Genomic DNA, 72089 nt, shown 5'->3' on the forward strand with positions numbered 1-72089 from the left:
TTTATGCAATAAGAAAATGAAATGCTGTATGTCTTTTTTTTAAATTACGTAAGTAAATGAGACACTAGACCGCCACTGCCCCAAACCCCAAATGCCTCTTCAGGCTTCAAAATCCCAAAAGCAAAGTTAAACAGACCCAAAATTATTTTTCGATAAATATTCATTTTTAGACTGAGTGCACATGTGTCAGAGTTCAGGCCCCCTTGTGCTCTGAAATGTGTGGCTGTAGTTGGTTAGGGGTCCCTGGTTAATATTAGTAACCCCTTCCCTGGTTTATTCATCTGTAGATGTCAGATCTAAAGTAGAAACTGATACCTTGTCATTTACTAAGCCACTCTCCTGCTGGACGTCTTTAATGTCTTGTCCAATTCTCTTGATGTAGATGCCTTGCCCCTGCTCCCCCAGCTCTACACAGTGCTGCATTTTTTTCTTTTTCTTTTTCTAGAGCTGCCATCACTCAGCAGCTCTGGCATGTAGTAACAGCACTCTCTAAAAAAGGTCTTTATGAGCGATATTTAACAGAATCAGCAAAAACTGAAATATTCTTCAGGGCATCGTTATAGCGAATGGCTAATTCATTTATTATGGCTTATGCTGAGTCATATCATTATGTTCTTATCCTTAGGTCACTCCTTCACACTGAAAGGATTTCAGTTGTCCTGTATGTGTGGGTTCATTCACTAAAAACCTATTAGGGACTGTGTGGCACTGTGGATTAAAGTACGAACCCTTTTCCTCTGGAGGACAGGGTTCAAATATAGCTTGGACCCAATCACTTTGGGATTGAGCATTTTGGTCCCATATCCATATATCTTCTTTTTTGATAGTTGACATATTTCTACTAAGAGAATAATCCACACAGTAAATCCCAGACCCCTGGAATTTGAAGAAGCATAAAAGGATGTATAGACTGTGGGTATTTCACCTTGTACAGTAGTGAATTCTCCCGGGGCTACGGTAGAGGGTATTGCGGGGTCAATGTACGGGCAGCCACCAGGATGTTTATGTGAAATTTGTCTTGCATTAAACAGCCACAAGAACTGGATAGTTTTGAGTTCCTCCTCAGTTTTTGTTAGAGGTTGTGCGGGGCGGGGGGGACGGACAGAAACTCACTGTCTTGATAATTCCAAACCATCATTATTGTTTATATTAAACACAGTGGCAGTGTTGTACCTTAGTACTTAGTGCTTTTCATGTTTTCTTCAGATACTGAGACCTGTGACTACGGCTGGCACAAATTCCAGGGGCACTGCTACAAGTACTTTGCGCACCGCCGCACCTGGGATGCCGCAGAGAGAGAGTGCCGCCTGCAGGGGGCGCACCTCACCAGTGTCCTCTCGAATGAAGAGCAGCTCTTTGTGAACCGTAAGTGTTGATACAGACAAAAATGTGTAAAAAATTGCTAAGTAATATTAAATGGTTTTAGAAGCTAATTACTTTTTAAAAAAATATTGACTTAATAAGGTTTTATATCCCAGTACAATTGTTTTGTAAGTCCAGACAAGTTTCATGCATAGTAAACCTTTTGTTTGGTAACCCAAAACAGACTTTAAATAACTCACAAGTTAAAGTTTTGTGAATAGGACCCACGACTATGCTTTAAGTAGCTGTTTTCATGAGCAGAATTCACAAATGCTCTACTTAAATAAGTAACATGACTTATTTGAATAAATATTTACTTAGCCATGTGTAGAGTGCATTAGCTGTACAGTGCACTGGGTTGACTGGTAGGAAATGCTGTATTTCTATTAATTAGGGTAACGGATGCTTGGGAGATCATACTGTATAACTGAATCATGGAGAATGTATGTGTGTGGCAGAGCTGGTGCTAGTGTGCTGATTGTGGTTTTCAGTTTAAAGTTCAAGCTAATCCCAAAGACTTTGAAGGTTGTAGGATGAAGGCCAGAATGGTTAACTGAGTTCCCAGGTCAGATTTCCTACAGCAAATAAACAAGCAATTTTCCTGTTATCAGTAAGAATTGCTTTAAGAACTTGAGGCCAGAAGGCGTTAATAACCACATTGTAGCCATGCTGAATTTACAAAATAAGAGACAGCTAAATTGTTCTGACTGTTTCCAAAGCTGGGCTTGAGAACAGGAAGCATGATTCATGAGTATAAAAATGATTTTTCTTATTTCCAATGGCATCCTAATATGGATTTTCTCTGAAGGCTTTACTTTTGTTTCTTTTGTTTCCTTTAGGCTTGGGACATGACTACCAGTGGATTGGACTGAACGATAAGATGTTTGAGCAGGACTTCCGCTGGACTGACGGCAGACATCTGGTGAGGCAACATAAGAAATACCTAAGCTTTTCACTGTTTTTCCACGATCCGATGTGATACAAAAGCGTGCCTTTGCAGCAAGTTCCTTCCTATATGACCTCAACGGAATGGTACTGTTGACCACTTCCTGTGGGCTTCTACTGTTGACATGTTACCCACAGCTGAGCTTTGTACAGTGAAGTGGGTGCCCCTGGTTGGTGACCCCACTGTTTGAAATATCAGTGACCTTTTATTTATTTAGTAATGCTTCAGATAGGACAACAGTAGCAGATGCTTTGAAATGTCCAGACTTCCATGGAGGGAGAAACCCAATGACGGGTATATGTAACCAGTGCTTCCATTACGGACCAGTCTGGCACTTGAGTTTTCAATCCAGTTGGAAATGGGTATCAGTAGAAAAGCCACTTTCTGTATCAGAGAACAAGGCTCTAACCGTCTATGTTGTTCATTAAGCTCACTGAATTAGGAGCATATTCTACTGGAAGATGTTACATTTTTAAAAGGGATACATTTGAATCTTGAACTGTACATTATCTTTTATCTGCCTGTCTGTGTGTGTTGCCTCACTGATGGATCACCCCTGGTGTGACTATTCCATTTGGGGCTGGTTGTCATGGAGAACAGCAGGGGTGGAGCAGACTCTGGCATTGGTGTTGCTTAAAGTAAGCAGGAAAGTGGCTAATTGTGTGCCCCGGAGTTCAAATTTGTTTTAACTTCAAAGTCGAAATTAACATACGACTGGGGGTTGAAAAGATAACCCTTTGGTTATCCCTACATGTCAGTTCAATTGTACAACAAATCAGTGCATGAATAGCACATTGAAAGCCGGCAGACAGGTGAAGGCAGTTGAACATGTTGTTTTAGATATGTGTGATGCATGCAGCGAGACATCACCTTTTAGAAGTCAGCATGGTGCGATTCATTAGGATTGTACTGCAACTGATGCATCATCAGGTTCACACAAAAATACACAAGAGATATCCTACTAAGTGAATATTACCATTATGTTAATAAGTCATGAGTAGGATGTCTCTTGTTGTTATATTTTGGCTGAAGCGAGCTGGAAGCTCAAACTGTGCACAATTATAAGCACCATAGTGTATTTCTAAAAAGGCTGGGGATGGAGTACTGTAAATAACATTTTCCCAAGTTACTCCCACACCGTATTGAGAAGAAAAGAAACCACCCTGCATCAAGGTCAGGATAAGAGAAATACCACACAGTTATGGAATAGGGGTAGCTATCATTTATTTAATATGTTATTATTTTATATTCTAAAATGAGAGATATTAATTATAAAAGAAAACAATAAACTGTATGCAGTAACAAATAAGAAATAGCTAACAAATAAAGTTACTGAAGTAAAGAAAAGGGTACTTCCAGCATTGTGCATAGTTGCATTTCCATTTCTTAAAACTGACAATTTAATTGCATTTCCATGTCATGCATCCCTCTCTGTGTACCATGCACCTGGCCAGAGGAATCAAACTCACATTGGACACCCATTTTATGCATTTTGTTCAGAACTATGGTTGTGGCTGTACATTTTCAGTCCTCCGTGTAGACCAATTCTGTTTCATACGGAGAAATGAAAGCCTCCTGGATAGACAGCTGAAGGACAAACCAAGTACTCCTACTATTACATCAGTGTTTTTCTGTGATCCCAAGTATTTATTCTAATGACTAACAGTGACTAACATAAGCCCCAAGGGAATGAGTAGCTAACTGGTCACAGTATATCTTTCTTCCTCTGGCTGATGGCTTCCAGTTATCTGTCACTTAGACTGAGTGCATGACTTCCTTCAGTTGTGCCAGTCTCGATTTAGTTATCAAGATGTAACGCAGCGTAGCAGACAGGGGCAGGGTGCAAATACCCACGCAACATTTGGGATTCAAGTTTCAAAAGCACACCTCAGGGTGTTTTCATGTCCCACAGTATAATTTCCCAGATAAAAAATTCTCAACCTGATATCATTTCTGGATGCAGCAAAGGTCCTGCTTTTAGTTCCGAGTTACACAAGACTGGAAATAATTAGTGTTTTGTGTGTGTCGTGGTGAAGTCGACCACTACACACGATCATTTTGGAGAACCAGTAGACAATCATCAAGGGGCAGGCCAGCGGTGAGGGCCAAATGACCTATCCCATGCCGAGCCCTGGCAAAGACAGTGACTGGGCGCATTTCCATCAGGTCATTAGCTGCCAAAACCATTTAGCTCTCTGTTTCTCCTTTTATATCAAACTAATATGTTACATGGTTGAGACACAGGCTCACAGCTTGCCTACACTGCTGGGGCAGCTCTTTAAACACTTTCTCCCCCTGAGTTTCCTGTTGCAGTCCCTTTCTAGCACGTGTTATGATTAAGTGTTCTCTATATTCCCTTCTGATGAAAACGCAGACGATAGCGCTTCTGCACCAAGGGAAACCAGCAGAATATTATAAGGCGTCTTTACATGTCTTTAAAATGGTAGATTAAAAAACTTTTTATAGATGGTATGTAGGGAATAAATAAAGTGGTTTCCTTCTTTGTTATCTTCTGTTGCTTATCAGTCCAAATCAAGAAACCAAAAAAAAGAAGCTTGTTTCAAGGAAAGTTGACCTTATTTTTTTGCTCAACAAAAGTAAGGCAATGCTGGTGAAAAAACAGACAGTTCAGTGCTCCTGGTTTATCGAACTTGTGTTCATAGTATTTGTGGGCTAGGAGTACGAGAGGCCAACAATAGTTTTTGGGGTTTGAGAATTTTAATATTCAGCTTCTGAAATACATGCTATTATTATTATTATTATTATTATTATTATTATTATTATTATTATTTATTTCTTAGCAGACACCCTTATCCAGGGCGACTTACAATCGTAAGCAAATACATTTCAAGTGTTACAATACAAGTAATACAATAAGAGCAAGGAGCTAAGGAGCTTTGCTGGGGTACATCTACATGTGGAAAAAGTATCATGAAAGTATGGTAAAACAGTGGCAAACAAGGTACTAAAATTTACCATGATACACTATTATAAGGAGTGGCCCGGACCATACTTCTGTGAGGCAATTCAACTGTGACATTACCAGATGGGTAATGTCACAGTTGAATTACCAATGCTGCACATACGTATTGCTAGCACACCCATGTGGACACATCAGATAATACAAGTATGCTTTCACTATTTTGGAGATCATTCTCAAAGTTTTAAAGTCGTATAACTCTATAATGAACCATCAGCTTTATGAATCAGTTTTGCTTCTTTTTTAAAAGCATTTTTTTTTTTAAATGTGTGTATATATATATATATTTCTAGCTTTGTTGGTGAGCAGTCAGGTTTCCATATTGATCCAAACATTGAACAGTTACTGTAAAACACTTGGTCGCTTGTCATGAGCATTTGCAATGTCTTGACATCTGTATTTGTGGGTTGCTAAGGCATTCTGTTGTACCTCTGCTAATCATCATTTGCTTTAACTAGCAAGAAACCCTCTAAAATAACAGAAAGTGGGTCTCTGTTTCTGAAGTAGCTTTTCTTCACATAGAAAATGGTGCATTGCAGGCACAGGCTCATTAATCTTTTCAGTGTGAGGAAGAGAATAGTTACAGTAACATAACTTCTAACATCTTCTCACTGCAGAGTTGAACATAATCAGCCACATGAAATAATATCAGTAATTGGTCAAAGACACTATATAACAGGAAAGCAAAAATGAAGTTCTCTTAATTCAGTGTAACTGAGGTTTCTGTGAAATGTAGGTCCGGCTGATGCACGGATTACCGTGAGGAGACTGAAACCTGCAGCATTGTAAACTAAACATCAAAACATGCTGCAGTGTCTACACAGTGAGGAGCTGGTATTACTTCCCATAACGCTGAGCTGTTACAGTAACAGACACACAGGGTATAATAATTGGAATACAGGAAGTGAAAACAACATTGCAGTTTTAGCTTAAATTCTGCACGCATAAGCAGGAAAGGTTGTTGTATCCGGCTACGTAAATGCATTGTAACAGATAGTCAGAGGATTATAATTTCTGATGCACTATCAGTTGCTGCAGTGGAAGTATTAAACAGATTGCAGACTCGGGGAACCCCAAGATAATGTAGGCCAGCTGCATGCTGTTAGAAGGAGATAAGAAGGCTGTCTGTGTGAGCAAGTGCTGAAAGGCAAGAGTAGATTAAGGGTCCATAGCTACAACTTGCAGAAACCAGTAGTGTTTAATTTACTGTACATTCAATAGTTTTCACATCTATGCAACAGAAATATATTGTATACAAAATGAATTTCAGTATTTACACTGGGGGGAAAAAGGCTACTCAGCTATTCATATGAAACTGGGTGGAGTGCTGCTGAACTATTCCTCCACTCAAACTGATCCGGCTATTGCAGTTTATACTAACTACAAGAGAGCCAAAATAAACCTGTTTAATGACGTTATCAGATCTGGAGTAACGGTCTTGTAATGCCTTGAGCTATCAGACATTCCTGCCAAACCACAGGAGTCTAGCTAAATCAGTGCATTTTTGGCCCTGTAGTCACAACCATGCACAGTTCCCATGATGGTTTTAATGTCTTATTGCACAAAATAACAGATTTTTATCTGATACCTAAATGGGGTTTATTAGCTGAAACATACAGTTACTGTAATGTAATGTTTATCATTATCCCAGGGAAATAAAATATATAAAAAAAATATTCTTCGCTCAAGAGATCTTTAAGAGAGCTGTGCTGTTCTGGAGTCCTGGTATGAATTGAAGAAAAGTTTATGGCACTGTCATAGTTGTACTTTGTTAGTTCTATGACAGATCCATAGTTTTAATTTAATCCAGACCCCTCTTTGTATTGATAATACTGTAGATGGCATACATACAGTGCATTACTTGTATTCCTTTCATGAAAAGGCAGTCATAAACCACCTATTGTACATGGTGAGGGGCAATGCAGTAACCTGTTTGCTTGTTTTTTATTTCTTTTAGCAATATGAGAACTGGAGACCTAGCCAGCCAGACAGCTTCTTTTCATCTGGAGAGGATTGCGTCGTTATGATCTGGCATGAAAATGGCCAGTGGAACGATGTGCCCTGTAATTATCATCTCACCTACACCTGCAAAAAGGGGACAGGTAGGAGAAATGCATTTTCATTTTGTATCATTAACCATGAACAGTATCATTGAAGAGAGATTTGCAGATATGGAACATAACAGCTTTTGTATGATTATATTTTTGAGACTGTTTCGCAGAGCAGCAGAAACAGGGCGGAACGGTGAAATAGTGGCCTTCGATAACCTAATTCGTAATACCTGAAACACATAAAGCAACTGATTCGTTCAGAACAAGGCCTGTGGCAACTGTAATTTGGAAACAAAACTGAAACTTTTAAGGACACAGAACTAAAGCAAAAAATAAATAAATAAATAACTTCAGTCGGGGAAAAAAAGTAACATTTCATTATTCAGTTAAGTTACTAAAGGGTTGATTTGATCAACCAATATCCTGGGATGTGGCGAGGTATAGGATGATCGAAAGTCTGAGGGAATATTAGTTGTGAGCCTCTGAAAGTGCTACACACCAGTTTACAAGCAAAACACATCTACTTGTGTTTAATGAGATGAAAAACAGATGAGAGCATGTCATGACTGAAGCTTCTAGCACAGAGGTCTCCAGCCCTGGTCCTGGAGAGCTACTGGGTCTGCTGGTTTTTGCTTCACCCAAGTTCTCAGTTACTTAATTGCACCAATTATTGGATTAATTAGTCAAGATTAACAGGTGTTCCAGATCTTTAGCTCTGATGATGTAAAGACACCTAGAAAACCTGCAGGATTGGGGCTGTCCAGGACCAGGGGTGGAGACCCTTGTTCTAGCACATCTCTGTTGAAAGTTTCCATTGAACCCCATATGAAAAAAAAAACAGCTCTGGACAATGAGGAAAACATCCATTTTAATTAACCATGTCCTCGATTTCTGATTTAATGTACAGCCCTTCAACCACTTATGTCTACTGAATATGAAGCTTCTCAAAGTAGGTCACTATTTATCTCTGCCTCTGTAGCCTTCAAGCTTACAAAAACGAAAGTCTGTATTGAAAGACAGAAATGTTAGTAATCCCTGAAAATGTTGTCAGCGTAACTTTTACTGCTTAAAATGTTTACGTTGCTGCATAGATATTGAATATTCTTTTTTTTTTCAATTTTAGTTGCCTGTGGTCAGCCTCCGGTTGTGAATAACGCCAGGACTTTTGGCAGGATGAGGCCACGCTATGAGATCAACTCCTTGGTCAGATACCACTGCAGGGATGGTTTCATCCAGCGGCATGTACCAACTATCCGGTGTAGAGGAGATGGAAGATGGGATGAACCAAAAGTATCCTGCTTGAGCCGTAAGTTGTTGCGTTAAGTAATATCAACAAAACCAATTTAAGTTTTTTATGTCATTTTGTAAAAGCTGGATTTAATAACTTAACTTTGGTCATTTAAAAAAAGAACATTGATGAAGGCACTCACCAAAAAGTCTCCTTAACTCAGGGCTGATATGATATGCCCTGCTGGTATAAATCACATCTGAATATTTTTTAATCCACCTGGATTGCATCAACTACTTATTTACAGGTGTAATCCTGCAATAACCAAGTACAAGTGATTAATGCAACCCAGCATTATTCCCCAGTGCTATCAAATGCCATAATTATTTTGCCGTCTGCCTATTATTATTATTATTATTATTATTATTATTATTATTATTATTATTTATTTCTTAGCAGACGCCCTTATCCAGGGCGACTTACAATCGCAAGCAAATACAAATACATTCAAGTGTTACAATACAAGTAATACAATAAGAGCAAGAAATACAATAATTTTTGTTCAAGTGTGACAAACCACAATTCAGTAATACAGCAGATAATAGTGATAGTTACATCAGGATATGATTAAATAGTGATAGTTACATCAGGATATGATTAAGTACAAAATACTACAGGTTAAACACTTGGCAGATTACAATGTGTACACTGTGATTTATTAAATGGCCTTTTATCTCTTTCACAGCATCCACTTACCAAAAGACTTACGCAAAGAGGTACTATGACAACAACTTTGACAAGAGTGGTACAAGGAGCTCCAACAAAAATTATGTGAGACACGTACATCGCTGGGCCAACAGGCAAGAGGAATGGAGGCACTGAGCAGCTCCTGGGAGCCACGTCTACACGCTCCTCCAGCCTGACGAACAGTGCCTTTATTGACATGTATTGGGAGATTTTAAAATGCATCTTCAGACATGGACTTCAGTGTTAAAAGAACACACCAGAAACGAGTGTCTGATAAGTTATCAAATGTTTTATTTGTTTTAACTTCTAAAATGAGTTGAAAGTCTTGTCATCAAAACACACTGAGAAGTCTTTTTCATTGGGTGATGTTTTTTTTTTTTGTCTTTTTTGTCGTTATCTGCAAACTTATTTCCAGCCTCATACTTTTTCACTGTACTAGTCTCCTGTTTAAGCAATTCCACAGCACAACGCAGCAATCTGTACTTGTTAAACAAGTAACACCATCTACCAGTTCAGTGAAGAAAAAAAAAACATGTAAATAAGATTAATGTGACAGTTTAATAATGCTTAAATAATGTAAATAAATATTCATATTTAAGCAGACATATTCAGTACTGGTTACTTACCATTGGGAATTCGGAGGATCTTATCCATTGTTTATGCTGCTCCAAGTTGAGGCTGGGAATTGTTCGAATAGCTTTATTTAAAAAAAACTGATTGAAAAAAATTGATTTGTGAAAGGAAGGAAGGCTAACTGAAAATTAACTCATAACTGAGGGCTTGTTTCCTGAAAATGAAACATGTTGTGCCATTCTATATAGTATAAAGCATTCTAAAGTACATACGATGGAACCAGGCAAGCCTTATCTAGAGACTGCAATACAGAGCCACTCACACGTTCAGCCATCATCGACCAATCACATTCAGAGACTGCCCGAGGATATGACATGGGGCCTTGCTCAGAATATGGTTGGCCCCCATTAGAGATCAAAGTGCCAAAATACATTAACACACTTTGTGTTTTTATCTCATTCACTCTCTCGGATATGGTAGCTTTGAGCGGTTCTCAAACAAATGCGCTAAACTAAAATTATCTTATTAAAAGAACGGCATCTTGCTACTTTTATTGTAAATAAAACATGTTTTGTATATATAACCATTTTGTAACCCAGCTGGCTCTTTGAGCTAATATATATATATATATATATATATATATATATATATATATATATATATATATATATATATATATATATATATATGAATGTGTACATCTGAGTTGTGCAGCTCTCCAGCTTTCCTAAATAAATTAAGTAAAGCCACAGAGATTTAATTTATGTTCTATTTGCCTGTGAAAAGGGAAAAATGTTTTTTTAAATATAGAAAATATATATTTTATTAATAATTTCCTCTATTAACCCCTGAATTCCTTGGTATGTTTACAGTCAACCTTAGCATTCTATAGCTTATTAAGAAAACCTTTTTATTAACTAAATGTAAACTGATCATTTATTTAAAACCCTTTCTGTTTGTTCACATTGCATGATATACGAGATGCAATCACATCACAGTGCTCTGTCCCTGCTTACTAAAAGTGTGCTGCACAACAGAAACAAAGCATTGTTCGATGTGATGAAGAGGAAGACTTATATTTACTCTTAAGCAGAGGAGACATTCAGGGGTCAATAAGGGATAATCGCAGGTAGTATCCATCAATTAAAACTGCTATGGCTCATTTGTAACAACTCTTTCACACAGAAATCCAATCAGCTGCTGCCCCAGTCAATAACCATCCATTTGGCTTACCAGCCAGCAAAGTGGCACAATTTCAATCTGCTTTCTATTTCCATTTCAAAGCACATAATACCTTTTTTATAGTATAACTTGTATATTGCATAATGTGAATGTCTGAGATTTTTGTGAATTACAGTTTTTCAACTTTTTATACATGCCCTGTTTCACCAAAGAAACTCAAGAAATGTTTTACTATATCTTCTTGCGTCTCACTTGTGTCTTTTATTTTTACATGTTCTAGACTACCAATAAGAATTAGTGGAGTTACAAACAAAAGGTGTCATTTATATAGTATATGTTAACACTTTTATAAGCATAATAGATGGTGTACATTGTATTTAATAAGGCATTATTGGGGGTGTAAACTGGAGTGACAGCATCTACAATTACTTTAGAAATATCTTACACATTTTCTGTGGGGTTAAACATTATACTGTGAGTGTTTAGAACCCCCCCCCCACCACCACCACCACCATTCCCTCCCTCCTTCCCTCTCAGACCCTTTTCCAACAACATTCCTGATGTACACTTAACTACAAAATGCAGCACTTTCATTCAATGGGGTGCTATATAGACTGCAAAAACCATACTGTGTAGTGCAACCTTCTTTTAACACAAACCTGTAATGTAACAGACCATTAACAATGCTCGGATACGAGGAGGCTTGGTGCTCCAGTAGTTAAAGACAAGGGCTTGATACCAGGAGGTCCCCAGTTCAAATCCCAGCCCAGCCACTCACTCACTGTGGGAACCTGAGCAAGTCTCTTAACTTCCTTGTGCTCTGTCCTTCGGATGAGACATAAAACAAACAAGGTCCTATTAGTGACTCTACACAAGCCAAGTTACAAGAAACAATTGGGGCAACCCTTGACCCATCGATTTTACAGTCGTGCTTTGCTTTGTGCTGGGCAAGGTTGCCCCAATGGTTTCTTGAAACCTGGCTTGTGTTTTTGATATCTCTACTTTAAATGGCTGGCCACTTCTGATAACTTGGCATTTTTTCACATTTTTGTTTCAGATTAATAATGCAGCACTGGATGTAGGACAGAGTATACTGAATAGAAATTTATGGTTTGAGATTTTTAACTGATTGCTGACTAACTGCTGTTAATGTACTATAATGAGTTCTCAGGAGGAGAAGTAGAAAGATGAACTGTGACCCTGGAGGTTGTCTATCACTTCTAAGCATTGCAAATTAATTATATTTCTATTAAGGATTAATCAAAGAGCCAGGGGTCCAGTCACTTCCAAAGGCAGTGCAATGTTTTGTTTTTTTTTTAATTTAAGGGAAACATTTTCAAAACTTTATCTTACCAATGAAAGCACAAACAATATACACAAGGTATCCATGGTAAGAGCTTACTAAGCAATATCAGAACCACTGTGGAATAGTATTCTGTTCCCAATCCATTGTTTACAGCACATCTCTCCTTGGCTGTCTGTTATTAAAACGACCCTGTTATTTTCTTTATTGTTAATCCAACGTCCAGACATCGGAGGACATGCCCGAACACACCCGTGACTGGAAACATTGCTAAACTATCGTGTTAACATTCTGAGAACTCTGAATTGAAACCACATGTATGTACTGCAGAGATGGAAAATGTCTGATTTGATTCTGCCAGTGTAGGTCATACATCCAGACACACTTCCAGGATTTTACAAGATAGCAATTTCTGGACAATACTTCTTAAATATTAATTTGATACAATTAATGTGATACAGAGCCATTGAGGTAGTGTAAAACAAACTGTACAACATTCATTATAAATCAGATATGAGAAATCCCCATGAAGGAGTGGAAATGATTCTGTGTACAGATGTCATCCAATGCATTGACCATACGGCACCATTCTAAAGTGAGAATTTATGATATGTTGATTTATCATAAGTAGAGTGTTTGAGCAGCTTGGCTTTGCGGTCCTCTTGTCCAAACTGCAGGAGAAGACATCTCTGATACAATGAGACACCCAACAAACGATGTATTCACTTATAATGAAGATAATGAAAAACATCACAATCATCACCGATCATTATTCCACCCCCCTCTACATCATAGCACAACAATGCAGAATTCTGATGCAGTAGCTATGTATAGAAATGAATGTGAAAAGCACAGGGAGAGGGCTTGAAAACCACATTTCATTTGGAAAAACAATAACCGTAATAACAAAAAACAGTGCAATTACAAATAAAGCCACCAGAAGGCGACAAAAGCTGCAGCTGGAAAAACCAATAAGGAAGAGCAGCAGAAAAAAGAGCCACTGAGTAACGACATAACGTTTCTTGATTTTCTGTCAGAGATGAATTTGGGAGGTACTGGATTGGCAGCACTGAGCACTGAAGTCCTCTCTACTGTATGTATCTGCAGTGCAGGATACTCACATGCAGACTTCCACACACTGTCCCATGAGCAGCCCTCAAACCTTCCCTGGAGGGACCACCTTCCATGGGGGTAAGGAAACAGTCTACACGCCCCCCATGCTCTGTGTTTTTGAGACTGACAAACAAATGTGCCCAGTACCATATATATGTATACGTTAATAAGCACATTTCACCCTGTCTCTTATACGAGTATCTTATTTGGGTGGGCAAGAGGACTGTGAAGCAATGCTGGTATAAGAGTGTGTTCTCGTGCGACACACAATTAACCAGAAGAGACACGGTCAGCTGTACTTATCAACATATTATAAACACAAAACTGTGCATAGTGAATGCCGTTTCCCAAGTCTAGCATGCATGAGACGACATGGCAAAATAAGATGTACTGGAATGTTCTGAGACCTGACGTTCTGGTTGGCTGAGAGTGTCTTCATGATTTATAATGGGTTATGATGTTGACTATGGCCCACTGAGAGACTTGAAAATTAAGACAACCAAACATGTTTCACTTGTGACTCAGATTTGAACAAACCATCAAGGAAATAAACAGTGGAAAAAAAATGTAACAACAACTTTCAGCTAGAAACATTTTACTGTAGCAAATGATTTGACAGAATGTGCAGGGTATACAATTATAATTCTAATGTACTGTATAATCAATAAATCAAAAGACCAAATGGTGGTTTAACAGAAATGTTTTAATAGAATTTACCCAACTATATGCACCCAGTAATAGAAATGAACAATCAAATCGCTGACTCTGGCAACCTTGAGAGCCCTTTTCAGCTGCAAGTTTCTCAATATTTATTATACTTGGATTACTACAATGCTCTCCCTGCCATAGGTGAGAGCTACATCAGTTTCCTAATTGCTTTTGCTGCTCTTATTAAACCGCGCAGTGGTATGGAGTAGGTGTATTTTTGTAAGATTATGGCATACTGGAAAAATCTAGGACAATTCTCCATTCATGGGCACAGAGTGTTATCATAACATTATTGTAGGCATTTCTTTGTAAAATGACATCATACTTATCAAGCTTTTTGATTTGGCACTGCTACCACCTCTTTTTCTGAAAGCATACAGTACTGTTTTGTGTTTGGCAGCCTTGGTGTATAGCTGACAAACTTAAGTTGTGTCAATGCTTTCAGTGGGGCTGATGTGTGTGTGTGTCATGGGAAAGTCATTTTTTGTTTAAAAGCTTTTATTTTTATTTTTTCATATACTTATTTACTGGTAATGTACTTGACTTTTCAAACATTATTGTTTTAATTCAATGCACAAATCACATTTTTATTTTATTGGCCCCTTACATACAAGTTGTTTCTTACTAGTTTCTTTTTTTTCATTTAGATCATGGTGCAACATTGCATTGGAGCTTAAAATGTTTTGGCCTATGTTAGTCGTATATTGTTATTATTAATAAGATGCAATAGGCTCTGTTTACAAAATGTGAAGGTCTATTTTAAACAATGTTTTGTTAAAGGCTGTTAAAGCCAATTTAATCATTCACACTGAATGAAATAGTAGCCCGTGCTAGGGACTACCAATCTCATTTTAAAAAAGAGTATTTATATGTGAGCTCAAGTTTCGTGAATATTGTCCTAGACCTATGGACATCTATTACTAATACCCTTGATATACTGTGTTGTGAGCAAGGTGCACACTCCTTTCCTGTCATCACAGTGACGCACAGTGCAGTACTGTTTTTATAGCTGTGGATAAAAACAGAAAGACATCATACCTCTTGTGCTTGGCGGGGAGCAATGATAATAATAGATTAAATAAGGACCACATTTACCAGACATATTTACACTCTAAACTGTAATGTATTTCTCTGTTTGCTCTGAGGTACTGTATACGGTACCCAAGCGCAGTGAGGGGGTTGGGACAGCAGGTGGTGCTGGTGAATGCAATAACGAAGACCAGTCTAAAATCAAATACTGCATGGACTGTCTACAGCAGTGGTACTCAACTCTGGCGCCTTCGAGGTCTATTCCAGTCCTGGTCGTTATTCCAAGCAGGTCCTAAATTAGTTAATTGCCTCTTAATAGCTTCAATGAACTACATTAGAAGATGCTTGGAGTAAAAACCTGGACTGGATTGGATCTTGAGGGCCAGAGTTGAGTACAGCTGGTCTAGAGCCTCATCTGAAAAGTTAACACCACATGGGAGAAGCAGTATGGGGTATTTATTAGCATCTGATGATAGATACAATGACCATGGACCATATTAAAATAAGCATTATCCTACAGGAGCTGTTAAGTTACTTAACAGACTCTAATCATTCAGAATAACATTGTTATGCTGGTGTTGTTATTTTTGTCATTAGTTTAGGAAACTATAAATGTTCATCTTTTTCATTAACATAGGGGGAATGTCCTCTGGCCCCAAAGTAAAATCATAGTAACATGTAATAATGCATATTAAAGCATACATAAGCATTGCAAAGCCTAGAAAAGCATATTAAAAACATGGCAAACCATGGTAAACACATACTATAAACATGGGGAAAGCATGGAACAATTGCAATGGATAATTTGTGAGTAAAGATACAAACAACTCAGAAGTTAGTCCCTCTTCTTCTCTCACATTGATTATTGGGTATCCTCTTTGTATATAGCATAGTGTATAAAAACACCTTGTGACTGCACTGTTAATATATTGCAATTACCATTGTTGAACAATTCAGTCCAAACAGAACACATTTTTTTTTCTGCAGGTTTTGAGAATTAAGCCAAAGCAAGAAATCCCAGCTGGTAACAGATAGCATGTGAGTCAACTTCACAATGAAAATCAGACATTGATCTTATACAAAGACTACAGTAAATAGACATTTACCTACAATAGTTGGATTGTAGGATTCATTTTTATTAGATTTGACTCAAACAGAAATGCAGTCGCAGTCAGTGGCACTGGGATAGTTTTTATAAGCCATTGAACAAAACTGTAACCCCTATATATGACGGAAGCCATGCATTCGGTTTCTATTATGTTAAATATGTTAATAAAACGAAGCCAGCATCAAGACCTGTTTATCTGTTGAAGTAAAAAAAATAATATTTAGCCACAGTCCTTGCTGCAATGTTTACAACATGCTTACCATAAAACGTTTAGACCAATCAAATTGAAAAGTAGACTTGTACACAAGGACAGTCAGAAGGCTCCTAAGGTGGAGTTGCGATGCTGAGGAATTTATTTCATGAAGCAATGGACACCTAGCGTGTCCAGAATGGTGTGTACGTGTGTTTTTAGTATTGCTCTACAAAGCAGTTTGTGATGAGCTGAAGAATTTACAAAAAAAATTGTAATATTCTTTTTTGGGACATTTTCAATAACTGTACTTTTATTTTAAACACAAAAAAGGCGAGGTAGCGCTAAAGCTGCTAAATCTAATACGAAAGAAGTGATTTGTGCTATTCATATGGGATGTGAAGGGCCGTCTACCCTATCAGGGGAGACATAATGGACCTTGAGGCATCCTATACTGAACACGGCAGCTTAATGCTGCTGGGAGAGGAGCACATAGCGACAGAGAGTGTCTAAGATAAGAAACCCACAGCCAGCTACATTCTACCTTTTATCAGGGAGGAGATTCAGTAGGGAGAGGAAACTGGCCAGAAATGAAGAACCTTGAAGCTTAGTTAGTGCTATATTGATAAAGCACCAGTATGCCAGACTTTCTAGCACTTTATGAATACTTTCCAGTGCACTGTAGATCCCATACTTATATCCTGGTCATTACTGAGCTTGCAGTTCTGTATACATGAGATGCTGATTGGAAAGCTTACATATTTTGGAACATAATATATATATATATATATATATATATATATATATATATATATATATATATATATATTACATAGAAATTAAAAGCAGGAGTATGAAAACAATATTAATGAACGTGTGCCAAATCTCCTGAGTACTATATTCCAATTTTATGAAATGTTTTTACATGAATATTTATACACGATGATGACAATTGGCAGTTAAATACAACTTCTAGTTACTGATCTCATTTTCTTTCAGGAAATATCTGGAGGACTATCTTCCTGGCTGCTGAGATTGGCAACTCCAATAATGACCAGCCTCAGCTTCTCCTGGAAGATAAATACCACCCCTTCGAAAAGGAAAATCCAAGCCATACTTCAGATCTCATCTCGGAACTTTACGTACGGTATCCTTGTAAAAGAGGATCTATTATTATAGGAATTAAGAAAACCATGCTGTCTATTTTAATGATCTAAACCGTGGCAGACATGAATACTGCTGCTATAAAAGTTCTAACCCTTCATTCCACTGTTTTTGTATTTGTATGATTGTATTAGTACTAGTGTTAATATATTCCTCAACTGATCGACTGAGGGAACGCACCAGCAGGATTCAAGTTCAACTCTGCCAGTCCCACTTATCCCATGTCTACTGTATGTAAATGTAGAACACAGTTGAATGGCCACATCGTCACATGAGGAATTCTGTTAAGATCTGGCACTTTGGATTCTCCCGACAAGCTCAAAGCAAATTTGGTTGCAAAGGCAGATTATAATAACATATTCTAATGCAGGACCACTCAGAACGATTGCAAACAACATAATCTAATTATTAAAATTAAATTAAGTGTTTTGATAATATTTGAAGCTCTTTAATCCTCCATTGTAGAACATTAAAATCGACCCCACTGCCTTTTAAAAAGCCTTTGCAAATTACATGGGAATAGTCCCATGCAGATCTGCCAAGTTAGTAATGATTTGTTGTTAGACTCTACAAAGCAACAGCCTGACTCTTTTTTTTTTATGCTAGCTTGCATCGTGTTTAATCATCATCAGCAAACATAAAAGGAAAGAAAATTGAGCAATGCATCCTTTAGCTGCCTTTGAAGTTTACATAACATTAAAAAAAGGAAAACATTCCAGTAAATACAGCCCTATGACAGTAATTCATACAAATTTTTTGTAGCACAGTCAGGAAAAAGTACAACATTCTTTGCCACAGCTTTGTCTTTTCAAGGTTTTTATTTTCTTTGTTGGATTCGGTTCAAAAAGTATTTTACATATAGATACAAACGATACTGTTTTTTATTTCATAGATTAATACTTTTCTATATGTACATAACAAAATAGGAAAACTAATACTGTTGATGTTTGGAGTGTTGTTGTCGCTATCAAAAAACAGCATTTACCTTGAGAGTGTAGTAGGACTACTCTGCTTATTAGCCAATTCACCAATTCTCCATTCTGTACGCTGCCTTTAAAGGTGGTGACTAGCTGCCAGCACGAAATGAGCTGGCTACTGTACAGTACATAAACCCCTAATGGTAAAAACGCATGATATTGCCAGCAATGTCATTTAGCTAATAAGGTTCCAGCTTTGGCTAATATCATTTCCTATATAGTTTAGTGGCTACTGTTAAAAAATCTTAAGAGCACCCTCGTTTTAATCTCCCGAACTGTGGCATTCACAGTATTCTGACGCAAAGAAAATATTAAACATTGTAGCTACATATTTTATAAGATTATAACATGTTCAAGGCTAATTAAAATGAAGCTGCTACTTTTACAGTCTCTCTGTCCAGCAGTTCGTGTTGGTAACTGCTCTGAGTTGGTGCTAAATGCTGCATAGCAAATGGTTTCTCTTAAATATCTTAGGAAAGCGACTCAAAGGGGAAATGTGATACTTTTCAGGCAGGTTTAGGTTTTCTGGCGATAATGTGCGCGTTTGTCAGTGTTTTTTATTCTGTTGACCTTAACAGTTATAGGCAAAACAAATGTGTTTTGAAGTGATTTTAGTGACCATGTATTTTCATTTTAAAACATACTATCTGGTACGGCACTAATTACCTGAAATCTCTGTCTGCAGGCCTTGCTGCTTTCTTAGACCCCCTGGAGATTGAAACTGTCCCCATACCTTCAGGACCTTCTTCACCCAACCAGCTGCTTTCCATAATGACTGATTGCAGCCAGAAAGATTCTCTGACCCCGGACAATGCAAGATGAAATGACCTAGGAAGTAAAGCAGTAACAGATATCCTGTATGGCAAGTCAAGCAATCTTACTTTAACCTAGTGTAGTGCCAGATGTCATATGAAAACACACGGTTGCCATACCATGTGTTTCTTTCAAAACTGCACATTTGAGAGCTATATAGTATATGAACGTGCACGGCAGGTAATTTATTAGCTGCAACCACCTGTAACCCTTAAATGGACAATGCATCATTTTGATGTTGCTGCTCTAAAGATATGCAGTCAGAAGGTGCTCTACATAACAGCTACCTGTACCGTACTGAGCAGTATGCATTCATGCCACAAGCAGCAGGTCCTTTGACAGCTGTTGGTGCTTGATACTGTGATAAGAAATCAACTGTCTCATAACTTTCCCTCCCATAATGAAATGGTAAAATGTTCCTGATACAGATGGTCAGAACACTGGGGCATTATGCGTCAATGCTGGCATTAAGCCACCTCTCCCTTTTTGCCTCCTACTAAAGCAGCTGCGTGTTGATGCTATGGCTACAATGTGTCACGCTCAGAGTTTGTATTTACTTTAGCTCGAACAGGTTTAAAAAAATGTGTAGCACCACAAGGAACGAGAGAACCCAAACAATGGAGGTATTTTTTCATTTTAACTGCATTATTCTTGTAAAGCAAAGGGTCATTCCTGAACAATAATGTATTCCTATTCTAACTGTTTTAAAGATGTGTTGACTTGGTCAGCTTATACCCCCAAGATATATGCCACAGCTGGAATATTTTAGAGCAAATCCTGGATTTCATCAAACTTTATCTTGTGATTACCCAGAAAAATAGTTGATTGATGCAATCCAGGTGGATTCTATAGAGCATAAAGAAGCAATTCTGGCACTCACTCACCCCATGGAACACCCATCAAAAAGGATCAAGGACCTTCAAACTGTTTCTGTGTTCAAATGATCTTAATAAGAATTTTAAAAGTATCTAGAAACTTAAAGAAGTACATAAACTCTCTCTTAGTTATATGCATAAAGCCCTTTTTTTTGTTTCTGACATAACTTTTCTTTCTTTAGCAGGGAAGTATGATAATTGGGATGAGTTGCTGTTGTCCATAAGGGTTCTTATCTAGGATATGATGAATCTCCTTGCAGTGCACAATAAAAGTTAAAAAATGGCCAGAAAAAAACAGTTCCCCCTTCGAGAAGCTTTACTATTGTTTATATCAGTCCTAAAGATTTTTCAGGCTTTAGCATGCTCCACCCATTCATGGAAGTATATTTCTTTTGGGATGATGTAGCTCAATCATTTTGTCTTTTTCTTTTTTTATTCAGTTCTGCTATAATGCTAATTTTTGTATAGGCTATAGAGCTACAGATGCAATTATATTAATTTAAAATATCTAAGAATGATAAAAAAAAATGTAATGCTCGGATTCAGTTTACAAAAAAAATATATTTTTTTGTAAGTTTATGAAAATGATTTAAAAAAAAAAGGTTATCACAGTTTTGGTAACTTTATGAGTCCATACTATTGAGAATAATTCCCTCACGTGTATGTAAATGAATGGATTATCAGCTGTGCTCTCAGTTGTAGGTTCTGAAGCAGTAGACACCGTACAGCTTGTGTTTCTTGTCTGGGAACCCCACAAAGCGAACCGTCGCCTCGTCTGGACTGCAGCGTCGCCTGGGCCTGGAGATCGGGTAGCGGACACTGCCGTCAGCCAGCCAGCCTCCGTCACAGCGGTCGTATCCCATTAGCTTCCAAGCAGCGAACATCTGGCCCACTTTAGCGATCTGAGATCCGTCCTTCTGGCAAGCCTGGACTGCCTCATCGTAGGTCAGCTTGGTCGGGTGTATCAGGTAGTAAAAACGTCCTGCAAAATGACACAAGTGGGTTTCAGGCTATGTTCTCATTTTTTGACGTAATTCTCTTCTAAAAAAAAAAACCCTGAAATACCTAAAATGAAATAAAAGTCCTCTCCTAGAGGTGATCCGAATTGAAAGACCAATTTATTGTTCAGTGTGCTTGTGGAAGGGTGAGTAATTCACTGACACAGGAGACAGAAAACTGGATTTTCTAAGCAGCACTTGGGTGCACGATTTATTGCGGCCATAAGGTGGCACTGTTTCACTGTTGTAACCAGCAATGGTATCAGCGACTAACAGATCACGTTCCGTGCACATGCAGGTGCATAAAATAATAATCAAAAACAGAAGGTACAAAGAAAAAGAGAAAATAAAACACTAGTAATCAAAACTACAAAATAAAGGTGCTGCACTCTGCAGCGTTACCCCAACCACCACTATCCGCACGACTCAGGTCTCCGTCCTACGCTCACACGTTCCCTCAACCTGTTATACTTTCCGGGTCTACCCAAGTTTTTCCCTGCTACTAAAAAAAAATCATTTTTCTTTCATTTTATTTTGTTTTGTTCTCGTTCCTCTCTGGCTGTGCTTGGTCCGGTCGCAGCACTTCCACTGGCTTGTTTTTCATCTTAAAGGGGCAGGTCTGATAGAATAAAAGAGCATTATTTTATAGGCCCAGCAATGCCCCAAGGCCCACCTCTCATCCACTCAGAGAGAGGGAGAGCCAACACACCCTCTTCCCCACCTCTCCGTGTCACTGCCATGACTAACAGGCGGATCTTACGAGGCTGCTGCCCTCATCCTGCAGCACCATGCATGCGCCAGACAGTCAGCACAGATCTCCCCTGTTACATATCCTCCACCGGTCCATTCTAAAATCCAATGCCTTCCCAAGATAAAAAATCTGCATTTTGATGCAGCTTTCCTGCTCGGTGGACAACCCTGAAGGCATAGGGCTGCAGGGCCAAGTACCACCGAGTGATTCTGTCCTTCACTACAGAGTGAGAAAGGCCCTCTGGCACGACTCCGTCCACTGAACCGTATTTGGGGCAGCCTTCCTGGTGAGATCTGTCAAGGGAGTAGCGAGCGTGACGAAGCTTGGGATGAACTTCCTATAATAGCCCGCTAGTCCCAAGAAAGAGCGCACCTGGGTTTTGGTCGTAGGGACTGGCCAGTCAGCCAAGGCTTTCACCTTAGCAATCAGAGGTCTGATCTGGCCACTCCCTACTCGATACCCCAAATACTCCAACTCACTCTTCCCAATGGCACATTTCTTTGGGTTAGCAGTGAGCTCAGCCTCCCGCAAGGATTGCAGTACCGCCACTACCTTACACAGATGACTCGGCCAATCCTCACTGTGGATAACCACGTCATCTATGTAAGCAGCGGCGTACTGCTAATGGGGCCTCAAAACATGATCCATCATCCGCTGGAAAGTGGCTGGCACTCCGTGCAACCCAAAAGGCATGGTCTTAAATTGGTAGAACCCAAAGGGAGTTGAAAACGCCGTCCTCTCTTTGGATTATGGGGTCAGGGGTATCTGCCAGTACCCCTTCGTTAAATCCAGTGTCGTCATAATATGAGCCGTGCCTAGACGTTCCAGCAACTCGTCTACCCGGGACACGGGATAAGCATCAAACTTCGATTTTTCATTAATTCGCCTGAAGTCAATGCAAAACCAAGTTGACCCGTCTGGCTTATCCACTAAAACAATCAGACTGTTCCAGTCACTTTGGGACTCTTCTATTACCCCCAGTCTAAGTATCTCATCCATTTCCGTTTTTATTACCTGTCTTTTGCGTTCAGATATACGGTATGGCCTCTGGTGAACTAGCGCCCCGGCTCAATCTCAATGTGATGATGGGCTACTCAAGTCTGCCCCAGGACGGGAGAAAACACATCAGGAAATTCCGTCACCAGGGCCCGAGCCTGACATTTCTGTGTTGGTGTCAGATTATCTGTAATCTGTACCGACCCTTTTTTCGCTAACACAGAAAGATCAGGTCCCAGGTCTGTGACGTCACCTGCCTGCGCCACTAACAACGCCTCCTGTTGCAACCAGGGCTTCAAAAGGTTAACATGATAAATATGCTTTTCTCTCCGTTGCTCCGGCTGGCAGATCTCATCGTCCACCATCCCAATCCAGCGTGTAACCTTGAAAGGTCCTTGCCACTCAGCCAAGGACCTCAGCACTTTATCCCCTGAGCTCCTCTGTTGTACTGTGTCTCCTGTCTGTGCCGAGACTGTTGCAAATTGTCATGCGCCCATTTTCCAACAGACTCAAGACGTTTGCGCAGGTCCAACACATACAGGACGGTATTGATCAAATTATCCTACGGCTCCTCCCACATCTCTTTGACCAGATCAAGTACACCCTGTGGTCTCCACCCATACAACAACTCGAATGGTGAAAAACCTGTAGAACCCTGTAACCCTAACCCTAACCCAAACCCTAACCCTAACCCTACCCTGGGGTACCTCTCTGATCACAAAGAGAAGGGGAGGAATCAGCTGGTCCCAGTAACGCACATCGCTATTAATAAATCTGTGCAACATGTTCTTAAGGATCTTATTAAAAGTGTGGAGTAGTGGTTAGGGCTCTGGACTCTTGACCAGAGGGTCATGGGTTCAATCCCAGGTGGGGGACACTGCTCCTGTACCCTTGAGCAAGGTACTTTACCTAGATTGCTCCAGTAGAAACCCAACTGTATAAATGGATAATTGTATGTAAAAATAATGTGATATCTTGTAACAATTGTAAGTCGCCCTGGATAAGGGCATCTGCTAAGAAATAAATAATAATAATAATAATAATAATAATAATAATAATAATAATAATAATAATAATAATAATAATAACATAAAACTCACTAAATGCAGAGTCATCTACAGTATGCTATAGAAATTGCAGATCAGTGATCCAAGTTTGTATTCAGACAATGCAGGACAAATTCAAATGAGGTAATTACTACAGTGGCTACAAGATTGCATGGAGGTTTTCTACAGTGTGACAGCTTAGGGGAAATGAAAAATGAACACTGCAATCTGCAAATGCGTTTGGTCTGCAAAAATGTTTGCAGATCCTGTCGGATATTCTATTGGCCACATGCAGTATTAAAGCTGGGTGATTCGCGGCATCGAGATCTGATACTGTTTCTACCACTCAACTGGATTACAGTTGTGCAGTTGGCTACAATCGAGAGGAGGCCATTTGGCCCATCTTGCTCGTTTGGTTGTTAGTAGCTTATTGATTCCAGAATCTCATCAAGCAGCTTCTTGAAGGATCCCAGGGTGTCAGCTTCAACAACATTACTGGGGAGTTGGTTCCAGACCCTCACAATTCTCTGTGTAAAAAAGTGCCTCCTATTTTCTGTTCTGAATGCCCCTTTATCTAATCTCCATTTGTGACCCCTGGTCCTTGTTTCTTTTTTCAGGTTGAAAAAGTCCTCTGGGTTGATATTGTCAATACCTTTTAGAATTTTGAATGCTTGAATCAGATAACCACGTAGTCATCTTTGTTCAAGACTGAATAGATTCAATTCTTTTAGCCTGTCTGCATACGACATGCCTTTTAAACCTGGGATAATTCTGGTCGCTCTTCTTTGCACTCTTTCTAGATGAGCAATATCCTTTTTGTAACGAGGTGACTAGAACTGAACACAATATTCTAGATGAGGTCTTACTAATGCATTGTAAAGTTTTAACATTACATTCCCTTGATTTAAATTCAACACTTTTCACAATATATCCGAGCATCTTGTTGGCCTTTTTTATAGCTTCCCCATATTGTCTAGATAAAGCCATTTCTGAGTCAACATAAACTTCTTCAATTTCAGTATCTTCCATATGATATTTATAATGCACATTTTTATTGCCTGCGTGCAGTACCTTACACTTTTCTATTAAATGTAATTTGCCAATTGTCTGCCCAGTTCTGAATGCTGTCTAGATCATTTTGAATGACCTTTGCTGCTGCAACAGTGTTTGCCACTCCTCCTATTTTGTGTCATCTGCAAATTTAACAAGTTTCCATACTATACCAGAATCTAAATCATTAATGTAGATTAGTAATAGCAGAGGACCTAATACTGATCCCTGTGGTACACCACTGGTTACCTCGCTCCATTTTGAGGTTTCTCCTCTAATCTGTACTTTCTGTTTTCTACATGTTAACCACTCCCTAATCCATGTGCATGCATTTCCTTGAATCCCTACTGCGTTCAGTTCAGATTTTAATCTTTCTATCCCTTGTCTCAGAAATTGACCTTTTGTTTCCTGATTTCAATGTGTCTGTTGGCTTTGTTAAAACATCGATATACTTTTTGCCAAACCATTTCCATATGGTAGGCGTTTCCATGGAAGTAAAGTTATAAACTTGGTTGATAACTTGAAATCTGGTAGAATGGAAACCTCTGCTTACCTTTATAGTTGGAAGTGAAGCAGAAGACATCATATCTGCCCTTCTCTTTATCACGAAGGCCGTAGTTTCTCACACCAGGGACAGTATCCTTGCCTCCACAGGGTTCTCTGGGTTTGGTAATGGGATATTGCACCGATCCGTCACTCAGCCAGCCCGCATTACACCAGTCTAGACCTCCTCTCCACGCATCATACAGCTGGTCGAAGGAAGCAATCACTGCATCCTGGTCCTGGCAGGTCTGCTGAGCCTCTTGGAAGTTCAGGTTGTAGCGCCCCATTCGAGGAAAGTAGGGGAACACAATGCCTGTGGAAGAAAACTTCTGTGAGTAAAAAGAAACAAGCAAGTAGCCACTGTTGATCTGGAATTCGTATTGCCTTTCAATGGTTCAAGGTGCTTCGCATTTGACTAACAGTAAAAAATAAACAAAAAACTATGACAATGGTAGAAAGCTTTGTCAGACAACTTGATCTTCAGTATGTTATTGAACATTTAAAGATGAGCTTCTTAATTTATAACGTGTTGCAAGTTTTTATAAGAACTGAAGCAGGTTAAAATGTTCCAGACCACCCTTTAGTGTTTACAAAAATGTATTACTTCACCATTGCTGCATCCTGTGTTGTACGTATTGCTGAGATATATTTTTCAACACAATGACAATTGTTTTGATTTTTTTTTTCACGCATCCTAGGTCATAAATCAGTTGGAGAATGAAACTGAACATGTTTCACACGTTATTCTAGGCCGCGTCTACTAGGAGGGGCTGCCTTCTGTCTGTCACTGAATCTTGTGTTTGCATCCAAATGAATGCTCCTCCCTGCAGCAACGCAGCTCCGATTGAAAAGCAATAGTGGGAACAGAAAAACAGCGTCGGCTTTGTTGAAGGGGGAGCATTGATTTGGATACAAACACAGGATTCAGTGTAGGAAACTGTACCTAAACTAATGCTGACGATAATTTTACCCAGGATGTGTGAATAAAAATATCAAAACATTGTGATTGGGTTAAAAAATAAATCTCAGCAATATGTTGTAATTAATACAGGGTGTTGCATAACCCTAAATACACATGTATATATGATTTCCATTACACGAGAGTAGATGTTAAAACTTCATGCTGATTTGAACTCGGCTCTCGCCAAGATAAGCACCAACTAAGACGCAGCTTTACAGTAAACTAATGTGATCCATCTGTGTCTCCATCCATTTGCGCTTCCTTCCATATGATGATGTAGATATCCTTCTGTCAGGTGTTGATGGCTGAAGTGTAATGCTGGCTCCAGGGATCAGCTTATTGCCTCCTAGCGCATCAGCACACACAACGGCTGCGATGCTGGCTCCGGGGATCAAAAGTAAACCCCTGAGCTTACTAACAATGTGCCTGTGTCCAATGTACATATATCAAATTTCATTGTATATATGTTACGGTAAAAGTCTGAATCAGGCCAATCTTAAGTTTTACAGGTAACTGTCAACGTTTACCAAGTAAGGTGGTAAATGTCTGGAATTATGAAGAATTATATTGCTTTTCGGACATATACCAAAAATGTATTGGTAAAGGCACTTGGTTATTCTTGAGATTTACCAGTAAATGTCTGAAGTAAAGTGGTATCATGTTGACTTGTATGGAAAATTATATTGTTCACCTTTAATAACTTAAGAAATGTCATAGCACATTTATCTCTGAGTTTAAAAAGACACAGCAGCATTTTTTACTTGTTCTATGAAGGACACAAGAAGCCAAACTAATATAAAAGACTTAATAGAAAAACTAAATCTCAGATGGGTCTTGTAGATGTAACAGAAATGGATTTCTCTTGTTAGAAGAAAAAAAAGTGTCCTTTCATTTTTCATCGGACTTAAAATAGAACAGCTTCCACTGTGTGAGCTGTGAGGCAATGAAATGTGTTCGTCAGACAAGGAGTGCAGCCATTTACTTGTAAGAAAAATATGAATTGAAACCCATTATAACACAGTATTCATCACATATCCGACTGTGTGGGACCAGAGTAAGGGGGATATGTAAAAAGTCGGATAAAGGAATCCTGTTTTAAATACCATTCTACACAGCTGTAACAATTACTATATTCACACAATTATTGTTTTGAGATTCCGCTTTTATTAGGGAGCTCCCCTAAATCCCTTGTTTAGAAAGATACAGGGTATTCATGCTTGTGACAGAGTAGCCATCTGCCGTGTGTGTGCGTGCATTCGCTGCTGAGTGACAGACAGGAAATCGAGACGGTTGAAGTTGATACGCCCCGCAGTCCAACAGGTTTTATTTACATATCAACACATACATGTTTTTTTGTTCATTGCAATGAATTTAAACAATTTTGGAAAGGTGCCAGGTTAATGACCTTGGATTATTCCTCCACTGTGTGGGTACTATGACCATTCAATCTGACTCCCCCAGGAAACAATATAAAATAACCAAGTGTTGTTGTTTAAGATGCATTTTTATCATATTTTTGTTTCAATGGTAACATCATTTGCTAACATTCAGGTTACAGCTTGCACCAAGGTATTTTTTTAAATGTCTTTGGATTGTGTCTTGTGCACAGGGGTAGCCAGGTATTAGTAACAACCTTTGGGGGAAGGCAGCCAATTCCAGGCAGTATTATGAGTCAGCAACAAACTCACTATAAAGATATGGCCATGGGCCAAACATACGGTAACCTATATTATTTGCCAACAGCATCTAATAAATCTTTTGGTTATTTTTTACTTTATGGATCTGAAAGAAATATTCACACGTTTTTCCTGTACATGATTTGGTATGCATTACTTTTCTGTGATTTACTAAGCCTTTTCCTTGGTATACTGCAGTAAACAAGTCTTATCGTATTATTTAAATATAAAGACACCCTTATTGTCCTCCACCTCCTCTTCTTTACTCTACATCTGTCCCCCGTCCTTCACTGAGTGTCCCACAAATATCAGAAATATGGACCAAGACAGTTTATGTATTGCATGGGTCGACCTGTTATATTTCTTCTGAAGGTCTTTAGAATGGATTTCACTGTATTTAGATTTCACATGTTCTTTTAAATGTAAATTCATATGGAAATCGCTGATAAAAAGTTGGAAGTATTGTCCATTAGATAAATCACTGGTGGAGTGAACTACTCTCTGCACTCTGCCTTTTTCAGCTACCTGTTTACAAGTTATTGCAACATCACTGGGTCACATACTTTATGCTCAGTATAGCTCAGTCAAGTTTGATAAAAAAATATATTATATAATATATTTACAAATACAGTTAGTAAAAAACAGCTAAAATGCCTACTGCATTAATCGTCTGCACTGTGTGCTATTTGCTCCAAGCCAAAGTGAAAATTAGAGTTTGCAGATCTTTGCTAAAATTCACCTGGGGAAATGTTTCATGGCTGAAAAAGGAGTCGGACCTCTTACAGCCTCTACCGGTTTCTGTTCTTTCTGTCATGCAGTAATATCATTCTCCATTTTCTTGTCAAACATCGGCTCAGAAAACAAAACTTTTTGTGCTACATCAGTTTTTTCATCAGTTGCCAGGACATCTTAGGACCCTGGACAGACATTTTTGTGAACAGTTATTTTAAAAACAGAAAAAACCAACAACCTATATCCCGTAGTTTAGATGAGATGTTAATTGATTGTCACAAACAATTAAAAATGGCCAAAGTCTAAGGCTGTATTTCTTGTTGACTAATTGCTTTTGAGAGTGACAGCTGAAGAACCAATCAAAACCTTGCACCCACTGACTGCTCCTGAACCCTCTGAAGTGGATTTTACATTTGCATTACTACGAGTAAATAAGATGTGGGGTGGGAGGGGCACAGATATTAAATAAATATAACACAGTCATAGCAAAATAGCAATTACCTTGTAAATCGAGAGTGACAACCCCAGTGTCATCCTCCAGTCCTTCAATGATCTCACATTTGTATTTCCCGTAGTCGTCCAAGGTGACGTCAGTGATGACGAGGGAGGCGTCCCTGTCACTGGCTTCCTGCAGAAATACCCTGCCATGGTAGCTGCCGTAGCTTTTCTTATGGTTGCCCATGGCAACAAAGACATCAATCTCCTTGAGGTAATCTGTGGTGAGCTTAGTCCATTTGATCCTCGTCTTGGGGCTGTTAGCAGTGCCGTCGCGGTGGAACTTGCAAGGCAGTGTAGCGTTGCCACCGCGGTGGGAGATTACTTTGGTCTGCTCCATCTCCACTGATAGACGAGGTCCATTTTCTGAAATGAGCCAGATAACTTGTGTTAATAAAGGTACAATGAAGAGTACTGTAGCCTTCAACACAATCTTTTAAACTATAGAAAAGTTCACAATTGGCCCCTTTTCCTTTTAGATAACATGATTACAAAAATATAATTTTTTATTTACAGTATATTACAATATAATTAAGTACTATATGTACTATCTATCTATCTATCTATCTATCTATCTATCTATCTATCTATCTATCTATCTATCTATCTCTCTCTATATTCCATACTTATTCGAGATACTAGCTTTCATGTGGATTACATTTAGAGATCTAAATACAAGGATGCATGTCTTTCAAAGCCTTACAATGATAAGGCTTTAGCATCCAGTGTATTTTATAATATTATAGTATTGCCCTTTATCTGAGTGCCATTTAATTAGTTGGACAGCTACAGTATAACTTTAATTTAGATGTGCACTGGAGTTAATGTTAAGAACGGCAGAAAATTATAATCACTGCACTGTACATGCAGACAGTTACTGCATATGGCATAATGCACACTCCATGGCTATATAGTTGTCTTACTGAGGTCATGGAACTAGGACATATCACCAAGTACCAAATTAAATGGCAGCTCTGCAAATGTGCTGTTCTGCAGACTAACAGTATGCTTGTGAATAAATATGAATGTGCTGTTCTGCAGACTAACAGTATGCTTGTGAATAAATATGAATGTGCTGTTCTGCAGACTAACAGTATGCTTGTGAATAAATATTAATTGATCAGATGTAGTGATGCATGTAAAGCTGAGTTTTACAGTATCTTAATGCTATCCTACCAAAACAGCAAATGAATGGGGAGAAGCTGTCTGGCCCTGTCGGCTGTTCCCTTGCTGGAACACCATTAGCTCCAGGACTGTTCTTTCTTGAATGACTCTAGTGTTTGAAACACCTGTCCTCCTCAAATATTACACACCAGCAAAGAGGTGAACAATATATTTAGTTGGACATCTGAAAATACCACATAAAATGCAGCTTAAGGTTAAATCAATTCCTATGTATCACCCATGAAAACACTACCATAGTCTTGATAGTACTACCTCCATAGAAATCTAATACTGAAAATGTCTAGCCAGATCGATGTAAAACCCATTGTATAAGTCACTAACTTACAAAGTTCATTCTCTTATTAATGGGTTAGTTAATAAGGGGAGAGCAGGTCAGTTCTCAATGGTGCATGCCCATTACTCCATATACAAGCTTCCCATAGTAAAAGCAGTGTAATAAAGCATAGTAAAAGTATGGTAATGCATAGGTAAGCGTTGTAAATCCTACAGAGGTATGGTAAAGCATATTTATGAGCACTGAGTGCAATTTGAAAGCATGATGGCAACAGTTTCAAAACCACTGTATACTCTAACAAAAATACAGAGAATAGCTTATCAAGATTCTATTTTTAGTCAATTTTCTTTTTCTTTTTATAGATTTAGCGTCTATTCAACTTAACTTAGAACCATGCACATAATGTAACACCATATTTAATGAGAAAGCAGCGTCTTTCATCATCAAGTTAACATACTTTGTGCCACTGGACTATTCATAAAGCCACTAACCCACACAGTTACAGCAATGGGGGTGCTAATTATAATACATTCACCCTTAATCTCCATCGTAATAGTGGCTTTTAAAAAGTGTCAAATGAGAAAAAAGCAACAACAGGGATTTTGATAACTAATGTTTTTTTGTGTATTTTAAACAGGGTTAACATTGAGCATCTGGCTTCACTTTTACAATATTTTCAGACTGTAAATAGGTTAAATAGGCTAAAATCGTAGAGACAAGCTATCAATATAGTGATTTGTTTGGTGCTGAATCAAAGCAAAACAATGACATTTACTTATTTTTAATGGAAGCATGTTATTAACAGGGATATCACTGAAGATACTGCATACATATATATATATATATATATATATATATATATATATATATATATATATATATATATATATATATATACACTACCGGTCAAAAGTTTTAGAACACCTCCATTTTTCCAGTTTTTATTGAAATTTACGCAGATTAATGTCTCAATGTACTCTGAAATTAAAGCATAGAACAAATAAACAATTGGAGATAAAAAAAGAAATCATGGAATCGTTTTGTTTAACAAAATTTAATCTAAATTTTTGACTCATCAAAGTAGCCACCTTTTGCAGATATAACAGCTGAACACACTCGTGGCATTCTTTCTACAATGGAAATCAAATATTGTTCGGAAAGTTCTTCCCAACACTGTTGCAGAAGTTCCCACAAATGTGTTGCACTTGTAGGTTGCTTTGCTTTCACCCTTCTGTCCAGTTCATCCCAAACCAGATCGATGGGGTTTAAGTCTGGAGACTGTGCTGGCCATGCCATGATTTGAAGCCTACCGTCTTGTTCTTTTCTTCTAAGGTAGTTCTGACATAGCCTGGAGGTATGTTTTGGGTCATTATCTTGCTGTAGGATGAACCCCTGACCAACTAGGCGTATACCAGAGGGTATTGCATGGCGCTGCAAAATGCTGTGGTAGCAGTTTTGGTTCAGGGTGCCACTCACGCTGTGCAAGTCGCCGACTCTGGATCCAGCAAAAGAGCCCCAGACCATCACGCTTCCTCCTCCATGTTTGACAGTTGGTGTCACACACCGAGGAACCATCCTTTCGCCTACTCGACGGCGTACAAAAACCATGCGTGATGAACCGAAGATTTCAGATTTTGATTCATCAGTCCATAAGACCTTCTTCCAGTCTTCAGTAGTCCACTGGCGGTGCTTCATGGCCCAGGCAAGCCTCTTTTTCTTATTTTGCCACCTTAGCAATGGCTTTCTTACTGCCACTCGACCTGTCAAACCTGCAGCTCGAAGTCTTCTCTTCACAGTTGAAACTGAGACTTGCTTACTTCGACCAGTGTTAAGCTGTGCTTGAATCTGTTGTCCTGTGAGCCGCCTATCACGCAAGCTGTTGACTCTCAGAAACTTGTCTTCTGATTCTGTTGTGGCTTTGGGTCTGCCAGACCTCTTCCTGTCAGAGTTTCCTCCAGTTTCCAAGTACCTTTTGATGGTGTAGGAAACTGTACTCACTGACACCTTGGCTTTCTTTGCAATTTTTCTAAAGGAAAGTCCTACACTTTTAAGGGTTATAATGGTCTGTCTGTCTTCCTTTGTTAATTGCCTTAATCTCGCCATTATGAGAGCAATATACTACTTCCTGCAGTACAATACTGTACAAATAATGCTTAAGAGGGTGTAGTAACACAGTCTGTTCCAACACTGCTTTTATACAGACAGAGGGTTTGTAAGTAATCAACAAAAGTTGGGACACCTGTAGGAATTGTTAGCATCAACTTTCAAGGCTTAATTTACTTCCATTGCTGCAGAACAGCTGTAAGTTGTTAACCCATTACTTGTTCCCTGAAAAAGGCATTTTTGTATAACTCTGAAATGTACATTATTTTTCAGTTTTTGGTAACCTCAACTTTTTTTTTTAACCTCTGGCAGTTTACCGCTTACCTTTGTACCATTTCAGGTTATTCACTGGACTTGAACTGCTTACATTTCAATAAAAACTGGAAAAATGGGGGTGTTCTAAAACTTTTGACCAGTAGTGTATATAATGTGTTGGTGGCTGTCCCTGCCATACAAATGTGTGGGCGTGGGAGCCACAGGTGTAATTCTTTTTTTTTTAAAGTTGAATTTGTGTCACCTGGCTGTAAAAAGGTAGTGTGTAAACCGTAAACACCTTATATGTCCAGTTTTGTTAGTTTAGGGACTGTAAAAAGTTTTAGTTAGTACTCCATGTGTGAGTTAGGTTTTAGTTTTGTTTTGATTTTCTTTTATTTCTGTAATCAATAAAAATGCGTAAAATTGCTGAAAAAATTAAAATCATGTGTCTGGGTCAGCTTGAAAAGGGGCTACGAACCTAAAAATAGTACTATGTGTATATATATATATATATATATATATATATATATATTGTAACACAGCAGGAAACATGTGCGTATGCACATTTGAGTTAGTTGTTTTATTAGTAATTATCCCCTGCACCTGGCTATCATTGTAAATTACAGCCAGGTGCAGGGTATTTAAAGAAAGCAGCCAGTTTGTTCGGGGCTGCTGTGTGAAGAGCCCGCTTGTGAGTGAGTGCAGACGAACAAAGAAAAGGTAGCGTGAAACCTTTTTGTCGTGTGTTAAACCTGTGTGGTTTGGTTTTTGTTTTATTTTGTTTGGCAGGTAAACGGTTTAGCCATCCTGCGAGTTAGTCAGGGACCTGCCTGTTTAGTTAGTGCTCCAAAAAAGGAGCTAGGTGTTTATTTTGTGTTTCAGTTTGTTTGTTTATTAAAGTAGCGTGTCAGCGCAGCTAAAAATCAATTTCTTCTGTCTGGGTCAGTATTTTAAAGGGGCAACGAACGACTGTGAGTGCCAGCCGGTTTACAATATATATATATATATATATATATATATATAAACGCTTTGCACACATCAATTACAATGCCACTGGAAAACCAATTAGTTTGAAAGTCAGGTAGCTTTTAATACTGCAGAGCTTGTAAATCAAGTTACCCAGGAGCATGACGCCAACCATTGGAACAAACTCAAAAGATGTGCTGTGACATTTAATTTGACATTTAGCAATTATTACACCAGTATTTTATCAGCCTGTTCAGAAGTGTAATACTGTGGCTTAGGCATTCTAAAGACCTACAAGATTACCATAAAAGTATGAACCTCCATAAACTAAACACCTCATAAACAGTTATGAAAGTGGAGCCAAATCTTAATTAACACAGCCACTGGTCAAGTATGCTTATATCTAGTGCCCATGTTGGTATTTACTGTCCATCTACTTTTGATATGCAGTACTGTGCTGGTATTTCTATATCCGTTTATGGGCTCATATTTCGAAACCTTTTCCAGTCTATGTTGACGTCTTAAGTGACTGACCTTTAACTGTTGTTTGAACTAACTGGGTTTTTTTATACAGAATGTACTGGCAATATCATGCTTTCTGTAATATAAAATGTTATCATAAATATTAAAATGTCTCCTGCCCTTGATATATATATATATATACACACAATCACAGCAAGTACTGCAACAGATGAATGCAGAAGGACTGGCAATGGGGCATTTGTTCCCTGTTTTGCATGCTCAAATCCCTGGCATTATACATATTTTGGTATCTCTAAATCATCTCCACTTTGAATGTACTGTATACAAGAATTCTTTTTAGCATGTATCAGAATTGGGCTCTTTGTTTTTAAGCTGGCCCCCTGATATTATAGGGGGGTGAGTTGCACCTGGTCAGTACTGAGATGGGAAGGCGCCTAGGAACATTTATTTATGTATTTGTACAGATTAATATCTTAATAAAAGCAAGTTCTGTATAAGGCATGCTATCTTAACACTGTTTTTCTTACCACAGTCACGCACCATGAGAACTACACCCTAACTGCAGTATACTTCAATGCCAAAACAGCAGTCTAACTACAACATGGAGTGTTTTCTCCTGCATTTAAACTGCAGCATATCTTTTCTATGAAGATTTGATTGTAACCACTACCATGTCAAGTTTGAGACAATACAGATAGGTATACAGTATGTCCAATATGTGTTAATGCTTGTGCTCTTCATAGAATATATGATCACATTTTGCATTGCTACCCTTTAAGCTATTGTTTTTAATAGAAGCTTGTGTAATATACAAATCATCCCCCAATATGTGTCTTCTGAACTAGAAGAGACCATAACTAAGGCAATGTCATTGATCTCCACCTATGTTCCCTAAGCGCTGGTTCTACACTGATATGAAACTGTAATTATGTATGTACAGTGCAGCTACACTACAGTTAAACTGCGCTGCCGATGCAATGCATTTGCTCTGGATCTTGTATAGTATTATCAAGGTGAAACACTGATAACATACCAGATTGGTCCTAGGGATGATTATTAATCAGCTGACAACCACCTATGGTTGTTGGACATGAACAAATCAGAGTTCCAAAGTTCAAGTTAGGCGCTGTTTTTGAATAACCCAATCACATATACAGTATATATTACGGTACATTTGTTTTCTGAACATAGCACTTTTCTGTGTTTTTCTGTGTGACTTGGAACATGTCATCAAAAAACGATATTCCCATACATTTTATGAAAACTGTGTTTACAGTACATGACGTGACATTGTAATTACTTATCCTCTCGCTCCTGTACCTGATTTACCGTCTTCTCATTAAAATCGCAACAGTGGTTTACAGCACTTCACCTCATTGAACATTAACTTGCACTAAAATCCTCATGTCCAGCTTCTGAACCAGCATTATAATCTGTTGAGTCAACATGATTATCTAAAAGCTTGCACAACCAGCTTTGACCAGACTAAACACTATGCTGGCCATTGCTGAAATTCAGTGGGGCCAGGCTCTGTGTCAGATGGCTGTTATTCAAGTCACTTAAGAACAACTGGGTGTACCAATGTCAGAATCTAAAGCAAACTAGGATGACGTCAGCAACCCATGGGAAGTGAAAGGCTGGTTGCCAATGAATGCTGAAGTCTCATAGACGTCCAGAAAGCTTAATAGCTCAAAAGTATTTAATGTTTAGCAATTTTCCTCTGTAAATTGGACAGATTAGAAATCAATGAGGCTGAAAGTCGTGAAGAAAATAACCTGGCACATTCCCATGAAACTCAAAACACATTTAAAAGTGGTGTCCCACCCAGGCCTTTGTTAAAATGTCCTGAAACTCAGTTTTTATTCCATGGAATATACAGCTGTGTGCATTATTCTATTGAGGAACCAAAGCCTTTCAACACAGTGTAGATCTACTTTGACAGTGAAACCATAGTTGCATCACCATGAAAAGATTAGATTTCATGATGTACCTTTTGTAAAATAAGACTCTTTTTAGCAAATTGCTTTCAAAATCATAGTTGGGCTGGGCATCTGTGAAATGATTTAGTAGTTTTTTCCATACAGTGCCTATAGAAAGTATTTTTTTTTTTTCATTTACCTACACATCCTACCCCACAACTTCCAAGTGAAAAAAATATTCTGGAAATTTGTAGAAAATTAATAAAAAAAATAAAAACTGAAATAGCTTGGTTGGATAAGTGTCCACCCCCCTTGTAATAGCAATCCTAAATTAGCTTAGGTGTAACCAATCGCCTTCAAAATCACACACCAAGTTAAGTGGGCTCCACCTGTGTTAAATTGTAGTGATTCACATGATTTCAGGATAAATTCAGTAGTTCCTGTAGGTTCCCTCTGCTCAACCAAGGTGCTTTCAAAAGAACTCCGGGACAAGTTGTTGAAAGGCACAGATCAGGGGATGGGTATAAAAAAATATCAAAGTCCTTGAATATCCCTTGGAGCATGGTCAAGACGATTATTAAGAAGTGGAAGGTGTATGGCTCCACCAAGACCCTGCCTAGATCAGGCTGTCCCTCCAAACTGGATGACCAAGCAAGAAGGAGACTGATCAGAGAGGCTACCAAGAGGCCAATGGCAACTTTGCAAGAGCTACAGGCTTTTGTGGCCAAGACTGGTCAAAGTGTGCATGTGACAACAATATCCCAAGCATTTCACAAATCTGACCTGTATGGTAGGGTGGCAAGAAGGAAGACATTACTCAAGAAAGCCCACCTTGAATCCCATTTGAAGTATGCAAAAAAAACACTCAGGAGATTCTGTAGCCATGTGGCAAAAAGTTTTGCGGTCTGACGAAACTAAAATTGAACTTTTTGGCCTAAATGCAAAGCGTTATGTTTGGCAAACCCAACACAGCACATCACCCAAAGAACACCATCCCTACTGTGAAGCACGGTGGTGGCAGCATCATGTTATGGGGATGTTTCTCATCAGCAGGGACTGGGGCACTTGTCAGGATAGAAGGGAAAATGAATGGAGCAAAGTACAGAGAAGTCTTTGAGGAAAACCTGCTGCCCTCTGCAAGAAAGCTGAAAGCTGGGATGGAAGTTTACCTTTCAGCATGACAACGACCCAAAGCACATAGCGAAAGCTACACTGGAGTGGCTGAAGGACAAAAAGGTAAATGTCCTTGAGTGACCCAGTCAGAGCCCCAATCTAAATCCAATCGAAAATGTGTGGCATGACTTGAAGATTGCTGTCCATCAACGCTCCCCAAGGAACTTGACAGAGCTTGAACAGTTTTGTAAAGAAGAATGGTCAAATATTGCCAAATCTAGGTGTGCAAAGTTGGTAGAGACCTATCCCAACAGACTCACAGCTGTAATTGCTGCCAAAGGTGCTTCCACCAAGTATTAACTCAGAGGGGTGGAGACTTATCCAATTATGATCTTTCAGTTTTGTATTTTTAATAATTTTTTTCTCAATAAAAACTTTTTTCCCCTTAACATTGTGGAGTATGGTGTGTAGATAAATTGAAAAAAAACCCTCATTTAAATGCATGAAACTCTGAGGCACTGACACAACAAAATGTGAAAAAAATGTGAACCATAACGTCAAATAAAATCATAAAATTTTGCCTTAGACAAACGTTTTGGCTATATATTTTATATATGGTGATGTTGAATATATACAGTATGATACAATTTGATTTGTACCTGCATTTCCTGTTAAAACAAAACCGTTTTAAATAATAATTTAAATAAATGTATTACTGTATATACAAGAATACCCCTAAACACAGCTTATTTAGAGTGGTAAAATATCAGTATATATGAAACACGGCCGTGCTTTACCAAGCACGTTCTCTCAATGTCGATTTTTATATTGTAGTTGTGAATGGCAGGAGTCAATACTATCAGCCCACATTGCTTTTCTGGCTCAAAAATACTAAACTCATAATGCAATTACTGACCTACTGGTACTATATGGGTATGTTTTTGTGTTAATCAATAAAATACATGTATTATTATTATTATTATTATTAGTAGTAGTAGTAGTAGTAGTAGTAGTAGTCATAGTGGTAGTAGTAGTAGTATTATCCTACCTGAGATGTAGATGGTTCTATGGTGTTCCACATCACTGTAACTTCTCTCATAGGGATCTGCCACACACAGTGAAGTCAGAGCTAGCAAAAGCAGGGAGTTCATTTTTACAGCACCAATGGTTCTCTTTACTGGGGGGAAGGAAAACAAGATCATATTAAAATGAATCCACTGTAACGCTACTGCACGTCATGAAAAAAGAGGTCATTTATGATAGCAATGTTTTAATCCTTATTTAATGATATTAAATATATCATGCTTTAAAAAAAAAAAAAAAAATGTCATAGTGTTATTTAACTTTACAAAATTAGCCATTTTGAAATAAACTTGGATTTTAATAAAATGTAAAGGAGAGATAATGTATGAACACTATACACAATACAGTGTATAAGCAAACATACTGTACATACAGTAAGTCTCTACAGATCTGCACACACACACACACACACACACAGAAATTCCAACTGCAGTATGATTCCAGTGCACTGAAGCCTTGGAAAGCAGATCTCACAATGTCCTTCAATGTCAGTGTAAACCTTGTTATTACAGAACCAACAGTAATGAGCCCCGGGAAATGAGCATGCTTATTACTTAGAGTTGACATTGCCATTAAAGCAGTCAAACTTTTAACTCACACTTTTAACATTTTTTAAATAGCCATTATAGTGCATAAAAACAGAAGCTCTCTATGCAGTAGAAAACACAAGACCAATTTGTAATGGAGCAGTACTAAAATAAATGCATAGTAAATGTAATTTTAACATACTTGACACTCAGTATCATACAGCTAAACAAAACATGCTAAACATATCTAAACATAAGCACATAACAAGATTCAACTCTCCTCTCCTCGCAATTTGTATCTCAACATTTTAAAATATCAACTCACCATCCTAAAGAGTGCTTGCACCTGAACGAGGTATGTGGAGAGACACACACAAACTAGGTTAGGGTTGTGGGGGCTCACACTGCAGTCACACTGATTGATTTTTCATTCATTTCTACCTAGAATGCTGACGCACTCTCCCAGTGTGGCAGGTAGAGTTTCTGCAGTCAGCAGAAGCGAGCGCTGCAGAACAGCCCTCACCAGCCTCCGAATAGTAATTAGGCAAATGAGGATCCGAAATAGATTAGAAAAGGACAGGAATAAAAGGCCCCTTCCGAAGGGAGTCAAAAATAATAAACGTTGTTTCTTATTTTAACCCTTTTTCGTCCTGAAAGAGCCGCAGAACTTGCTGAGTGCTGTGCAGTCTGCCAATGCAGAGATCCGCTCCAGTATTCACAGAGGGTTTCAATGCAACACTAGTGCATCGTAGGATGGCATGTTTATACAGCACTGTACAGGGTTTTCATACAGGGTTTTCACCCTACATCCTTTGCTATGTACAACTTTCCAACCTCTTAATATATAAAATATTTGTTTTTCATATAATGAATAATTAGGGTAACTTTTGAGGGGTACATTTTTTTTCTCCAAATTGCAAAAATATTATGTGGGGTGTTTGCCCCCGACGACCCCACAATAAAAACTGTGGTTTAGAGTAAAATACTCTGAACCGGGACTGGAGGTAAGGGATGGTTTCCAAAATTCATGATGTGGTTTCATATGCTTCCTTGTAATCTAACGCATTTATCAGTAAAGCGTGTCACCCACAGGAGTGGAAACAGACAGTGTATACCATTCTGGGAAAGCCCACAGCACTAACCCAATAAGCAATAGCAAGACAGGACCACAGAGCAATGTGAGCCTCATAAGAAAAGACCGGATTCTCAGGTCACAGGAGACTGTCAGTGCAGCCATCACATACTGTATCAATGACCAGACCCTTGATTGCATTTGGACCATGTTAGAGGGCTGTTTAATCACAGAGAAAAAACCCCCTTGGCAAGGCCAAAAATGAGGTTGAGGCTGGGGAGGAGGTAAACTGAACAGCACGGGACAGACTGCATAGGGGGGTCTATAAAATGATAAGAAACAGGTCCAATTATACACTGGCTTGAATATGTCTGCTTCACTTGTGGTGATTTTCCTCTCAATCAAATGATCATTTTTGCAGGTGTATTTAGAGTTTCCTGCCTGAACCTCTGCATTCCTACAGCAGAAGTATTTGTCTTTTGTACCTTAAAGCAAGTTGCTCACTATCAGTATATAGTATTATTAACACACAATAATGTGCCCAGATTTAACAAATATGTACACTGATTGCATATTATATAACAAAACTATAAAACAAATCTTCTCGCGCTAGATTAAAAATGATACAGTACAAGGTTTTTGTACGAACAAGAGCAAGTACCTTTTTCAGGGAAGCCCTGCCAGCTGAATAGTAAAAACATAGAAAAAGCACAGGCAAAATAAGAACAGATAGCAATGACTCGGTCATTAACAAATACCAATACCGTTTTGTATTATGAAAGAACCGCCAAGCCAGCCTTTAGTATTTGTATTGCTTTTCATTTTTTTAAGTTTTGTCCTTGTCAATTTGATGCGCTCTCTAACACTGGGTGTTGATAATAAATAGAGGTGTTTCTGCTATCACTTGAACTGTAATAAAATAACATGGCGCACAATGTGAAGAAATGTGTAGCAAGCATTTTAATTATTGCTACTTTGAACATTGTTAGTTTGAACAATAAAAAAAGCATCAGTTTGGTTAATTTATAAGGAAACATCACACACTGTTCTCATTTCTCTGTGATTTACATTATTTATCTATTCTAACGCTGGAGTGTTCTCTAGGGTTTCTTAATTAATGATAAGTGGTCTGTCATAGATTGGACCTCGAATTGAATATCTAATAAATGTTCCAAAATGCTGATAAACAATTCAAGCACTGAACTTCCTTATATATACAAGTGTAAACCAAGGCATCCGACAGCTAGACAAAACAAAGTACTTTTCATATTGACTCTCAGACACGCATCCCATCCTTGTTCAGTCATGAACATTGGAAAACACAAGATGTTTACAGTCTCATCTGACTGAGACTAGCACACTTGAGAGACATTATCATTTACAAAGATAACATTCCAGTGCTATTCATTATTCAATGGCAGGTCTGATACAGTATATATATATATACACTTTGTGCAAGATGTTTACCACAATATGTTCCTCCCTGCTATCTTGTGAGCATCCCTGGCATAACAGTGATGTGTGTGACTCACCAGTCAGGGCAGTGATTCACTACTCAGCAGGGATACACACAATAATGCAAGCCTGCGGGGAGCAGTTACTGGAGTTTATCCAGGGTTACAGCATAAGCAATGGTGCTGTTTACTTCATAAACACATGCAGAGTACAAGGACTATTCAAAAAGCTATCCAGAGAGGCATTATGAAATGCAATACTGTCGATAAACATACAAACAACTTGGTGGTGGCAAAGCTGTTTTTAAAACTTTGAAGCATTAAAATAATATGGAAGCATGTTTATGAACACCGCTATACACACATATCTATATATACAGTACTGTGCAAAAGTTTTAGGCAGGTGTGAAAAAATGCTGTAAAGTAAGAATGCTTTCAAAAATAGACATGTTAATAGTTTATATTTATCAATTAACAAAATGCAAAGTGAGTGAACAGAAGAAAAATCTACATCAAATCAATATTTGGTGTGACCACCCTTTGCCTTCAAAACAGCATCAATTCTTCTAGGTACACTTGCACACAGTTTTTGAAGGAACTCGGCAGGTAGGTTGGCCCAAACATCTTGGAGAACTAACCACAGTTCTTCTGTGGATTTAGGCAGCCTCAGTTGCTTCTCTCTCTTCATGTAATCCCAGACAGACTCGATGATGTTGAGATCAGGGCTCTGTGGGGGCCATACCATCACTTCCAGGACTCCTTGTTCTTCATTACGCTGAAGATAGTTCTTAATGACTTTCGCTGTATGTTTGGGGTCGTTGTCATGCTGCAGAATAAATTTGGGGCCAATCAGATGCCTCCCTGATGGTATTGCATGATGGATAAGTATCTGCCTGTACTTCTCAGCATTGAGGAGACCATTAATTCTGACCAAATCCCCAACTCCATTTGCAGAAATGCAGCCCCAAACTTGCAAGGAACCTCCACCATGCTTCACTGTTGCCTGCAGACACTCATTCGTGTACCGCTCTCCAGCCCTTCGGCGAACAAACTGCCTTCTGCTACAGCCAAATATTTCAAATTTTGACTCATCAGTCCAGAGCACTTGCTGCCATTTTTCTGCACCCCAGTTCCTGTGTTTTCGTGCAGAGTTGAGTCGCTTGGCCTTGTTTCCACGTCGGAGGTATGGCCTTTTGGCCGCAAGTCTTCCATGAAGGCCACTTCTGACCAGACTTCTCCGGACAGTAGATGGGTGTACCAGGGTCCCACTGTTTTCTGCCAATTCTGAGCTGATGGCACTGCTAGACATCTTCCGATTGCGAAGGGAAGTAAGCATGATGTGTCTTTCATCTGCTGCAGTAAGTTTCCTTGGCCGACCACTGCGTCTACGGTCCTCAACGTTGCCCTTTCTTTGTGCTTCTTCAAAAGAGCTTGGACAGCACATCTGGAAACCCCTGTCTGCCTTGAAATTTCTGCCTGGGAGAGACCTTGCTGATGCAGTATAACTACCTTGTGTCTTGTTGCTGTGCTCGGTCTTGCCATGGTGTATGACTTTTGACAGTAAACTGTCTTCAGCAACCTCACCTTGTTAGCTGAGTTTGGCTGTTCCTCACCCAGTTTTATTCCTCCTACACAGCTGTTTCTGTTTCAGTTAATGATTGTGTTTCAGCCTACATATTGAATTGATGATCATTAGCACCTGTTTGGTATAATTGTTTAATCATACACCTGACTATATGCCTACAAAATCCCTGACTTTGTGCAAGTGTACTTAGAAGAATTGATGCTGTTTTGAAGGCAAAGGGTGGTCACACCAAATATGGATTTGATTATGATTTTTCTTCTGTTCACTCACTTTGCATTTAGTTAATTGATAAATATAATCTATTAACGTGTCTATTTTTGAAAGCATTCTTACTTTACAGCATTTTTTCACACCTGCCTAAAACTTTTGCACAGTACTGTATATATGGGGAGTGGCAGTCTGGTCTGATCAAACAAATAACACCCTTTTTAGATTTCTGTTGCTTTAAGAAGTGATATTTATACATGTGCACACCAAGTGGTTTTCATAGTATCAAGCTGTCTCAGTTAAGCTTTTCCAGGATGGAGTCATGTCTGAATGTGTCAGTGTGGCTTTGTTCACAGAAAGGCAGAAGTAATCTAATCTCTGCTTGTATTCTACAGTCGTTTCTTTCTGATGAAACTGGATTTATCACATGTAGTATTTTGCCAGGGTGATAGGGGACGTCTACGGTTTCTGCTTTAAAGCTTTCCCTCAACAGAAGGATTTTCTAAGAAAGAAAACACAATTTCAGAAAAACAATACTTTCCTGGGCTTTTGAAAAGGAGATAGCGATAGGACCAGAGTGAAGTGCATCAGCAAGAGCTAATCTTCATGTACCAGCACTGGTCTTCTTCCTGCAAGGCTAGCTCTGCCTCACCAAACAGCTGCTATCAGATCCTTCACAGAGAACAGAAAAAGCAGCTACAAGGACAGAGACACTGGCAGCTCCATAGGTAACTTGGTCATGCAGATCATTATTTCTGTTGATTCCTCCTTAGCCATGAATTCCATTTGAGATTTTTAAAAAATACTGCAAATATCAGCACTTTTACAACATGCAGCCACCAGATAGAGCCACTATTCACCGATAGGTTTTTGTTCTTGTTGAATTCTCTCCTAGTTTCCAAACATTTATGTTCAAATGTGTCATGTGAATATTATGATTGGATGTTGAAAGGACACACATTTAATTTCTAATAATGAAATCTAATCTGCGAAAGTCGGCATTGATTTCGCTGCAAAAATGAAGACAGGCAAAGCAACAGCATAACATATCAGCCACACTACAAGTACATGCAGAATAAAACAACACCATTTGACGTGGGCATTGCCAGTTAACCCTTAACACTTCTCACTAACTCTTTAAACAGCAGAATAATCAAGTTTAATCAAGGTTCTTGTACTCGCTTTCCTTTCCCCTTTTCACTTTCCTTTCATCAGACCTCCCAAGTTATCGAAGGCTCTAGTTGAGAAGCCCATCCCTGTACAAATATTCATGCAATTAATCTTCTACCGAGTGCATTTGATTCCCATTGTTTCAGTCTTAAATATATGTCCTTGCTCTCAAACCAAAACAGAGTGAAGGGCTGTCTGTTCATCTGGAAACATGCACACGTTGGCATTTATTGTACAGAGAATAATATTGTATTCGTTTGCTGAGGGACTGAATAGCAGCATCTGGATTATTAAGGTCTGGATTAGGTTTCTGTACATTTGATTGAGGCCGAATGGATAAGTCTTTTAAGATGCAGTATAATATTGCTCATACGTCAACTGTATGGAAATGACATTAGGAGGCACATGGCTTGAGTTTAGCTATGGTATGCCATTACTATTGTCGTGCATATTCACGTGAGAAATACTCTTCGCCTTATAGATGGCCTATACATATTTTGGTTCTTTTCTTATTGACATTGTGTTAATTTTTTCTTTAAATATTTACACTATATTATACAAGTTGCAGTTGCTTCCTGAAACTTAATCATTTCCACTTTTAATCTGCGTTATATTTCTGAAATCTACATATGCTAAAAAAGGCAAACAAAGAACCAAAAGATTGTCAGCACCAAAGAGGAGCCAGTGCTAATGTTGCTAATGATAACACATTAAGAAAACAGATTGGAAAGCCTGGTTACACCTATGAAAAAATACTACAACATCCAGTAGTAATGTGCTGTAAAATGCAGTAAACTGTTGTATACTGTAGTACAATACAGTTTTTTTGTTGTACTGTAAAAAAGTGGTTATGTGTAGTATCCAGCAACATTAACCATGATTCTACAGTTTGTTCAGCATTCTACAATAACTACTACAATTTGCAGTAGTGGTATTTTTTTTTTTAATACAGAATTATTCTCCAGTCACCACAGTAAATACTGCTGACTACTTTAACCTCCCAAATACTTGAGAATACTATAACCGCTTACAGTATGTTGCAGTTATTTATTTGCACTAATTCTATGTATTTGGGTCTGCACGTGAAAGTATAAGGTCAATGTTCAGGAGAGCTTTACAAGGATATCATTTGGGAAGCTGGGAGATGAACAGAAAAATCAACACTGTTTACTGGTGCATGGAGACTTGTGACACAGCAGTATTTGATTCCCCTGTTTGTATTTGTAGTCAGGGCTACAGCTCCTTCAACTTGTCAGGCATCCACTGTGATGCAATTCTTAAAACGTTAATCTTATTGTGCCCATTTTACAGTCCATTAACAGCTTTTTACTTTGCTTTACCTCATGATGTGCCAACTTCATGATGCTGTCAGAATGCAAAGCTTACTGAAATGCAATATGACTTGTGCACCCAACTGTTCATCATTATTCATATGGTCTGGTACATTTAAACAGAGATTTCACAAGTATCCAAATTTAAACATTCTGACACATAGCTTGGAACTCTTGGAACAACCTGGGTTCCATTCCAAGGCATTCAAATCTAATCTACAAAGAGAAACTTTGTCATTATACCCGGTTACAGAAGAAAGTTAAAGGAATTCTTTATGATAATTCAATAAATTACATAGGAAACTGGTAACATAAACTAAATAAACTGCAACAGTGTACATGTAAACCTTTGCTCTAGAATAGCGCAATAGCTCAAAAAGACTAAATACATACCTCCACTATGAACATGACTGGACTAATGTCATCTGAATCGTGTGAAAGTCCAGTTCAAGAAACAAGGCCAAGAACACAAACCTTGGCTTGCTGCTTTGAAGCTGTGTGGATAACACACCAGGGCCTGTCTCTCATCCCAACACATTCTCCACCGCACTATTCTTAGAGTAACACAGTCTAGATAGGAGTAATCAGCCGAGCCTGACACTTCCACGCACCCCAGCTGGTAAAAACACCATGGTGTTTCTGGAGTCTTTGGAACAGATTTACTCCACTACAATTAGCTTATTTTTAAAACTAATATAAAAAAGGGAGGGAGTTTGAAGCTTTAAAATGTCACTGTAAATTGCACTTACCACACCTGCCTTTCACTATGATTTGTTTTGCTTTACAACAATTCTCTAAGCACTTGCTATGCTACACCAGAGCTTTGTGTCCTGTACGATACAGTACAGCTACCTAGAAACAGGTGGGATCAGTTATATCGTTCTCTTGAGGTCTTTCTTCCAAGTTTTAAAACGCTACAATTGATTGATACATTTCAGAAAAAGAAAATAAATATTGCACTACTTCATCTTACCTGTAGGGGTCAGTCACGTACACACCCGCTACACTTTTATTTTCACAATCCTACCTCTGGCAAGCTACTACATATTCAGTTTGAGGTTTTAGTCAGAATGAGTTGGATCTTTTATTATTTTTTTTAATTTATTATTTAGCTTGATATTTAGTTAGCGGTAAGCCATAAGAAGTAGAATATAAAGTTAGTAAGCGCTGTAATACACATTCTCGTAATGTGCACTATGGCAGTCAAAAGAGTCTTGCACTGGTAAAGAAAATGGCATACGATCATGGCCGTAATTACTGAGGTTATGTCCTCGGTTTTTTTTTTTTTTTTTTTTTTTTTTTTGCATCATCAATGCTGATGCTTGTGTAAAAATTCTGGTAAAGTACAAAAGACTCCTTCATTTTCTCTGTTGGTTTGCCGCGTAACATAGATGGAGGCTGAATAGTAAATACCAAGCAGTCATATAAATACTGCAGCTAGTGCTTGAAACCTCAGTGTGACCTCGGTAGAATGTCAGCTCTCCTCACGACGCTGACTACGATATGATATATTCATTTACGTTTTAAATGCAGCGTCTCATTTACAGACAGGACCCTGAAGTGCCTGGACCTCTTCAATAGGTAACAAACACAACAGGTGCTGCAGTATAAACAGTATATCCCAGACAGGAATTTAGAAAACGAATCCTCAGATGAGAAGTAAATGAAATACCAGCCTGCCACTGCAAAATAGTGCACCAACTGCAGAGTCACTTACAACTACGTCTCACCCGAAAGACGGAGCACAAGGAGGTTAAGTGACTTGCTCAGGGTTACACAATGAGTCAGTGGGTGAGATGGGATTTGAACCGGGGACCTCCTGGATACAAGCCCTTTTCTTTAACCACTGGACCACACAACCTCCCACCTCTCCATTTGTTATAATGTTTACCCCCGGCTGTGCATACGAGTAACCATTTATTGGTTGTGAATTTCACCCCTGCTCTTGGTGATATATATAACGTATCATGTGTTGTTTGAAGAAACCAGGCTGTGCTGCCTCACAATGCACCCGAATCATACATAACTGAATACGCGAAGAGAAAACAGAATATATTCACCCTATCGCCACTAGAGGGCACTGTTGATCTAATGTACATCCTTTGGCAAAGTACAGTGGTCACTTCTGTGTGGTATTCTGATCTGCAGAGCTGCAATACAGCAGTCAATCTAAAGCAACCTGCAACTCACTTCCCGTGTAAGACTGAATTCCCGACTACTACGACTACTACTAGGACTAATAATAATAATAATAATAATAATAATAATAATAATAATAATAATAATAATAATAATAATAATACGTGTCGTATTTACTGCTCCTAATTATATTACAAATTCTGAAATACACATGATGGAAAAGGTTTTTTACATCTCAGAAGAAATAGACAATGACATATTTCTTTATTTCTCTCTCTCGCAAATAGAGGTTTACAATACAGCGCAGACAATGCCAAACGTGACAGCAGTTATCTGCATATATATATATATATATATATATATATATATATATATATATATATATATATATATATATATATCACACACTCAAGTACACGGAAAAGACTGCCGTTCTGATACTGAATTTTGAAAGTTTTATTTCCTTTTTCGGCGACCAGTAGATGGCGCACTACACCCACTGAACTGCACAAAATGTCCCCATTCATGCAGTAAATAAAGAAGTGCATTATTAATTTATACCGTTACACAGACTCTGCCCCCAATATTTGTTTAGTCAGCTGTTTCCTCCAGCACTCCTTGCACTTCATAGAAGTGTAGGTCTTGTATAAATTCCCTTCATAAGATCGTTAGCCCCGATCGTTAGAACATGCAGTCACTATAAGTCCTGCTGCACAAGCAGTCTTTTCACCCGCTCGGCTCCTGTAAGTTACAGCTATAAACTGGAGCCAGACTGTCTCCATAGTTCAACAGAAGCAAATTGAGCGCTGAAAACCCGTTTTAATCATACTTTAACTTTTTGAACCCGTGCTGCTAGTTAACAATTTAGCATCGTCTTACTTGTACATTGTTTGGAGGGGTCCAGCAATAAAGAATAACGTATTTTGCCTTGCTGCTTCAGTTGACAGCAAAGAAATAAGAATTATAATACGTACTGTATGTATCTGTTTGCCTTTTTATTTGAATGCGGTACAAACTCTGGTATGCATCTACATTGACTGATAAATAGTGTAGTAAAGAACTGCACCCATCCATTAACAGACAGATAAACAGATACCGGTTTCCTATAATCTGTGTTGTCTCAAGAAGGGTACAGCATGCACTGGCTTAACTTTCACGGCGTTTACACCAGCATAACAATCCATGTATTCTTCCAGGTTGGTACGGTACTGTATACATTGTAATTATACTGTATACTGTATTTATAGACAATATAAACTGATGTGGATTTGTGACAGGTACGTCGAGTCATACTTAATTCATGTAAAATATATCACAGTAAATGTGAATATCATATGACTCACACATTCTACAGCCGAACTATTTGAACGAGATTCAATGTAATAGCATTAAGAAAAACGATTGGGCGCTCTTCCCCCTAAGGATCACATTTGATTTAGATTTGGCTCAGCTGTTTGCTTTTTATTATACGATAGCTTGGGAGCTTCTATGACGATCTGTTGGATCTCGAATGAAAAGCACTGATCTGAACACGAGCTACCTATGCATTCCCAGTTGCGTGCGTCTTGTACCTTCGACAGTTTCCAGGAAAAATATCTCGCAGGTCGAGGTCAGAATATTACATCACACGTGAAGGCAGCACGTCAAATCACACTCCCGCCATATGTAAGCGTTTTTGTATGATAAACCACAAAATCAATTAAACATAACCTCCAGGAATGCTTTAAAACGGCCACACTTTGCAGCTGTAAACAAAATGTAGTTTACTTTACACAGCACAGCGATATAACTATACAAGTACGACTACAACGACAAATACAACGACTACTACTACCACTAAGAAGCTGGCAATGTTATACATGTATCAATTACTCCATGAATCCCTGTAGTTCTGCAAAGGTGTATGTTATGTTCAAGGTAAAGCTTAGTTCTGGATACACTACTAATGGCTATATGGCAACATTGTACATCAAATATGAACTAGTCCCCCCTTCAAATGTACATATTATCCTCACTCAGCTGAAAGCCTTCCTTCTGCACTGCGCATCCCACAATTAATACGCATGCATAACACCCTTGAAACGATAGCTCCTTTTTCTAAACTTAGACAATTTGTTTCATACGTGAATATTGCGGTCTTCTTGTCAGATCCGTGTATATAACAGAACCAAATACAAGCTCAATTTGCTCACCTTGTTCAGCTGTGGGTTAAGTTCAGAATGTGTCTTGGTGAGTCAGTGGTCCTAACCCAGGGAGGTGGGGACCCAATTTTTTCACAAAGTTAAAGGAGGAACCACGTCATAAGCAAGCAATACGCCTTATTTTGGGAACTGTTATTTACTGTGCAAACAAACCCCCACATAGAAAACGGCATTTTGAAAAACAAGATGCACTTAGGGGAGAACAAACCATTCATTCACCTTGATACAGAATCCTGGTCTCCTGACTTTCTTCTCCAAAATCGAAATAATAAACAAGGCATGAATGGTCGAGCATTCAAGCTTCCATCATATACATAGTCAATGCCGCAGTTGTATCCAATGTAAATTGTGTAGGGTCTTCTTTGCAACTGCTTAACTTGTATAAGGTGGCACTTAAAACTGACAGCTGGGTAAATTTGGCATTTATAGCGCGATCAATGCAGGGGGAGTCGAGTGGGTGCGGTCGTAAAAGCGATTTATCCATGAACTTTAACTCAGTCCTCAGAATAATAATACAAAAGAATACATAACACATGATACGAGAACTAGCGTTACTTGTGAGAAAATCATAAACACATGTACTGCACAACCACAAGACAGACCCGAACGTGTTTTTGTTCATGCAGAAAACACAGCTTTTTTTTTTTTTTTTTTTGTCTCAGTGCCTGCTTTTGATCAACTGTGCATCTAAAATCTGGCTACTACTTGTTCATGTGTAGCAGTCTTTTGTAACGCACACTTATTACACGCACTGTTTCAAGCGGGGCTGTGATGAACTCGGCAAACCAACTGTCACATCTTTAACACAAATTGATTTATGACTGTGATGTACGCGCTCCAGACAGAAAGTAAACACATTGCTCACACGCACAGGCAGATTCTTTACTCTATCTGCGATTTATTTTCTTTTAGGGACATTTTTTACTTTCCACCGTCAGTCCCCCGCACCCCCCAAAAGCGCTCGATGTCCTCTTTCTTGAAGTGATGTGACAAGTATGAATCCTGCACGGTTTGCTCCACCCAACATACTAGGTAGGGGTGGCGCTATTATCTGTGAAATCGGGGACAAGAGCGAGAACAACATGCCCAACACATTTAAATACCTTTAAGGTCACGGGAAGCGCTGATATTTTGATTTTCTAAAAGCTTCAGGAATGCGTCTCTTTTTCTTCTTACGTAATACATATCCCATTAAAAGTGACGAAGTTTGGAGGACACCTGGTGTCATAATGCTACCATCAAAATGCCAACGGTAAATTATCATGTTAAGGAGAAGAGTGACTGTTTGCTGAAAAACACCGCAGAACTAGACAATAATTGTGTGATTGATGCATTTTAAAATACAGCAAAGTTAATCTATACCATAGTAACTCTTAATAGGAGATTTAAAAGTCACTGAATTGCAGTGTAAGCGTTTACTCTATGACTATGAATGGGTTTTATTGTATTTGTGGATTCCTTCCACCAAATGACCACAAAGTGTTGAATTTCAGTGCAGTACATTGTGTTAATTCGGTTAAAAAATGATAAAAAATAAGCAGAACAGCTTCCAGTAATAAGTGTATTTGGGGTGAAGGGTGGAATTTTTAAATAGAAAAACATCGGAGACTTTCCAGGAAAAAGTTACATTCGTTATACGAAGCCACTCTACAAGGTGTACCAAAGCTGCAGGAATCAAGCTGAGAGGAAAAGGATATGTCAGTTTTCTGCGGAATTCGGCGTATTTCTATCGGAAATGATTCCCGGAATCATCGTTTAAATTATTGGTGCAAGTCAGCATGCAAACTGTAATTAGTCATCATTATCATCATAACTTCAAAAAGTCTGAAAAGCCCTTTGAAGCGAGCCGCTATAAATCATCTAGTAGTTATAAAACACCTATGCATGTGCTACCTTAGCTATTAAAGCTACAGTATAGACACACTTTCATAAAGCATATTACATTCTAGTTGAGTAACACGTCGTATAGATGACAATAACATAACTTAAAAAAATAAGCTTCTAATTGTGTGTTTGTTATACTGATAACATTAACTATACAGATGTATACATGTCTTAATTGTAGTTTAATTAATTGCGGAATTTAGTTACATTTAACTAGTGTTGGTATGAAATCTGTTGTGCCAGAAGGGGGCGCATATGTGACAAAGCAGCTGAGACCACAGGAAACCTGTTTTATGTATGTACAGTAGAGAGTAGACAAAAAAAATAGTCTCCTGAGAAAAAAGGGATTTTTATTAAAAGAAAAACTACTGAAGTGACATGTTTACTAGCCTTACAAAATCCGAACACACACATTTACTTTAACTGCAGGTCAAGCAAACATGCATTCAGCATTTCTTTACACGCCAGGGGCATTTCACAGCCCATTTGACAGTATATGATGCATATATCAGAATACTGGAAAGGGTCTGACCCACCGAGGGTGTTGGGATTACAATGCCAGCGGGCACCAACTCTACCACCTACAGAAGACCAGTCAGAGCCGACCCGATCTGGGACTGTACTCAATGATGCCTCGAGCATGTAGGTTCACGTTCAGGGCACACCTCCCATGCTACAATATTCAAAAATTAATTTTGTCCATTGGTAAACATTTATTGGTTTATGTTTTCTTTCTTCCTTTGTCATATGGCAGTACATTTGTAATGAGTTTGTACAAATGAGTCAATTTGTAAAGAGGTATAGTTTAGGAGTAAAGGCTTTATGGTGTCTTGTTTCACACAATGTTTTGTTGCACTGATTCACTACCTGATTCTCATGCGTGAGCAATTGGGGATATGCATAGGAAGGAGGGTCCTGTTGTTTTTCACCTCTTAAACACAGAGATGACCCTTTCGTGGCCCTATCTTATCACCAAACGTTCATTCTCCCTGGGGGTCTAATTAACGGAAAAGCTTGAACAAGCTCACAGTTTTAGGGTCCTTCAAAGTCAAGTGATATGATGGGATGAATCGGGTAAAGAGAGCTGTTGTAATTTCAGACACAGCATTGCTAGGGCTGCTAGAGGCTACTGTTAAAACAAGTCTGTTTCTGTCAGGCCACTGTAACCTTTCAGAAAGAAAGTACAATTTTATATAAAATGGGACGATGACAAGCCCTAATACAGCAGTGTATGCACATCAAATAAATAGTGAGAAAATAAATACTTACTGAATAAAAACTGAGAAAATAAGAATTTTGTACAAAAAACAAAGTAAAAATAAATGTAAATAATAAAATGTGCAAAAATCATACCCCTCCTCTTTCAAAGTCATAAATATGTAGTGACAAAAGTGTTGAAATGTCAATTTTTAGATAATGGTAATGACCCTTAAAGCCTTGGTTATCTCTCCGTTAAGTGTAGTGTACCAGTGCTGGTAAGGTCAAAATATCCTTTGGGATGTTCACAGCATGGTTGTACCTCCTTTGATTTCCATAACATTATCACAAGAATCACCGTTTCATCCCAGTCAGAGCTTTGGAGCCCCACAGATCTAGACTAGTAAAGAACTGCATACTTCAGGAAGAAACAGACCCTCAACTTTAATCAGTCCAGATTTTGTAATTAGTTTTTGATCTGGTGCAGGGAAAATTAGTAATAATGTTTTGTTATCCCTGTATACACAGCCCAGTACAGATAGCATGTATTTCTTCCTTCCCAAAGACAAGATTTGTCAAATTCAGCCACCCAGGTGACCATTGCAGACCCTCTGTAACCCCCTAGTAGACCCACGTGCTGATAAAGGGAACACCCCCTCTAATGGTGAAGAATGATGGGTATACCAGCCTCTGGTCGCTGAGTGTATTTTTATTTTTATTATTAATAGTAAAGATATAACAAGACAGACAAAACCCTCCCACAAAAGAAGGGAATTCCAAGTTTCAAGATCTTCAGTGATGGATTTTAGGAGGGGAACATGATTACAATTAAACAGTTCATCAAATTGAAGAGATACAGTATGTTGATTCCAAGATATTTGATACCATTAGGAGACCATCTGAACGGGAGAGTTGTGGCTAAAGCATCCCACCTAAACCGATTTAGTGGCAATCCAGATTTAGACCAATTCATCTTTAACCTGAAATCGATCCAGTTAAAGAGTTCAAGAACAGGTGGCAATGTGTTATGAGGGTGCTGTATGAATAGTAACATATCATCAGCTGACACATTTATTTTACAATGTATATTTCTAGATACAACTCCTGAGATGAGGGTATCCTGATGTATGGCAATGGCAAAGAGACAATAACAGAGTAGAGAGTGGGAAGCCCTGTCTGGTAGCTCTGAAGAGTTTAAAGGACTGGGAAATAATCCCATTTATAATAACCGAGACATAGGGGGGAACTATTAGTATTATTTGTTTATTTAGCAGACACCTTTATCCAAGGCGACTTACAGAGACGGTGTGTAAACTATGCATCAGCAGCAGAGTTGCTTACAACAACGTCTCACCTGAAAGACAAGGAGGTTAAGTGACTTGCTCAGGGTCACACAGTGACCAATCGAGAATATATTTCCTAAATCCAAATAAAAGACCATAACTACAGTGCCTTGCGAAAGTATTCGGCCCCCTTGAACTTTGCGACCTTTTGCCACATTTCAGGCTTCAAACATAAAGATATGAAACTGTAATTTTTTGTGAAGAATCAACAACAAGTGGGACACAATCATGAAGTGGAACGAAATTTATTGGATATTTCAAACTTTTTTAACAAATAAAAAACTGAAAAATTGGGCGTGCAAAATTATTCAGCCCCTTTACTTTCAGTGCAGCAAACTCTCTCCAGAAGTTCAGTGAGGATCTCTGAATGATCCAATGTTGACCTAAATGACTAATGATGATAAATAGAATCCACCTGTGTGTAATCAAGTCTCCGTATAAATGCACCTGCACTGTGATAGTCTCAGAGGTCCGTTTAAAGCGCAGAGAGCATCATGAAGAACAAGGAACACACCAGGCAGGTCCGAGATACTGTTGTGGAGAAGTTTAAAGCCGGATTTGGATACAAAAAGATTTCCCAAGCTTTAAACATCCCAAGGAGCACTGTGCAGGCGATAATATTGAAATGGAAGGAGTATCAGACCACTGCAAATCTACCAAGACCTGGCCGTCCCTCTAAACTTTCAGCTCATACAAGGAGAAGACTGATCAGAGATGCAGCCAAGAGGCCCATGATCACTCTGGATGAACTGCAGAGATCTACAGCTGAGGTGGGAGACTCTGTCCATAGGACAACAATCAGTCGTATACTGCACAAATCTGGCCTTTATGGAAGAGTGGCAAGAAGAAAGCCATTTCTTAAAGATATCCATAAAAAGTGTCGTTTACAGTTTGCCACAAGCCACCTGGGAGACACACCAAACATGTGGAAGAAGGTGCTCTGGTCAGATGAAACCAAAATCGAACTTTTTGGCAACAATGCAAAACGTTATGTTTGGCGTAAAAGCAACACAGCTCATCACCCTGAACACACCATCCCCACTGTCAAACATGGTGGTGGCAGCATCATGGTTTGGGCCTGCTTTTCTTCAGCAGGGACAGGGAAGATGGTTAAAATTGATGGGAAGATGGATGGAGCCAAATACAGGACCATTCTGGAAGAAAACCTGATGGAGTCTGCAAAAGACCTGAGACTGGGACGGAGATTTGTCTTCCAACAAGACAATGATCCAAAACATAAAGCAAAATCTACAATGGAATGGTTCACAAATAAACATATCCAGGTGTTAGAATGGCCAAGTCAAAGTCCAGACCTGAATCCAATCGAGAATCTGTGGAAAGAACTGAAAACTGCTGTTCACAAATGCTCTCCATCCAACCTCACTGAGCTCGAGCTGTTTTGCAAGGAGGAATGGGCAAAAATTTCAGTCTCTCGATGTGCAAAACTGATAGAGACATACCCCAAGCGACTTACAGCTGTAATCGCAGCAAAAGGTGGCGCTACAAAGTATTAACTTAAGGGGGCTGAATAATTTTGCACGCCCAATTTTTCAGTTTTTTATTTGTTAAAAAAGTTTGAAATATCCAATAAATTTCGTTCCACTTCATGATTGTGTCCCACTTGCTGTTGATTCTTCACAAAAAATTACAGTTTCATATCTTTATGTTTGAAGCCTGAAATGTGGCAAAAGGTCGCAAAGTTCAAGGGGGACGAATACTTTCGCAAGGCACTGTATAAAAGACCAATTAACCCTATCGAAAACCTTCTCTGCATCTAAGGAGGTTACCCCAGTAGGATTGCTACTTTTACTGGCCCGATCCATGGTATTATATGTATTATATGATGAGTGCTTGTTTTTCATGAACACAGTTTAGTTTGAATGAATCAGATATGGGAGTGTAGAATGGCACTGTGTTACCTAGAACACCTTTAACTTAATAAACAAAAATAGTTTGAGAAGTTTTCAAATCTTAGTTTCCTATAACAGGGTATAATAATTTGGCAGGACAACTTCTTCTGTATGAAGGCAGCTACTTATTACATATGAAGCTGAAAACATAGAGACAGCCTATTTAGCACATTTTTTAAACTGGTGTTGGTTGGATAGCAATTCACCCTCCTGATCCAATCTTTTTTCTTCTAAAAGTGGAAGCTTGGCTAATGTAATACAGTGCCCTTTTTGTTCGAAAAGTATGGCTCAATTTCAAAACATGACAAACAGGTACGTTCACTATATAGCATTTACACAAGTCTTTCCCTAAAGGAAATAGAGTGAACTGGGGTTGACTGTTAGTGTTTAACCAGCTTAACTAGCAAAGACTAGGCAAGTCATAATACCTAGGTGTATCAGGAAACCAACATTTAATAGGCATGATGCAACTGTAAGCCTGTGGTCATGCTCTGTTGAACTGGTTAAAATGAACAAAATAAAATAAAAAGTTTCACATGAATATAAAGCTTGCAAGGTTTTCAGGCAGGAAATCTATAGTATCATTAATACAGTTCCTATTACATCACATTTATTCTTTGGTCAATCTACAAGCCAATTACCGGCAAGTTTCCATCAACCTATTAGGTATATAAACCTACTTTGCAAGCGCAGTCCTGCTGTGCTCTGATACTTATTATTAGTTTATTTTGCAGATGCCAATGCGATTTTTTAATTACTTGCTTTTACTCGGCTCTGTGTAATGTACAATCTAATAAAACAAAATATGTGTACTATTGCATATTGCTGCTTTCTGGAGCGCAAGAGGACATTACCTAATTCAGCTGTAATAATGCTATTACTGGCAGACTACAGTGGTGCCAGGTGCTCAGAGTTAAAGAAGTGATTATTACTTTCTAAAGTAAGACAGTGGCTTTTCAGATTATAGTGCTGGAGGGTTTATTGCCTGCATCAGAAGGTCATTGGATTGAAAGATAAGGAAAGCTTGCAGATCTCAGTCATGAATACTGTAGAAGGGAAGGTCAATGGATTGAAAGATAAAGAAAGCTTGCAGATCTCAATCATGAATACTGTAGAAGAGGGTTGCAAAATTCTCTGCTGCCAATACAGTGAACACTGATAAACGATCATAGGGGAGCCAGCAAAGCCTGCCCATTAGAGTTAGGCAGACTGGCTCAATTGTAATGCTGTCTTGAACAATCGCAGCTTTTATGTTTGCTTGGGTGCCTGGTTGTTTTCTAAACCTATTCCTATCTGTGCAATATCACAATTGCAATACCACATTACTCTTCTGAAAATGATCAAAGTTTTTTTTTTTTTTTCAGACATCTCCCTTTTGACTTGATTGACTGCAAAAAAAGTATGAAAAGCTATGAAAACAGCATAATACAGTAATATGGTTGATCTCAACTTTTTACAATGCCTCACAGCAGCACAAGAAGGCTAAAGGGTATATAGTATTTACTTATCCACATCGGCAGTAGGCTTTTCCACCTCACCAGTGAAAAGAGAGCTTCAGCAGTATTCATTAAATTAAAAACTATTAAATATGAAAGAGTAAATAACTTCAGGGGTCATTTGAATTGCTTTTTTAAAAATATATTCCCTTCCTATTTCATGCAACCATTCTGAGTGGTCCTTAGTTTCTCCAATACTGAGTCATTACAATTTTCTTAAGAATCTGTCTTTACCTGGAGAACTAAAGGTAAGTGGGTGCCCTCCAATCCCTCAGTCAAGCGAATCGCCTTTTTACATCTAGGAGCTCACAGCTGATATCGGTCATCTACCAGTCCCTGGATGACAAAGGCTAGCCCTTGCCACTAGTAGCACGATTAGGTGACTCAGTCCCTGACGATTTAGGCACCCTAACCCAGAACCAATGCAATGCTCCCTGTGGAATCACCAGAGCTGACCGGCAACTTTGCACAGCCAGGTCATGAATCTTACTATATGAATTCTTGGATAACAGCATTACATATCTTACTGAGCAGAAGGGTGGAGGACTACTGTTGCTGTGAATAGATCCAACAATACAATTCTTACCCATTACTAAAAGTACAGTTTTCATACTCCAATTTGAATTTACGTATATATAAAAAAGCATAATCATTTACATCATAGCCAAGCATGTACTAACACATCTGGAATTCCCATTGGCTGTACCCTACATACAGATCTAGAGCTTTTAACCTTGTTCTATGACATTTCATGTTATTCCAGCAATCTCTGGTAATTGCAAGTATGCTGCCCAAATCTGGCAGCCCTAGCAGCCAAGGTACAAAACGAAAAAAACATTTGATCATTATTCACAAGCCATGCTTTAATTGGTTTGCATGAGTGTATTTTAACAGAGGGGACATTAAAAAAGAGAGCTAAATTATTAGATGCTGCTGCCAAATTATTTTGGATGCATTATTACACTGTTACATTTGGCCCTTGGGATGTTCCTAGTGGAGTACGCTGTGCCGCCTGTAGTGTGTGCCAGTGATTCAGGAGCAAGACCCGCCCACCTGTCGCATATAGAGGAGCTGTGATCTGTGACTGCGAAGGGACATTAGAGGCGTTTTCACATTGGTACACTCCGGGTGCAAAGGTCGAGCAGACATTGGACCATGCAGGTCCTGCAATCCCACATTCATGTGAAGCTTAATTCTGTGGAAGTTATAAATAGTACTCAAGCCAGGTATATTTAAACCTGCTTCTCTTCACAGTCTGTGCCATGCTACGGATTTGATCTCTTCCCCAGCCTCATTTTCGTTGGCAGTCAGATTGCCTCCCTGTCTGACGCTCAGTGCCAGTAGGGAGATGTCAAAGTTCTGACGCAGCACAGAGTGTAAAATCAAGTAAGTCATAAACACTGTGACACACGCTGATGTGAACTGTTTTTATTCTCCAATAAAATATTGTTTTATAATCGCAAGGGTTGTCCTGACTGAAAATCAACATTCATTAAACAAAAATGTAGGTGACAGATTTTTTAATGGCACCTGTTGAAGGAACTGGTTGAATGTGACATTTTCAAGCAATTTACAACACAAAATACTGCAGGGGGTGATTGTTAAATTGTTGCCATAAAACATTAACATGTTTCATGGGCCTTGAATATTGTATAAATATGTATTACATATTCAACTTAAATTGTTAACCTGACATAGTTTGTTTCTCCAGGTATCATTCTCATCTGTAATAAATATATCAAGTGGTTTCCGCAGAGTCATTACATGAAGAATCCGCTTCCTCTGTTATCTGCAACAGAAGTCTTGGATTAAAGCATTAAAGTCCAGCGCAGCAGTCATTACCAGCTTGATAATTGACAGCGATGTTGTTTTAAATACAAGCCGTTGCACTAGTTAGTTTGTGAAGGACTGTATTAAAAGCAAGGTTTTTTTTTTATTGTATTGCTTATGCAGATGGTTGTTGTGTCAGTACAGAGCAATGGAACATGATGGAAATCTACAGCTACTGGTACTGTTGCATACGCACACTAGTTATTAATAAATACATTTAACACTAATACATTGGTTACTTTATCTAGTTATTATCCTATTTTATTTTAATTCTGTGTGTCATTGATTTTCATGACCAATCTTACTTCTGAATGTTTATATTTTCTATAAATATTAGTAAGAATAGGCCTGCCGTAGGTGCCTAAACGCATTTGAGGGTTCTGTAATGTCATTGTGTTTTCAGGTCATTTTTATTTTTATGGATCTCTTAGTCTGCTTGAATATTGATTGGTAAACAGTGCAATTGCATTGTAACAGGCCTCAAACAACTCAAAGCAGAATGTATCTTAATCACTGGGAAGAAACAAACAAAAAAAAAACTCTTGTTCCCAGAATAGAATGATTTGATTACTGAAATATTAAATATAACTATCCTCTACCTCCCATGAATAAAGCACTTAAGAAGTGTTTCATTTGTTTTGTAATCAGTGCATTCCATACAGGCCAATACAGTCAGATGTAGTACACCTCGTTATCACTGATAAATCACATATTCAGGTTGGTACGCTCAGTGTGAACACCATAAACCAGGAACCGTTTCAAAATTGTTCAAAATCATTAGCCGGTAGGTTGAAAGCAGTGCAATGTTCCGGCCAGACACCTAATATTTTTGGTCCATTTCCTAGCGTGGATTAGATTAGGAATTTTAGTGCATTTCTCACTTACACTTCTCAGAATGTGCTTTGAGAGGACCGTTTTATATATATATATGTGTGTGTGTGTGTGTGTGTGTTTCTCTCTTTTGGACTGAACCTCAATACTTAGAGGTTTTGTGGAATGACTGCAGCTACTGTTTACAACCACCCAGCCACACAAAGAAACCATTGGGGATGCATGTAAGCAAGGCCCTCGGAGTCATCATAAAACTGGCCGCTGCTGTGAATGATTTCTTCTGTAGGTCAAGTTGTAAGAGGAACAAGGTGAGGCCTAGTCGCAGAAAGCAGGCTCTGTGCCGGCATTACAAGGTTTAATTCACTTGTAAAGGCCCCTACTGGAATTTACAGTCTGGTTCCCTGAGGATGATGGTGTGGTTGCATTATTGCTGACTGTTTTATTTATATTTCTGCACCCTTTGCAACTGTGGCAACTGTGAGTCAGTAAATGAAAATATATTCATAAAATCACAGATAGAGATGAGGCAGACGCTACAGCTGCATGCCCCCAGTGCCCATTTATAAAACCACCTGATTTCAGAAAATGTATCTTTCAGGAATCCTTTCAGAAGTATGCCTCATTGTAGAAAAAAAGGAAATAGTGAGATTAGTAATGACCAAAAGAAAAAACTCAATAGAGAATATCATAGAAATCACACAATAGCCTATTAGAGGGTTAGGGTTATAGAATCACTTAGATACACAATCTATTAGTTTGACCCGAGGGAGACTGTTGAAAAGAGGAATTAAAAAAATAAATCCTATTGTTTTTCATTGCTGAATTTACACTAGCCTGTTCCATGACACAAAATAAATATCAAAGCACTGTATGAAAAGAACAATGAGGAATGCATTGTATCCAGTCACTTGCATTCAGGCACAACAAAGAGATATACTTGAATGTTTCTTTACCAAAGCCTGCTGTCCTTCAGACAGATTAAAATCGATTGGAAATGTAAATTGTACTGTTTTGTGCTGCAGATAATTAAAAAAAGGAACAGCAAAGGCAGTCAATCTTCAGAAATGACAATAAACAGAAAAATCAGGGCCGGCGCCAAGGGGGGCCTTAGAGTCCGTCCGTCCCCCCCCCCCAGTTCAGATCCCAAATTGAGATAAAAAACAATCTCTAATGAATACTGACATTGTGCTGTTTTTTATTAACTCTATGTTTATTTTAAGGGTGTGCACAGTTTTAGTAGAAGTACATTCTGTAAAACACACCCTATGTTATAGTTAATGGATTACATTTTTTTTTCCTTTTCCTTAAAAAAGTTCATATAGTACATTCATATTACTATGTTTAAGTCTTCAACTACATTTTTAATTAGGTGTGTGTGTGTGTGTGTGTTTTATTGGGGGGGGGGGGGGTCTGGTTGTGTGTTGTATTGACTCCTTCTCTGTGGTACTGTATCTTTCTAAATGGAGGTAATGGAACAGGAAGCCCCATTGATTCAGATGCTGCAGGCACCCACCGCTGCCTTCCTAACAGCACCCCAGCTGTGTTGTTTTTTATTTCCTATACAGGTACCATTGGGTGATTGGAGGAATAGAGACTGCAGCTGGGAATGGCTGCAAGTCTAGCAGTGGCTTCCCTGGTTTGGGTTGCTGTGGTCTGCTTCTGTACTGACAGCTATGCATCCCCACTAACCTTCTGATGTATAGTTCAGAAACTAGAATGATCTATACATCATGTTGAGTTACTTCAATACTCACACTTAATAAGTACATCTAAGCGAAATGCTAAATATCTACATTATAATGATGTATTATTTGATGGTGTTTGCAGTCATTCTAGACTCTATTGCTCCCATATCAATATCACCTGCATTACCTGGCTTTGGGCTTGTTTGAGTTTGTCTGGAGTACGCCAAGTGTCGGGATGAGGAAATGATTCCCAGTCCCAGTATTTAGGATTCTCCAGGTAAACTAAAGGCAGACTTAACATTGGAGCAACGGAACCCAGAACCTCTCAAAATGACACCACAGAATTATAAGAGAATTGTAAAAAGCTATTGAAATGACACCACAGAATTGTAAGATAACTGTAAAAAGCTATTGAAATGACATTTGAAGTTACAGTACTCTTTATTATTTGTGATGAAGATCATTCATGTTTTGTCCACTAGGGAGAGCACTTGCCTTATAAGTTATAGCTCTTAGTACAATTACATAGCTATAAACATGTTTTTCTCAGTTTGAAAAATAATAATCATAATTAAAAGAAATATAATTTTAGTTCAATGAACATTAACTGTGATTTAATCCAAAGCTTTTACCTATTGAACCCCCCACTGGATTACAATGCACCCACCGCTAGGTTTGCTGCACACTTTTGCATGCTGTTCAGCACTTATAATTTAAATACTATAATATTGACCAGAAAAGGCACTTAGCACCTTAGCATGGTTCTGTATCCACCGAATCACAGGTTGCAGTCCATCAAAACCTACAGTATATCTGCAGCTTTTGTTTAAAAGGAGGAAAATAAGAACCGTGTTAGTGGGTTATTCTCCAGAGATGGAGAAAATAACAATTAATTATTTGTGGAAAAAAACAGAAGTTTTATTTGTGTCGAATAAACAACATGAAACCTGTCTGCTGTGGATCACAGTGGTGTCCTCTGGCAAGTTCACATTATTTCAGAGATTGCAGCTGGATTGCCCTGCAGAATACCCTCTATTTGTATATTCCCACACACAGCTTCTTGTTCAAAAAAACCTCTGAACTGTCAGCTCTGATTCCTCACTGGTCCAGGTCAGCCTTGGGCTACAGACAGCCTACGTGAGCTGCAGGGATCATAATAATTATGGAAGGTAATGGCTTTTAGACAGACCACCTGAGCATCACGCCAGAACCAATTTCATAGTCCCTTCCCCCTGTCTTGTACATCACATAGTGTTTGATCTAGCGTCAGTCAGTTACCATGTTCAAATTAACTTTTAAGTACATCCAAGCTTGTCAACTCGAGTAAGCCATCACATCTGTTTGGCTGGATTGCAGAACATTTGCACTGAATGTGCTTATTTACCTAGGACTACAGAAATACAGAATACACTGTGAGCTGCTCATGGCCTGTAGATGACTCTCTCTCTCTAATATGCAGCAGTATGCAAACTGGCTCCACTTAGCCCAGTATCTCAGAGTCCCTCTGCCAACACAGCAAAGCATATTGTCAAGTGGACACAAACTGGATTTTGATCAAAAAGTTAAAAGGTTCAATACAGTGGGAATTTTCCCTAAAAGTGATGGGCAAAATTGAAATATTTACTATGGAAGATGTTTCAATATCAATGGAAACCAATTCAATTCGATAAGGAGAAACACTGGGCTCTGTTGCTGCTGTATTTTAGTGAACAAAAACAAACAAACGAGGTTTGGTACATTATATTAACTAAATTAGTATCTACCAGCCGACCACCTTCCCATCCTTTATTCAAGGAACATTACAGGAGTAAAATTAAAAGGCAATTTAATAGTATCTACATTTTCCTGTTGAATAACCTAGTCTGTGTTCTGCATGAGTCTCTGTTGTTGTCCCTGCTTAGATCACTGCCTGCTAATTGGGCAGATTGTGAGGAAGGTGGGGAAGCATATTTGAGTTGCCCAATAATTATGTGCTACAGTATACAGAGTAACACTAATATGCTTCCCCACCTCATACTGTCTCTGTTATATATGCGTCTTTTCAGAAACTATTTTTGATTTCATAACAAAAACAGCTGCAGGTAATCACACAGGATGCATATACTACGACAATAAACAGGAAATAAATGAACTGAGGGATAATGCAGGTGATATAAAGTGCATTAAAAAATTCGGTCGGTCCGTAAAATGAGATCGTCCCACAGGCGCGTCTAATTGTACTTTTGCTCGTGTCTGAGGTCAAATGTACGAGCGATGTGCACGCGCAGCAGTTGTCGGCTGCATTTTGCATTCGTTTACTAACTTTTTCGACAGGACCGATTTCAAAATAGCCTATTTTTTATATATTTTTTGGATTTCAAAACTTAAAAGTTGAAAGTAAATGATTACGAAAGTTTTCACGAATGTTGTTGCTGTGTGGTTTGTGCTGTTATGTCTGGAATAAACACGAGTCGTGTAAATGATATTAAAAATGCATATTGTATTATATATAACGTTATTGCCATTGTGTTTATATGTTTATTTTATATACAGTACACACACAAGATTGGTATTGACAGTGAGAAACACAGGGGATACCAAATTAGACAGCTGGCAATATCTTAGTCTATAGTCTATGGCTGTATTATTTGGTATCCCCTGTGCATTTCAGGCAGTGGGGCTCCTAGAAATGTCAAACTTGCACAGTATGTCTTCCAGTGCCCCATTCACACACACACAGGGTTTGATTGATATTGGGTGTATTTACAGTGAGAAACACAGGGGATACCAAATTAGACAGCTGACAATATCTTAGTCTATGGCTTTCTGTTTACTGATATTTTAATGTTCTGCTATATTGAATGTTATTCTATCCTGTTCATTTTTTTGATAGAGAACAACTTGTATCATTTAGATAATTGCTTGAGGGTAAACACTGTTCCATGTGGCATGGGAAAGAGAATTTAAAAGATCACATGACATGTTCACAGGTTCTGGTTTATTACATCACAATATATCAAATCCACATGTTGTTTGTTGTGTTGTATACTGTCATACTGCCTTTGTTTTTGTTTTTTTTACTGTAGAGCTTATTAAAAAGGTTAATGTTTTAAGTCTTTAGGAGTATGCTGTGTTTTATTGCAATATGCTGTGTTTCATTGCAGTGTGTTTTTTTTGTTATTATTTATTTTTGTTTGAAGACACTTTTGAAAGTTTTTCTATTAAGCACTTTGTTATTGTGACCACTTATTATTTTTTCTGCACGCTTTCTATTTATTTTTATATATATATATGACCTATTTTCCTTATATGGGCATAGCTTCCACTTTTTGTTATGGTTTAATCAAGTGTTAAACGGTTTCACTCACCTCCACCTGCATCTTCTTATTGTACCGTCATGAACCTAGTAAGGAGAACATTAACAGAAATTAGTACAGCTGCGCCTGCTGCAGTTTAACGGGGGGGGGGATTTAAGAATAAAAAGAGAGATGGTGTTCAGAGAGAAAAAAAAAGAAAACAGATCAGAGATCACAGACCAAAGACAGACAGACAGACAGACAGACAGACAGACAGACAGACAGACAATGCAACAGGATGAGAATACAGAGCAGCACAGTGAGAAAGCCAGCAAACTGAAGCAGCTGGCAGAGGACCAACCGAGTGCAGGTCTGAGTAGAGTTATGTTTTAGGAATAAATACTGTGCTGTCTTCATGTTAACCAGGCGAATTGGAATTGGTAAATTAGGTTAGTGAGGCTGGGACGCTGCTTTCCCTGTAGCTGGCTGATTTTTAGTATTAGTATTTTTAAACCTTTTTATTTTCGGTCTTGGTTTTGTGTGTGCATTTCTTTTTTTTCTGTTACTGCGACGCACTACAGTCAAGGGGCGCTCTGCAGATGTGTCTTTTTTTTTGTGGACTTTGTGTATAGTGGCTGCTTGCATTCCCTGTCTCGCAGATTTTTATACTTTTTGCTGGACTATTTTTTGTGCTGTTTATTGTTTCATCCCCTATCCACCCCCGAGAGGACATCACCCCCCAAGGAACAGAGAGAGGACACTGTTAGATACGAGAGACACTGCTCCCTCGAGTGACGTGGCTTGGGTGCGCTGATTGTCCAGTATTGAGATAAGTCCAGTCTTTTACTGGGACACCAGGCCACGGACAGTGGTGTAAGGTGGTCCCCCCCGTGTTGAGGCGGGATTTTAGAGCTATATCCACACCCTTTCACCCACTCCCTCACATCTCTCCCCCCGTCTTCTTCTCCCACTTCCTTTCCCTTTATCTTCACCCCAGGATGGCTTCCGGAGGTGACTAGGATCCCGAGTGGTAAAATCAGAGTTGGTCCTGAGCTAATTCAGGCTGAATGATATACTTTTCCCCGCAAAGAGGCCATTCCAGCAGGTCTACATTTCTTCCCCCTGCTTGACCCTTCTTTTTTGAGACGTTCTGTTTTTTTAAATCTTGTTTTTTGAATTCTCATTTTTAAATTTTAGATGCTTACCTTTGTCCTGCAAATACAGTAGAACCAATAAAAGCTTCCTCATAATGCTTACCTGTTGGTGTGCTTCCTTGCTGTGCATTTGGTGCGTGGACCCCCGGATCAAAACAAACCTGCGCAAAGAAAGATTACAACAAATTGACACTTACCAGGTTCTAAACTCGGCCCTGTGTAATATTGTCAGTGGGAGTAACCTCCCAGTGAGTGCTGGTGCTCACTAGCCTCCACAAAGTGGGGTAGTCTAGGATACGAGGAATTTACATCTACCGTCACACTTCTTCAATCTAATCGACTAAATTGGCAACCTGCCTCTATTCATAGTCTTCTCAGTAATCTACTTGCAGTACAATTGGCTTTAATTGGACTGTGTGTAATGATGCTTAATAAAATCTTCAACTAATTTCATTTTCACCATGCCTCTGGAATACTACTTAGTTATATGCATCGATATCTTGTTACTGTTTAAAGAATATGAGATCCGCAAATTAAATCAATCTGTCAGATGTGGCATTTTGCGCAGATTTGCAGAAGGAGGCAACATTTACAGTAGAAACACCCATAGCATTCATTTCTAAAATCACACCTCTTCAGAAATGTTGCTTTAAAATAATCTTTTTCGAAGCAACCCCCACCCTTGGTAAGCAGAAACAGCAATAGAGATATATACACAACACATACTGTATAACAGTATCCCTTTAATTCATAAAGAGCAACTTGGTATGAGCATAAAACATCACAGTAAATAAGAATGTGCTCTTCTTGTTGCTTAGAATGGCTTTTTGTTTCTGTTATCAGATCCTGGTGACTTTCTAAAACGCAGAAGTTAAAAGCACCCATGTGGTCTCAACACATTAGTTTAGATAACTGTAATATATTCAGAACAGTACCAAGTTGCTCATGAAATAATCTGTTTAAAAGAGAAGGAGATTGAACATGGTAATGACTGATAGTAAATGAACTCAACTACCCACGCTGTGCGGGATCATTACCCTGAGTCTGGACACATCCTATATGCACTGCCTGATTCACCCACCCTCCTAGTTTTGAATCTGCTATCTGATAATGATGGGCCAGTATATGTATATGTATGTATGTATGTGTGTGTATATATATATATATATATATATATATATATATATATATATATATATATATATATATATATATTGCACTCCATTTATAAGAACCACTGATATAAGAATCAACTGCATATAGTGATCAAAACCACTGGGTCCAAATCATTCCTATACTAACCAATGTAAAATACTCCACTTGTAAGAATCAAGTAATACGGTACTTGATCAAGTGCAGTGGTGTGTACAGCCAATAAAGCTGTTTTTGAATTTGAATTTGATCACATCTCACGTGATTAGGCACATGTGGATAGTGCAGTGATGCAGGAAACACTGCATTGTTTGTAAGCAAACGTCACTGTGCCAAAGCATTGTGCAGGTATGTTGTTTTTTTGGTGTTCTCTGTTAGTTAAAATTTGTTTCAATAAAGTGAATACACATTCATTGAATACATACTGAGTGGGCTCCCGAGTGGCGCATCCAGTAAAGGCGCTCCGCGCAGGATGTGCCCTATAGCCTGGAGATCGCAGGTTCGAATCCAGGCTATGTCACAGCTGACCGTGACCGGGAGTTCCTAGGGGGCGGCGCACAATTGGCTGAGCGCTGCCCGGGTAGGGAGGGCTTAGGTCGGCAGGGAAATCCACGGCTCACCGCGCATCAGCGACCCCTGTGGCCGATAGGGCGCCTGTGGCTCTGCAGCGGAGCCGCCAGATCTGTGTTGTCCTCCGGCACTATAGGTCTGGTGGCGTTGCTGTAGATCTGCAGTGCGAAAAATGACGGCTTGGCAGGAGCATGTTTCGGAGGACGCGTGTTCAAGCCTCCGTTTCCCGAGTCGGCGCGGGGGTTGTGAGCGGTGAGCCGAGGATACAGAGAATAATTGGGCATGCTAAATTGGGTTGAAAATCGGGGTAAAATAATTGGCGACGACTAAATTAAAAAAAAAAAAAAAAAAGAATACATACTGAGTACAGCAGTGATATGCATGTAGAGGGAGTGAGATTGCGGCACGGCAAGGAGTGAGATTGCAGCACGGCACGGTGAGGAGGGGAGGAGATTGCAGAGCTTTGTATCTCCGCTTAATGAAAAACTGTGAGATTTGCATCACAACAGAAAATAAGCAAGCCACAGATGCTTAAATGCAATGGTGTTCCTGACAGTAAAATACTGTACTGTAATGTGATTTTAATTTAAAGGCCATTACACGTAACAAGTATGCTGTAGTAAAATAGGACTGTGCAGCTTTGAGTACACATAATCATGATCATATAACAAGCTGCTTAACCACGAGAACTTGTTTTGATGTACTGTCCTCAGTGATTGAGCACCATTGACATCTGTATACTGTATTTAAACTGCTGATGGCACGCTTTTTGTAATGCAACAGAGTGGCCGAGGACAGTGTAAATGATCAGGCTGGAGTCTTAAACCAGTGTTGGTTTTATTCTTACACTGCGGTGGTGAAACAACCACTAATAAAACAAACAAATAAACCGTAGTGCTCAGCTGGAGCACTAACTAACAGTACTTCATGTGGAACAAACACTAGATCTCTTACTCGAGTTCTGGTTTCTTTGTGTTACTTCTGCTTCCTTACACCTCTATATCCTCCATCACAAAGCTATCAGCTAAGCCATTTCTATCGAGGTGTCATTAACTGAGTTTGATTCTGCACCACAGTAATCATATCGGTCCGCTTTTAAGAATCAAGCACTTATAAGAATCAAAACACCCGGGACGGATGTGATTATTATAAAGAGAGTGCACTGTACATTATATATATATATATATATATATATATATATATATATATATATATATATATATATATATATATATATATACAGACGTGCTCAAATTTGTTGGTACCCTTACAGCTCATTGAAATAATGCTTCATTCCTCCTGAAAAGTGATGAAATTAAAAGCTATTTTATCATGTATACTTGCATGCCTTTGGTATGTCATAGAATAAAGCAAAGAAGCCGTGAAAAGAGATGAATTATTTCTTATTCTACAAAGATATTCTAAAATGGCCTGGACACATTTGTTGGTACCCCTTAGAAAAGATAATAAATAATTGGATTATAGTGATATTTCAAACTAATTAGTTTCTTTAATTAGTATCACACATGTCTCCAATCTTGTAATCAGTCATTCAGCCTATTTAAATGGAGAAAAGTAGTCATTGTGCTGTTTGGTATCATTGTGTGCACCACACTGAACATGGACCAGAGAAAGCAAAGGAGAGAGTTGTCTGAGGAGATCAGAAAGAAAATAATAGACAAGCATGGTAAAGGTAAAGGCTACAAGACCATCTCCAAGCAGCTTGATGTTCCTGTGACAACAGTTGCAAATATTATTAAGAAATTTAAGGTCCATGGAACTGTAGCCAACCACCCTGGGCGTGGCCGCAAGAGAAAAAATCGACCCCAGATTGAAAAGAAGGATAGTGCAAATGGTAGAAAAAGAACCAAGGATAACTGCCAAAGAGATACAAGCTGAACTCCAAAGTGAAGGTACGTCAGTTTCTGATCGCACCATCCGTCGCTTTTTGAGCGAAAGTGGGCTCCATGGAAGAAGACCCAGGAGGACTCCACTTTTGAAAGAAAAACATAAAAAAGCCAGACTGGAATTTGCTAAAATGCATATTGACAAGCCACAATCCTTCTGGGAGAATGTCCTTTGGACAGATGAGTCAAAACTGGAGCTTTTTGGCAAGTCACATCAGCTCTATGTTCACAGACGAAAAAATGAAGTTTTCAAAAAAAAGAACACCATACCTACAGTGAAACATGGAGGAGGCTCGGTTATGTTTTGGGGCTGCTTTGCTGCGCCTGGCACAGGGTGCCTTGAATCTGTGCAGGGCACAATGAAATCTCAAGACTATCAAGGCATTCTGGAGCGAAATGTACTGCCCAGTGTCAGAAAGCTCTGTCTCAGTCGCAGGTCATGGGTCCTCCAACAGGATAATGACCCAAAACACACAGCTAAAATAACCCAAGAATGGATAAGAACAAAACATTGGACTATTCTGAAGTGGCCTTCTATGAGTCCTGATCTGAATCCTATCGAACATCTATGGAAAGAGCTGAAACTTGCAGTCTGAAGAAGGCACCCATCAAACCTGAGACAGTTGGAGCAGTTTGCTCAGGAAGAGTGGGCCAAACTACCTGTTAACAGGTGCAGAAGTCTCATTGAGAGCTACAGAAAACGTTTGATTGCAGTGATTGCCTCTAAAGGTTGTGCAACAAAATATTAGGTTAGCGGTCCCATCATTTTTGTCCATGCCATTTTCATTTGTTTTATTATATACAATATTATGTTGAATAAAAAATCAAAAGCAAAGTCTGATTTCTATTAAATATGGAATAAACAATGGTGGATGCCAATTACTTTTGTCAGTTTCAAGTTATTTCAGAGAAAATTGTGCATTCTTCATTTTTTGTGGAGGGGTACCAACAAATTTGAGCACGTCTGTATATATATATATATATATATATCAACCCTGAGACTGATTAAACACATTACTGCCAAGGAATGACTGTATTTTTTCTACTGATTTAGACATGCTTGATTGTGATTGATACCCAGTTGGTGGCAGTCCGTCCAGTAACCCAAGCAATTGCCACACATCATTAATTAGGTAGAATGATGATGCATTTTCAATGGCATATGCAGATTATATTGTCTAATGAAAAAGC

At 38.7% G+C, this 72089-nt stretch overlaps 2 protein-coding genes across 4 annotated transcripts in view; one reads left to right on the top strand and one right to left on the bottom strand.

The window, feature by feature from the left end:
- The window catches only part of LOC117966130 (versican core protein-like), a 56252-nt gene extending 44943 nt beyond the window's left edge, over positions 1–11309 (top strand). The window contains exons 12-16 of the mRNA XM_058986854.1: positions 1207–1365; positions 2202–2284; positions 7246–7390; positions 8463–8645; positions 9313–11309. Of these exons, the coding sequence (XP_058842837.1) occupies positions 1207–1365; positions 2202–2284; positions 7246–7390; positions 8463–8645; positions 9313–9449 (707 nt within the window). The 3' untranslated portion in view covers positions 9450–11309. The remainder of the gene's footprint in view (positions 1–1206; positions 1366–2201; positions 2285–7245; positions 7391–8462; positions 8646–9312) is intronic.
- A 7174-nt stretch (positions 11310–18483) lies between these two features.
- LOC117404097 (hyaluronan and proteoglycan link protein 1) lies at positions 18484–51052 on the bottom strand. 3 transcript variants are annotated; one of them, XM_034928298.2, is made up of 5 exons: positions 50884–51052; positions 38944–39072; positions 29604–29963; positions 25744–26046; positions 18484–21331 (listed from the first exon to the last, which is right to left on the bottom strand). In XM_034928298.2, exons 1-5 carry the CDS (start codon positions 50957–50959, stop codon positions 21042–21044), a joined length of 1158 nt encoding a protein of 385 aa, XP_034784189.2. In that variant the 5' UTR covers positions 50960–51052; the 3' UTR covers positions 18484–21041. The 3 variants fall into 3 exon arrangements, with proteins under 3 accessions (XP_034784189.2, XP_033862684.3, XP_033862685.3); XM_034006793.3 differs by lacking the exon at positions 50884–51052 and adding an exon at positions 50656–50802; XM_034006794.3 differs by lacking the exon at positions 50884–51052 and adding an exon at positions 39831–39971.
- Between the last annotated feature and the right edge of the window lie 21037 nt (positions 51053–72089).

Source organism: Acipenser ruthenus, chromosome 2, assembly GCF_902713425.1.
Source record: "Acipenser ruthenus chromosome 2, fAciRut3.2 maternal haplotype, whole genome shotgun sequence".
In the NCBI taxonomy this organism is placed as follows: Eukaryota; Metazoa; Chordata; class Actinopteri; order Acipenseriformes; family Acipenseridae; genus Acipenser; species Acipenser ruthenus.

Excerpts from the sequence above, each read along its gene's own strand:
- LOC117404097 (XM_034928298.2), bottom strand. The coding sequence starts at position 50,959 with ATGCTCGACCATTCATGCCTTGTTTATTATTTCGATTTTGGAGAAGAA. Across the intron at positions 29,964-38,943 it reads TAGAACCATCTACATCTCAG|AAAATGGACCTCGTCTATCA; the intron begins GTAGGATAATAC and ends GGCTCATTTCAG. Across the intron at positions 26,047-29,603 it reads TGTCACTCTCGATTTACAAG|GCATTGTGTTCCCCTACTTT; the intron begins GTAATTGCTATT and ends TTTCTTCCACAG.